Below are 72089 nucleotides of genomic sequence, written 5' to 3' on the forward strand. Positions count from 1 at the left end.
CATGAACTCATTAAATTCATTAAAGGAGATGAAGAGCATGACTCTTGACTTAACCTATCAAAACCTCTAATTATTCTCTTGCAGGTTGATAGATCTCTTGCCAAGATATCTTGCCAACAGAACCAGCAGCAGTGCCAGCCACCTCCCAAGTTCACCCCCCAAGTGCTGTGCCTCTAAGTGCCCTCTAAAGTGAACCTGGAAGAGCCCCCCAGTCTCCTCCTGCTGCGGTGTCAGCTACAGGGGCTGCTGCAGCTCTGGGTGTGGGGGCTGCTGCCTGAGCCACCACAGGCACTGCAGGTCCCACCAGTGCAGACCCCAGAGCTCTGACAGCTGCAGCCAGTCTTTGCAGGGCTCCAGGTTCTGCGGAGGCTCTGGGGCTGTTGCTGACCCAGACCTTTGGTATCACAGAGAAATCCATAGAAGAACCTCAAGAGTGATTTTCCTCTTCCTCTTCTCTTCATGGGGTTCTGAAGACCTATGATGTGTCCTGTTTGTTCTGATCACCCAAGGTTTTTACTGGATCCTGATACCTTCCTACTTCCCTTCTCATGACAAGAAAGCTCTGTTGCTTACTTACAAGATGCCCTTGACATTGTCCATCTCATTCTCTTGAAATCCCTTACAGCTCAGAGTCCTTGCAACACACAGACATAGGATGCCTTGGTAAGAATGGAGTCTGAGAAAGGGTTGAGCTACCAGAATTTTCCAGAAAGGGAATCACAGAAGAGTGATTGCTTAAAAGAGCTTCTCAATGGGATTGCCCTGAGCAATCATGGACTGTGAGCCCTGGGTCCTCTTAGCCCAAGAAGTCACCGGAAGAACCTGGGGATCCCTGGGCTGAGCATTTTAGGCCACCAGCAGACTGGTCAGTTTAATCCATCATGCTACATGTAAATTATTTTAATTTTTCTGCGTACCATTATGACCACATTTGAAAATTATTTGAAATTCGAGTAGATGGAGAAAGGTACATTTAATAGAACTCCTTCCATTTGATTTAAAATGCTTGGCGTCACAGAGTGACAGGGTGGGCTCCCTGTGTTATTTAGGGCCTTCCCACTATCTATTTTGCACATGATAGTGTATATATGTCAAGGCCACTTTCTCAATTTATCCCACCTGCGCCTTCCCCTGCTGTGTCCACAAGTTTGTTCTCTACTAGGATCATCAGTACCCTTTTTCTAGATTCCACATTTATGCATTAATATATGATACTTGTTTTCCTCTTTCTGGTCTTATACTTCACTCTGTATAAGAGGCTCGAGGTTCACCCACCTCACTACAGATGGCCTAAAGGAATGGAATGGGGGGAGGGGAGGTAGGCTCAGGAGGGAAGGGCCTGAGCCTGCCTCCCTTTCCCCGCCTCATTGACTGATTCATGTTGTTGTACAGCAGAAACCAACACAAAATTGTAAAATAATTTTCTAGCAATTAAAACAAAATAAAATGCTTGGCATGAGATTTGGTACCCCAGAGGGACAAGCCTGAATGATAACTCGTTGTCACTCAGCTACCTTCTGGAGAGGGTGAGTCTGCCTCATCCTTGTCTTCATTTATGTCTCAGCCTCTTCTGTAAGCAAATCTTAAGTAAATGTTTAAATAGTCTAGGCTGAGGGGTACTGAAGTCTGAACGTGCCCAGTCCGTCTGGCTCAGTCCATGGCTAAGAGAGACAGAATGGCCTGAGTGTCACAGTGTATAAAACTAGGATCTGGGCTAGGCCCACTTTCATTTCTGCTACCTGGCTCATAGCTGAGCTTCAGGCAAATTGAATCATCAAAATGTAATACTTTTATACTTCAAAGGACACTGTCAGGAAAGAGAAAATATAATCCACAGAATGGGAAGAAGTATTTGTGAATCATAAATCTGATTTAAGAGATTGTATACAGACAATAAAGTCTTCCCAGGTGGTGCTAGTGGTAAAGAACCTACCTGCTAAAACAGGAGATGTTAAGAGATGCTTGTTCCATCTCTGGGTCAGGAAGATCCCCTGGAGGAGGACATGGCAACCCACTCCAGTATTCTTGCCTGGAGAATCCCATGGACAGAGGAGCCTGGTGGGCTACAGTCCATAGGGTCACAAAGAGTTGGACATGACTGAGCAACTCAGCACACACACATGCAGAGTATAAAAAGAACTCAACAACTCAATAAAGTAAAGGACATATAACCAAATTAAAAGTGGATAAAGGCTCCGAATAGGCACCTCTCCCAGAAAATACATAAATTCACAGTGGCGCATGAAGACACTCAGCATAATTAGCTGCGGAGTAATGCAAATCAAAACCAGAATGGGACTCTACTTCACACCTACTTGGATGACTATAATAAAAAAAGACAGAAAATAGCAAGAGTTTACAAAGTTGTGAAGAAATTGGAACCCATTGCTGGTGTGGATATAAAATAATACAACCACTTTGGGAAACAATTTGATAGTTCCTCCAAATATGAAACGTGGAGTTGCCATATTGTCCTGCAATTCCACTTCTGGATTTGTCTCCAAGGGACATGAAAACATATATCCACATGAAAACTTGTATGAGAATGCTCATAGTGTTTCTATTTTTAACTGTTGAGGAACCATTTTTTTCATAGTGAGTACACCATTTTATACTCCCACCAAGAATATACGAGTTGAAGTTTTATTACACCCTCTCCAAAGCTTATCTTAAAAAAAAAAAAAGTTTATGGTAGCCATCCTAAAAGCTGTTTTTCTAATTCTGTAAAAATGCCATTAGAGTTTTGATGGTGATAAGAACTACCGTATGATCCAACAATCTGGATCATATATCCAAAAAAATTGAAATCAGGTTTTTGAAGAGATATCTGTATCCCCTGTCCACTGCAGCATTGTTCCCAATAGCCAAGATATGGAAACTAATAATATCTAAATATCCATTGACAAAAGGATAAAGGAAATGTGGTATACACATGTAATGCAATATTATTTATCCTTAAAAAAAGAAGGAGCTGAATAGGTGAATGGTCAGGCTCTTCACAATAGAAAAAATTCACACAGTAAATAAGTGTAAAATGAGATGTCAAACCTTATAGTTATTTGGAGAACTATAATTTAAATAAACAGTTTAATATCATTTTGGCAAATATGAAAAGCAATATTTTTATAATATTAAATACTAAGTGAGTTTGATAAAGAGATATTACTATATAGACTATAGACTATGGTGGAGTGTCAATTGTCATATAGTCATTGTGGGTAAAATTTCCATTACTATTACAACAAAAAATGGCATACTGTCTGTCTCAACAATTTAAAAATTTGTTAAGTAGTCAAACACTTACATGTGCACAAAAGCACACTCTTTAAAGCAGTTCAGCAGCTCATTTACAGTTGGAAATCAACTGTAAAGGAAAAATCAATTACTGTCTAAATGTCCAACATTAAGAGGATATATATGCAAACACTGACATCTTATTTAAGGTATATGAGGAAAGGAGGAGAGGGTACAACTGCCAAGGCTCTGACATTCCATGAATATGCCCTTTACCACCAGGAGATGGCAACATCCATGGAAGCAGGGGCAGGCTTGGCTAAGAGGCCATTAGTCTAGAGGCTGATTCACATTTAGTCACTATTCTCTTCAACATCACCATCAGTAGCAGCATCAGTAGCTGCAGTATCAACAAACAACATCTAATTGACATAACTTGCTTTCTAAATATGCTCTTCTTATAATCACCATAAAAATCTCTTTAATGCTTTATTTACTAATCAAATATGCCCTGGAGACCACACATGAGGATTCATTGTGGATTGAATTGAAGCTTTTAGACCAGTAAATGAAGCAATATTAATTAGTTACAATAAGGATGGGGTATAATATTCTCTTCACAAGGAATCTCAATTAGTCTGAGGTCAGGGAAGGTCTGAAAGGAGTTGGATACTCAGGTTCACTCACACAAACTTCTTTCTTTAAGTGACAGCAGCTACCTTTTCTTTTCCAGGGTTAGCTGGAACTTTTAGGGCTCCTTTTGTGATGAGAAGCTCCTTTACTTATCTGCCTCTTCTGTATACACTGTATATACAGAACAACTTGCCTCGGGAAATCCTGCCTTTTTGATTGAATGTTAAACCAAAGTGACTTTGTTCAGGACCTTGTGGATGTCTACAGAAAGAAGAAATTAATATAACCCCACCCTGGGTTGGCCATTCCAGGAGAAATTTGCAGGATGAATGGTCTTTTTACTTTACTTCCTCACCTTTCCCTACCATTCTTGATACTGGCATCCAGACTCCAAAAGATGGTTATTTTGAGACACAGTCTGCCAGCTTGCTGAATAAAGTCATATTCCTTCCCTCAATATCTTGTCTCCAGTTTATTGACTTGTCATGCTGTAAGCAGAGCTAGCTTGGACTCGGTAACAGCTCTGGCATGTATTTGTAGCATACCTTGCTTTTGTCTGTGTATGTGTCTGTGTTAGAAATTCAGTTTGACTTGAATTCAGTTTGGCTGAAATAACAGTGCTTAAGTAAACTAGAAGACTGAACTTATTGTTTCACATCCTGAACATCTGCAGGGACTAGCTCAGGGCGACTTGGTAGCTCCATAATGTCCTCAAGAACCTAAGCCCCTTTCCCCTTGCCCCTTCTCCATCCTTAGTTCTGGCTTCCATCTACAACACCGTCAGAACACAGGCTGCTGATCTGCAGTCACCATGTTTGGGACTCGGGCACAAAGAAGAGAAGATATGTGGCAAAAGGCAACCACCAGCTTTGTGAGCTCCATCAATGAGCTTTCTTAAAGCTCCAATTTTAGATGTTTTCACAGTTTTCCTCAATTATAAATAAGGCCTAATCAGTAGTTTCCCCTCAGGAAGTCCCCATAGCATCTTTCAAATAGAGTGCACACTCCGACCAAAGCCATACCTTTGGGGACTCCCAAGTGAAAGTCACTCAGTCATTTCTGATTCTTTGTGACCCCATGGACTATACAGTCTATGGAATTCTCCAGGCCAGAATACTGGAGTGAATAGCCTTTCCCATCTCCAGGGGATCTTCCCAACCCAGGGATCAAACCCAGGGTTTGATCTCTTGCATTGCAGGTGGATTCTTTGCCAGCTGAGCCACAAGAGAAGCACTTGGGAACTCCCAAGCTGATTGCCAAATCGATGTTTCTACCTCACTTGGGTCATTGGCACCTCCTCACATCTGGATCCAGGGAGGTGGCATCATAGGTATGTTTCCTCACTTTTTGTGGTGAAGGTCACAGGGGTGCTCCTGTCAATTGTAATACCACATACCCAGGACATGCTGCATCTAGGTATCCAGAGGTCCAACTACTGTTTCCTACAGAGTCATACTGTGATTGAAACTGCTAGCTGCCCCCAACAGTCAATCCCTCTTCTTCCTTTACTTTAGAAACATCTCTATTATCAAAAACAGCCAAGAGTCTGGTATGGGGATAAGGAAAACTACAAAGTTTTCTCCCTTCCTTCCTCCATCCATCACTGCTTCCTGCTCTCAGGGACAGAGCTGCCTGGCCCTGCAGCTTCCCTGGGGCTGCAGAAGATGGACTCAGAGTCTTAGAGCCCCAGCTGCAGGGCTGAGCCAGAGCAGAGACAGGGAAGAAGCTGAGAGGATAGCCTGGGAATCATGGGGGCCCAAAGCAGGGATGTGGCTGGGCCTCCAGGCAGAAAGACATTTCCCCAGGAGCCTTTGATTTCTTAGCATAACAGTGACTGCCAGGAGCCAGCACAGGAGATCCCACCCATGGCAAAGGTCATGAGGAAGAGCCCTGATGGGCAAAGGCGGGTCAGAACTCGAGGGACTCCCCGACCCCACCCATGATAAGGTCATGCGGACAGGATCAAGACTCAAGATGTAACCTAGATATGCTCGAGCATCTACCCCCAAAACCAAAATCTGTCTGTTATACTACACTTTTCTGACATTAACAGGGGCTATCCCCGACCACCTTTCTCTGGAAAATTAACTTAGAGCTCCAGTTAGTAGTCTCCTGCATATAGAAGGAGTGTCTCAGGTCAAACCTCTCTGCTGGCAGACTAGCTTGTGTGACAGGATTATCCACACTCTTGCTACTATGCACATGATTGCTTACAACCTCTCAACCATAAACAGCACAGAGTTTGGAGTATTTGGAAAGTCTTAGTTAGCATAGGGCTTTTCTAAAGATAAAAATCATGTTGGTGAAGGGTTTCATTATTGAGTTAATGATTGCCACCAGGCCTCCATATCCTCAGGCACCTGGGAGTGTATTAATCAATGTAATTGGAATGTCGAAAAAGAAGTATAATAGTTTTGATGTTAGCAATACTAGACTTTTGAGTTAATGAATTTTCTCTTTGTTATGAATCACTGTACTCCTCTTTCTTTGTTATAAATCGTTGTATCCTTGCTATATAAGAATGTATCTTTATCACTATCTTAAGACTAAGTAGATCTTTAGGGAAAACAAGTTTTCTGATTGACTAACCTTTATCAATAGAAAGAAAGATGGGGCCATTTTCTCGAAAGTCTAGTTTCCCTGTGTCGTCTTTTCTTTCTTGCTCTTCTTTCAAGCTCGTTCCCATCTGGAGCACAGAGGTCCTCTGTGTCTACTAATTTGCCTGGGCTTCTAAGATCTGAACGGGAAGGCGCCCTGCATCTTCACTCCCTCAGGAGACCGGGAGGGCGCCTGCGGCCTACGTAGACGGTACAAGTCTCTTGTCTCGAGACTTTATCGATTTTCTGTGTAAACCAAGGAATATAAGCTTCTTTCTCTCCTATATTTTCCTAACTGCTATATTCCTTCTTTATCTCTTTCTATATCTCTAAATAAATTATTTGTCTAGGTCGCTGACGCCGTCCCTCTGAGGATACCCTGGATCCAACCGGGACTGGACCCCGGTAAGTTACCTGAGTAAAAAGTTCCTGATCCCAAGATCTAAGAATCTCCTCTTCTAAATGCTCTGTAGCTCAACCTGCAATGCTGGTCCTAGAAGAATTCCAATCATTCCCAAGGCCTCCTTGGTGGAGACAGCGAGGAGGCCAGGGAATGCCAATAGTGACCTGGCATGCATAGGTTGTGCAAGGACCACCTGCCCCTGTCAGAGCCGTAGTGGCTCATCCTGGAATTCCTGCATCCCCTGAAGGCAAGCCCAGGACAATCTTGTCATTCGTGTCAACTCCTCTAAGATGAGTCTACAGTTAGGAATGAGCCAGGATGAAGGTGATGTGAGAGCAGGAGCCTCATGCAGGAGGCTGCGGTGGGAGCTGGTGAGGCACCAGAGGAGAAAGGCTGGGGAGCCTGAAAGGAGAAGCTTGCCATATAAAGGAAAGAATGCTGTTGCAAATTAGGTTTGTTCCAGTTGTTATCAGAATTAAATCCAGCCATTCCAGAAAAAAATTCAGTAGTAACATAGTACCCTGCAGAGTTATTTCCATTTACAAACACTTTGGAATGCCTGGTATGTGCTTATCAACTTTTTTGGGTGAGGGAAAATCAGCATCTGTAAAGGGGTCTATAACATCTGTCTGCATCCTGCTTCCTGAGGAAGGGTTGCCAGGCCCTGAGACTTTTCCCTCTGTGTCTGTACACCAAGTACCTTATAAGCCTCGTGAGAACACACAGCACACACTCTCTCTCCCCTGAATTCCTGGCGTGCAAGTGTCAGGGCTTAAACACAAAAGCTCAACAAGGGATAAACCATACCTTTTTTATATCCAGTTCCAAAAGCAGAAGAAATGGTTTTTCACATTCTTTCAGACTTTATTCAATATTTCCATGAGCACTAATTGAAAAACATTAATAGAGAGATAGAAGCATAGGCTAGATGTATCTGGAAAAAGTTTGAACTCCGTGGAGGGTTGACAGAATCTCAGTAGTGATGTTCTGCTGGCAGAGGAGAGTCCCCTGTACCAGGCAGAGCAGATGTCAATGGGACCACAGTGCACTGCTTCTGGGTATCACACTCTATCTTGGGCTCCCCATGGACCCAGAGTCACACTGCTGTGTTCCTCCTCACTGTCTGCCTCTGCCTCTGCCTAGAGGAACAGAGCTGTTCTGGGCCTGTCCTGTCACTCACAGGGAAACTCCTTCAATTCTCAGTTGGACCATGAAGAATGAGTAGGTAATTTCTCCTCCTTCATCCTATCTCTAACCAGCTCTCTGGGTAATGAGGGATGGGGAAGTGAGAAAGAAGACCACCTCCTAAAGAGGCAGGGAGCCTCTGGCATATTTTATGGTCCCTCTCATTCACCTTGAACTGAAACTATCTGCTCTGGAGAGAATTTAAGAGACCTAAATTAAAGCTTTGGTAATGAGAACTCAAAACATTCTGAGTCCCTCAAGCTCACTCTGGGCCTTCACATTATTTTTTTTAGGGAAATAAAGTCATCCAATGCCAATTTTCCAAAAGCTGAAATTTTGCTCATCAAATTAGTTCTAGGTGAGTTTTCCATAAAGAAATATTTGTGTTTTATATGACTTGCTAGTTGAAAATTAGCTTTATTTAATCTATATTAATGTCTTCCATGGTTGTTTTTAAGGTTTAGATGTACATATGTGGACTAATTGAAATCTGTCATTGCTTTAAAATATTCACCAGATAATTGTCCCAAAAATATGAAAAGAGAAAGGAAGCAGGATCTTGTGATGGAGAAGAAAACTCATGGTCAGAGATCAAGACCAAAGCACTGGCTTAGGCAGGTGGGAGGAAGTCTCAGGAGCTGTGATGATGAAGTGAGGGAAGAGAGGAAATACCCACCGTGATGCCTGGGGAAGGAGCCAGAAAGGCACAGAGGCACCAGGGGAATAGGGAGAACCAGGCTGAAGGCATAGGATAGTATGTTCCTGATGTCAGGGGAGTGTAATCTCCTCGGTTCTGTCTCCTCACAACAAAGATTTGCGGCAACAGACATTAAAGCCCTCGGCGTGTCACAGCTCTTGGACAGTCTGTGTTATAGTTCTTGGACAGATCAGTTTTATTTAGAAAATAAAGGAAAATACATCCTTGAGGCGTGAGGGCATGCTGACCCAAAAGATGCGAAGAGAAGAGAGAGAGAGAAAGAGAGAACAAGTGCACGCATGCGGGAGAGAGAGACCCCCAGCCGTTTGGTTCCTCTTTTTATATGTTTGTTTTTCCTCCCCTTACGCCTGTCCTGTGTAGATTGGGCCAACCAAGAGTGCTGTTTGTTCTACCTGAGGTTCTCATTCCGGTCCTCAGACTTTCCTTTGTTCTATTTTTGTCGACTTTTCCCTTGTCTTTTAGCCACCACCATTCTGGACTACTTTTTCCTATACCTATGGCATCTGTTCCCATCACTTCATGGGAAATAGATGGGGAAACAGTATAAACAGTGTCAGAGTTTATTTTTTTGGGCTCCAAAATCACTGCAGATGGTGACTGCAGCCATGAAATTAAAAGACACTTACTCCTTTGAAGAAAAGTTATGACCAACCTAGAGAGCATATTCAAAAGCAAAGACATTACTTTGCCGACTAAGGTCTGTCTAGTCAAGGCTATGGTTTTTCCTGTGGTCATGTATGGATGTGAGAGTTGGACTGTGAAGAAGGCTGAGCGCCAAAGAATTGATGCTTTTGAACTGTGGTGTTGGAGAAGACTTTTGAGAGTCCCTTGGACTGCAAGGAGATCCAACCAGTCCATTCTGAAGGAGATCAGCCTTGGGATTTCTTTGGAAGGAATGATGCTAAAGCTGAAACTCCAGTACTTTGGCCACCTCATGTGAAGAGTTGACTCATTGGAAAAGACTCTGATGCTGGGAGGGGTTGGGGGCAGGAGGAGAAGGGGACGACAGAGGATGAGATGGCTGGATGGCATCACTGACTCAATGGGCGTGAGTCTGAGTGAACTCCGGGAGATGGTGATGGACAGGGAGGCCTGGCTTGCTGCAGTTCATGTGGTCGCAAAGAGTCAGACACAACTGAGCGACTGAAGTGAACTGAACTGAACACTGATAAAGCTAGGGTCAATGAAAAGCTATGCAAAACAGAAATTATATCTAGAGGATTGGGATTTAGAGTCAGGAAGATTAGAAAGAACTGTAAGGACAGAGAAATCATGTGACCATCAGCCCAAGAGTCCTCTCACTTCTGTCGCCTGGATGAGGGAAATGAGCAACAGACAGGCCTCTCTCCTACAGGCATTTCTCCTCCAAATCATCCTCTTCCCTCATCAGGGAAACCTCGTGTGTGTGTGTGTGTGTGTGTGTGTGTGTGTGTGTGTGTGTGTGTATAAATGTAAATGTTAATTTGGTTTTATGATAAAAAGGAAAATGTGCTTTTTCTGGAAACCTGGAACATAGGTGGATTGGAAAATACAAATAATCAGCAATGCATGGCCACTGTTGACTCTAGGTATTAGCATTCTTCCTCTATTTGAACTTTCATTTGATTTTAAGATGAAAGCAATACTTTATCTTGCTCTGTTCACTGATTTTATACAAGAGGACGTTTTGATTCCTGTAAAACATGATAGAAGCTTAGTTTCACATCTTAAACAGTTTTCCTCCAGGAAGTCATACAAAGCAAAAAGGAGCACAGTGAAGGGTTAATGTGGCCACAATAGGGAAAGCGGAGATGTGCCTGCAAACGGGACTCTCTGCCTGGGCTGAACGTGCTTGCAAACAAGATGTTCTGCCAAGGAGACTGGACACAGCCTTGACTTTAATGGTCCCTTGCAAACGAGGGAACATTCCCTTTCTGTGATAAGAAGGAAGAAAGGGCTCTGGACAGACTCTACAGTAAGCCGGAATTTCACTCCCTTCTGCTGTACGATAACATTTATGCACATGCGCTATACTGAAAAGGCTTAGTCATACAGTCTGGAATTCTGCCCAGGGGGGCTATATAAAAGTAAACCGCAAACTTGCTTGCTTGCGCAGTTCTTTCCCTCCGGCCGGAGTTGTGTCTGTCTCTTGTGTGTCTTGTCTTTGTGTCATTTCACGCGCAATCTCCAACAGCACAGGAGTAGATACATATGAGTAGATGCATATGAGTAGATACATACCCACAGAGACATATATACTATATATTATCCCTACATGTTCGGTGAATCTGGGATACAGAGAAAACCTATAGCCTCTGAATGATGTGAGGGTGTGGCCTGCACGGGCAGCTGTGGGTGGAGCCATGGGGAACAGCAAGGTCAGAGCAGCTTAGCAATGGCAAGCCTCAGGATAATCTGCCAATATTCACTCCCAGGACAGAGCTCCACCCTGAGTGGGAACAGCCATGAATAGGAGTAAGATGAAGTTGTGGGTGTCTGTGGATCACTAAATTGCTCATGGCAGAAGATCTCTGCCATGATATCTTCCAGTGGCAGATCTCTGGAAGAAACAACCTAGCAAAGGAGTGGAATGCAGAGGTAGGTCCCCTGGTAGCAGAGGCCAGTGGCAACATGGAGCTGAGGAGTGTTTGGGGGTCTCAGGGCTGGCTTTAGACCTTCCCTGAACTATATCAGATCCTGAGAGTCCAGGTGAAATGGCTACCGGTGCTTAGTCGTTTAGTCTTTCATTGTAACAACAGAAGGGGGAGCCCTTGAGCAAAGAAACGTGGAAAGCTAAACCAGGTCCATCCCCACCTCTATGGCTTCCACAGAAACTTCCTCCTAAAAGTTGGTCCAGGAAAATCCAGCTTTGCAGAACTGTGTAACAAAAAGCCATAAACACAGAAACCATAAGATATTAAATAGTGTGAAAAAGTACACTAAAGTTCATTCTTTAAAAAACACACAGGAGACAAATGTTGCAGCAAAGATGAAAAGAATAACCTATCATTTGAACACGAATGTTGCAATTTTCAGGCTTCCCTGGTGGGCTCAGATTATAAAGAATCTGCCTACAATGCGGTTTGATGGATTTGATCCCTGGATTGGGAAGATCCCTTGGAGGAGAGCTTGGCAACCCACTCTAGTACTCTTGCCTGGAGAATACCTGGACAGAGGAGCCTGGCAGGTTACAGTCCATGGGGTCACAAAGGGTCAGACATGACTGAATGACTAAGCACAGCATGGAATTACAATTTTCATGGAAAAATTGAATTTATGATTAAGAACCACAAATAATAACAATTTGTTTACCAAGAACCTGATATGAGACAGACCCTGGTTGTGAGCATGGAGCTTTTAGTTGATCTGTGCCTGAGTCTTAATTTATAAAGGTGACAACATGCAGGGGCTCTTGCAATTGGGAAACTTATTGCTTTTATTTCTTAAGAGAAGTCAGCACACCTTGTCATGGAGGGACACATGGGGGTGCACTGGGTTTTGGAGGCAACAGCAGGAGGGAAAGGAAAACAGAGACCATAACCTTTACTGTGTTTTCCATGGGAAAGGAAAAAGAGGATAGGAGCAACAGTTTAAGACTGGCTAGTTTGAATAATTCCAGCAGGCTTTGGGAAATAGGGACTGTTTCCAGTTGCCTGGTGTGTGGCCATGGGATGGTTCAGGGCAAGAAAAATATTGTCTTCATGTATGAGAGTTAGAAAGGAGATGCGGCATAGACTTGGGATTGGTTGGTTTGAATATGAAAGGTGGAATTAGCTAGCTCTGGGAGGGACAGTCTCTCCCCATCAGTGGTCCCTAAGATGTCAAAACATGATAAATAAAGGAAAAATATATTTTTCATTATAAATAATGCAAAAAAAATCATTATTACAATAGTTTACTAGGAAAGGTAGATGATTAAGCAAGCAGTTACAGTAACTCATGTTATGGGTGAAAAAATTGGGGACCTAAGTTAGTCTGGGTGTCAGGAAAGACGTAAAAGAAGCATTTTGCCCAAATATTTATTGTTCCTTTGAATTCTCTGTTTTTTCAATTTTCTTTTTTAATAATACCAATTTATCTTTAAACACTTAGTGTTTTACTTATTAATTTGTTTTACTGTCTTCTTATTGATCATATCAGATTCTGAAAGTTTCTAACATGAGACTAGGGTTCCACACCAATATTCTGACTCTTGAATTTGGCTGCTACCATGCCCAGTCTACTCTTTCTGTTGTGTTGAGTATCAGGGTTACTATCTAACTTAGGTATTTGTGTTTCTCTCTTCAATTCAATTGTGAACTCTGAGTGCAGGGGCTTAGGTTGGTTCATCAGTATTTTTCACAGTAACAGGGCAGAATTGGTCACAGATTAAAGGTTAAGATGTGGGTGAGTTTGTTATGATAACTGTTCCCTGTAACCTATGACTTTACTCCTGTTTATGTGAGACTCTCCTGTGAGTTTTGAATGCCATGAGATTGGGACATTGTATTAGTGGGGTGACAGGAGGAGGACATTTCTAGAAAAGACACATGTCAGGAAACTCTTTTTCCATCCCTATTTCAACTCATGCATTCTGAACTGGCAGTCAAAGTTACCACAAAGGCAGTTCGTTCATGGTCTTTGAAGGGAGGGAATGCAAGTTTGAAATTTAGTCATCTTCCTTGCCCTTGTTAGAATATCATTCACATAAGTAGCAACTTTGTCATCATTAGGCATCTATTTTCCAGAGCAGTTATTGCTAGAAGTGCCTTGTGAGAAGGCACATAAATAAATATATCATATGAAAAGAGTTAGATACCACAGGGAACTTTCTGCGAGTGGCAACTTCCAACTATAAATTTTCTTATCCTAAGTGTCTATGATCTGGGACAGAAAGACAGGTTTTGTTTCTGTGGAGTTTCTTGCTTTGTTTTTGTCAGAGTATTTTTTTATTTTTTAATTATGGAAAGAATTCCTTATATACACTAATTTTCTTGCACTTTAAGAAAACTCACTTGTTTTCTTATTGGTTCCCACAGTCTATATGTGCCCATGTCTCCATGTGTGAATGTGTGTGTGTGCACATAGAAAGGGAAAAACATACTGAAGGAGAAAGAGGGAGAGAGAGATGGTGTGGGAGAAAGAGGAGAGAGAAAAGGAGAGAAACTTTCTAAGAAATGTTCCAAGTTAGTAGAAGTATAGACCAGCCTACAAAGCCTCTCATTTTGCATTCCAGGAGACAGGGCAGAGTCAAAGCACAGTAACAACCAAAGTCAATACTCAATACACAAAACCATTTTATATCCCTAACTCCATAGGCTAACCCAAGTACAAGGACAAAGATGCTAACCTTTGAGATTCAATCTGAAGGGTTCTTAGAGTAGCAGCTCTGTAAAAGATATTGATGCATTGATTGAGGTGTTATACCCATGCATAGGCTCATGGACTTGACTTAATTAAAAGTAAGGGAAATATTTATCCCATAAGGAGTGGACTGAAATCTGGAAAAGTGGTACACTGGTAAAGTTTAACAATGGGATTTCTGGGGAAAAAAGAGACATGGATTGTCAGTTTCAATGGTGTAATGCTTTTGAATTGTTGTGTTGGAGAAGACTCTTGAGAGTCCGTTGGACTGCAAGGAAATCAAACAGTCCATCCTAAAGGAAATAAACCCTGAATACTCATTGGAAGGACTGATGCTGAATCTGAAGCTCCAATACTTTGGCCACTTGTTAGGAAGAGCTGAGTCATTGGAAAAGACCCTGATGCTGGGAAAGATTGAAGGCAAGAGGAGAAGGGGTCGCCGACTCAATGGACATCAGTTCAGTTCAGTCCAGTCCTTCAGTAGTGTCCGACTTTTTGTGACCCCATGGACTTCAGCACACCAGGCCTCCCTGTCCATCGCCAACTCCCAAAGTTTACTCAAACTCATGTCCATTGAGTCGGTGATGCCATCTAACCATCTCATCCTCTGTAAGCCCCTTCTCCTCCTGCCTTCAATCTTTCCCAGCATCAGGGTCTTTTCAAATGAGTCAGTTCTTTGCATCAGGTTGCCAAAGTATTAGAGTTTTAGTTTCAGCCTCAGTCCTTCCAATGAATATTCAGGACTGATTTCCTTTAGGATGGACTAGTTGGATCTCCTTGCAGTCCAAGGGACTCATGTCCAGTAGACATGAGTTTGAGCAAGCTCTAGGAGTTGGTAACAGACAGGCGGCCTGACATGCTACAGTTCATAGGGTCATAAAGAATAGGACATAACTTAGTGAGTGAACAACAAATCAATGGTGTAAATATTCCCAACATGAAGATTTCAAGCTACCAAATTGATGACATTGAGTTCAGAGTGAAGAAGAGATGCACACATTTGGCTGTCCAGCTCACCACAGGATTTAGGGGTACCAGGCCAAACATGACCACACTTTTTGGGAAGAAGAACCTCATGGCACCTAGTAGACCTTTCTAAAAGTGGCTGGAGTCCAAAGAAGAGGTAGGTCTAAACCCCAATGTGGCCCAAAGACTCTTTCTCAGGGATAGACAAGATCAAGTTCAAGACAGAGATTGGAAAGAAGGGCAATTCTTTTTCCCCCTCAAAAAGAATTTCAGGGGCTGTAGCACTAGAATATCTAAAGACCATGGGGTTCCCCAAAACTTAGAAAGAGTGTGCTTTATAGAATCCCACACATAGAACTGCTCCCAAATCCCTGACTCCAGGCTGGGAGAGGGAGCTCCCAACTCAGTATGGAAAGAACAAGGCGTCCGGGGAATACTAGGAAGAATCCGCTTGTACTTCACTTGTGCAGCGGCCACATTCTGCTCCTTTCTGAAGTCTGGTTCACCTGAGCCCAGTCCTGGAGCCCATACAAACTGTGTCCCTGCAGTCAGCACCTCATCTGTTGGCCTCCTCAGGGATGTGTCTGTGGCTGCCTGAGACCATGGTGAGTCTTCTCTAGAAGCTGTGGGTGGGGTGGGAGAGAGGAGTGCTGATCAAGATGGAGGTGAGACTGAGGAGTGATTTGGGGATGGGGCATAGTGGACTGTGGAGGAGGGAGACAAAGTAATGGACAGGACAAAGGGTCAGGACTAAAGTTTTCTCTAAACCAAGAAGGAACCACCTGGGAAGACTTGTCCTTGGAGTCAAACAGTGGGGTGATAAGTGACCTAGGACAGCTTACAGTTCTGCAGTGAATGCCCTGCTGGAGCTGAGCCCATTGCTCTAAGGGAAACTTTCCCTGACTGTGCAGATCCCAAATTTATTATCCAGATGTATGTATATATGCATATACCAAGGCTTTCCAGGTGGCTCTGTGGTAAAGAGTATGCCTGCCACTGCAGGAGATGCAAGAGATGCAGGTTTGATCCCTGGGTCAGGAAGATCCCGTGGAGGAGGAAATGGCAACCCACTCCAGTATTCTTGCCTGGAAAATTCCATGGACAGAGGAGCCTGGCAGGCTACAGTCCATGGAGTCACAAAGAGTCGCACACAGCTGAGCAACTGAGCACACACACACATACACACACACACACGCATTATATATACGTACTGTGTGTGTGTGTGTGTGGGTGTGTGAGCTGGTAAAGAATTTGCCTGCAATGCGGAAGACCTGGGTTCGACCCCTGGGTTGGGAAGATACCCTGGAGAAGGGAAAGACTACCCACTCTAGTATTCTGCCCTAGAGAATTCCATGGACTGTATAGTCCATGGGGTCACAAAGAGTCGGATGCGACTGAGTGACTTTCACTTTTCATATACATATATATCAGGATATGACAGCTCTTCTACAAATTCCTGGAAAATATTTCCAGGTAGATTCAAGTATTTAGAATTGCAAAGGATTTAACATGTCTTTGAACTGATATGAGATACCCATTCTACTGTTTCAAACATTGCTTGATTTCTTAGCTCAGCAGTCTTTTATTAACCACTTAAGAACCACGAATGACTCTAAAGGTACAAAGGTGGAAATGACATACTCATTGTCTCAAAGAGATCTCTGCACATAATCTAGATATCCTTCCCCAAATTTGGGGATGGATTTTAAAATAAGCAAAAATGTAATGGCTCTTGATGCTTTTGAACTGTGGTGTTGGAGAAGATTCTTGAGAGTCCTTTGGACTGCAAGATCAAACCTGTCCATCCTAAGGACTGGAAGGACTGATGCTGAAGCTGAGACTCCAATACTTTGGCCACCTGATGCAAAGAACTGACTCATTTGAAAAGATCCTGATGCTTGGAAAGATTGAAGGGGGGAGAAGAAGGGGATGACAGAGGATGAAATTGTTGGATGACATAACTGACTCGATGAACATGACTTTGAGTAAGCTTTGTGAGTTGGTGATGGACAGGGAAGTCTGGCATGCTGCATTCCATGGGGTTGCAAAGAGTCAGACACGACTGAGTGACTGAACTGAACTGAATGGCTCTGGATATTAAGTTTCTGGATCTGTTTCTATTTTGTCATTTATGTTTAATGGAATCCCATCAAGATATCCTGTCAGAGGAACCAGCAGCCATGCCAACCCCCTCCCAAGTGCCCCCAAATTGTCCCACCCCCTAAGAATCCCCCAAAGTGCCCACTCCAGTGTCCAAATCCCTATCCATCTCCAGTCTCTTCCTGCTGCGGCCCCAGGTGTGGGGGCTGCTGCCTGAGCCACACAGAACCCGTCTCTTTCACCAGCCCGGGCGTCAGAGCCCCTACTGCTATGAATGTGTGTCCTCAGGGGGCTGCGGGTGCTGTGATGGCCCTGGGGGCTGCTGCTGGCCTTGACCAGACCACAAGAAGCACTGAGGAAGGGCTTTGGAAGAATGAAAGGACAAAGGACCTACTGCAGCCTGGTTTTACCCTCTTCTCTCATATCTTTCCTTTCTGGGCCCTCATCAGTTAAATAAACAGGGAAAATTTGCCTCTCAAAAGCCATCCATGGTATGCCTTGGATTTTGTATTCTATTGGCCTCATGTTAGTACCTATATTTCTCAGATTGTTGGAAAAACTCTAAAGCCTTGCTTGCAACTGTAAGCATTCCTTTCCCTATTTGTAGCTTTTATTCCACTTTTCTTCTCTTTTACCTAAATTCCAATCTTTTTTTCCTAGATAGAAAGTCAGATATACTGAAGAAAAAACAACCAATTAAACTTTAATGAATTCATGTTTAATGTATGCATATCTTCAAGAGAGTTTAAAATGTTGCCATTTCATGTAATGCCCATGAAGAAGGGTTGCCTAGAATTCCAAGATGAGTCTGACTTAAAAAAATATATTAGCAGGGGGTCGGAGAAATGGGGAGACATTGTTCATAATATAAACTTCCAATCTGAAGAGGAATAAGTTCTGGGATCTAATTCAGAAGAATTGATGCTTTTGAAGTGCGGTGTTGGGGAAGACTCTTGAGAGTCCCTTGGACTTCAAGGAGATCCAACAAGTCCATCCTAAAGGAGATCAGTCCTGGGTGTTCACTGGAAGGACTGATGTTAAAGCTGAAACTCCAATACTTTGGCCACCTCATGCGAAGAGCTGACTCATTTGAAAAGACCCTGATGCTGGGAAAGATTGAGGGCAGGAGGAGAAGACGACAACAGAGGATGAGATGGTTAGATGGCATCACTGACTTAATGGACATGGGTTTGGGTAGACTCTGGCAGTGGTGATGGACAGGGAGGCCTGGCGTGCTGTGGTTCATGAGATCACAAAGAGTCGGACATGACTGAGCGACTGAACTGAGCTGAACTCACAACTTGGTGGTTGTAGACAATACTGTATTATATACTTGAAAGCTGCTGGAGCATAAATCTAACATGTTCTAAGCATTAAAAAAATAAAAAATAAAATGTTTTCAGCACTAAAAAAAATGGTAATTATGTGATATAATAGAGATGTCAGCTAACACTAAGATGGAATCACATTTCAATACATAATTATATCAAATCAACAGGTTTTACAATTTAAACTTATACAATGTTACATGTCAATTATATCTCAGTAAGACTGGAAAAATATTAGTGATAAAAAATAGCCATGCCACTGAATTAGTTTGCACAGAAGATCTTATTTACTTGAATAAAACTGCACCTATTGCTTCATACATACATCTTTAAGGCAATCTCTCTCTCCTTAAGATAAGAGAATAGTCACACCTTTCTCTGGGAACTGATGGAGAACACTTACTGATCTTTGTGGCTGTTCTCACTAGTTGTGATATGCATGTACCAAAGTCTAGTTAAATAAAGTGCTGTTGAAACCCAGACTTTTATTTTTAAAAGAAGCCTATCCACAGAGACCCACTCTGTCCTAGGGCTGGGGAGCCTCTTTTTACAGAGCTCTGCTGGTTTGGGGCTCCTTCTGAAGCAGAAGCCTTGGATATGGCAGATTAGGTGTTGTAGACCCATCTTAGCTTGTGGTCATGCAAAAGGGAGGAGGCACTGAATGAATTCACTGAGAGGAAACACTGTAGAGCTGAAGTAGGCATAGTTTGCACTCTCAGGTCTTTCGAGAAACATGTTTTTAAATAAATTGAGTTTGTTGTTATTGTTCTTACACTTACCACCACTTGAAATTACATGCTTTTTTCTTTTCATTTGTCAAATGCCTCTCATTTTCTCCCTAGAAGAAAGACTGTATTCTATAATTTATACTATATAAGCTTCATGATGTCAATGTCCGGTCATGTGAACAGAGACCATTCTGGCTATTTGAAACAGAGAAGGGTTTAATGCAGGGATTTTGTTATAAAAGTCTTGGAATAAGACACACAAGTATTAAGGGTGCAAAATGCAATATGATGACTATAGCTAACACTGCTTTTCAGTACATAGAAAGTTGTTAAAAGAGCAAACCCCACAAGTTTTCATCACAAGGAAACTTCCCTTTATCTTTCCTTCTTTTTATTGTTTCTATATGAGAAGATGGATGTTAGCTGAACCTACTGTGCTAATCATTTTGCAATATATGTAAATCAAACTGTCATGCTATGGGCCTTAAATGTACACAGTGATGTATGTCAATTGCTTCTCAATAAAATTGAAAATAAATAAATAAATAGTCAAACTAAAAAACAAAACAAAAACAAAACCTTAGAGAGACTGAAGAAGTAGAAGGGCTGCTTGGGTGTTAGCCAAAGATACGGAAGCATCAGGGGCAGGGCAGCACAGCCCAAACTCCTGTCTGCAGTCCTAGCACATGCTGAATAGCTCTGCTTGCTCTGTAGGGCACAGGAAACAAAACCATACATCTTAATCCATTTACCCAAAAAAGCACTGTTGTGGTGAATCTCATAAAACTATTTGAAATTCTGATCCTGCACTTCTTGAAATGATGTATTAGGACTGAGAATGTGTGGCAGACAGCGGCTGATGTGGCCAGGTGCTGTTTGATGAGGTTACAGCTTTTCTGGGATACAATTTATCTGCATTAAAAGACAATCCCTATTTTTCACTCTATCCATCTGCCTTCCTTGTTTTTGCTTAGGGCTGAATGCAGCTGAGGTTACAGGGTATAAATGATGAGGGATAAAAGACAGCTGTACTAGCAAAACTTATCAACATTCAGTTAGTATTTGCTCACGTTAGGCATGTACTTTGTTTCACAGTAATATTTGCTTGCACATTCAAAAGATCTTTATTAGGTACCTATGTTACAAGAGCAGTGTTAAGATTAATAATATGCATGGGGATTTCCAAGTGGTACAGTGTTAAAGAATCTGCTTGCCAATGCAGGAAACACAAGAGATGTAAGTTTGATCCTTTGGTTGAGAAGACTCCTTGGAGTAGGAAATGGCAATGCACTTCAGTATTCTTGCCTGGAAAATTACATGGACAGAAGAGCCTGGTGGGCTACAGTCCTTGGGGTCAGGTAGAGAGTAACATGACTCAGCACACATGAATGCATGCAATATGCAATGTGCATGCGTGCTCAGTCACTCTAATATAGATGTGAACAAAACAGATAAAAATTTCTCCCTCCTTGAGCTTATTCTAATATGGGAAGACAGATGAAAAACAAGATAAATAAGAAAATATATACTATTGGCTCATTCAGCAGATATGTTTTGAGTGTGTCAAGCACCTGAGTAAGAAATTGTGGACACAACAGTGAACAAAGGAGATGAAATTTCTTTTGTGATACACTAACATTTTGATGGGAGAAAGTGGAAAACACTATACGTGTAAATACATAATGCAGTAGATGGTTCTAAATTCTGAGGAGAAAAATTAAGCTTGGAAGAGAGGCAGGAAGTGCCAGTGGGTCTGGGTTTTCATTTTAAGCAGAATCAGCAATGAAGGCTTCGCTGAAGTCATATTTGAATAAAGAGCTAAAGAATGTGAAGTAAACAAGTTAGTCTCTTCCAAAATGTTCTAACATTTGAAAAAGGTAGAGAAAAAGGTAAGAGCAAAGTTCCCCAAAGCAGGGTGCCTGGAGAGTCAGATGAGCTGCAAAGAGACCCATGTAGCAGAGGGAGAGAGGAGGGAATTGAGTGGGACCAGGGAAGTAAGGGGTAGAGTCATGAGGTCAAGTCTGTGAACCCCTTTGAAAGTGATTATACCAAACTGAACCAGGAAGAAATAGAAAATCTTAACAGACACATCACAAATATGGAAATTGAAATTGTAATCAGAAACCTTTCAGCAAACAAAAGCTTGGGACCAGATGGCTTTACAGCTGAATTCTACCAAAAATTTAAAGAAGAGCTAACACCTATCCTAATCAAACTCTTCCAGAAAATTGCAGAGGAAGATAAACTTCCAAACTCATTCTATGAGGCCACCATCACCCCAATACCAAAACCAGACAAAGATGCCACAAAAAAAGAAAAGTACAGGCCAATATTACTGATGTACACAGATGCAAAAACTTTAACAAAATTCTAGTAAACAGAGTCCAACAACACATCAAAAAGACCAAGTGGGCTTTATCCCAGGGATGCAAGGATTCTTCAATATTCACAAGTCAATCAATATGATACACCATATTAACAAATTGAAAGACAAAAAACATATGATTATCTCAATAGACGCAGAGAAAGCCCTTGACAAAATTCAACATCCATTTATGATTTAAAAAAAAAAAAAAACCTCCAGAAAGCAGGCATAGAAGGAACATACCTCAACATAATAAAAGCCATACATGATGAACCCACAGCAAACATTATCCTCAATGGTGAAAAATTGAAAGCATTTCCCCTAAAGTCAGGAACAAGACAAGGGTGTCCACTCTCACTACTACTATTCAACATAGTTTTGGAAGTTTTAGCCACAGTAATCAGAGAAGAAAAAGAAATAAAAGGAATCCAGGTTGGAAAAGAATAAGTAAAACTCTCACTGTTTGCAGATGACATGATCCTCTATATAGAAAACCCTAAAGACACCACCAGAAAATTACTAGAGCTAATCAATGAATATAGTAAAGTGGCAGGATATAAAATTAACACGCAGAAATCCCTTGCATTCCTTTACACTAACAATGAGAAAACAGAAAGAGAAATTAAGGAAACAATTCCATTCACCATTGCAACGAAAAGAATAAAATACTTAGGAATATATCTACCTAAAGAAACAAAAGACCTATACATAGAAAATTAGAAAACACTGATGAAAGAAATCAGAGATGACACAAATAGATGGAGAAATGTACCATGTTCTTGGATCAGAAGAATCAATATAGTGAAAATGAGTATACTACCCAAAGCAATCTATAGATTCAATGTAATCCCTATCAAGCTACCAATGGTATTTTTCAGAGAACTAGAACAAATAACTTTGCAATTTGTATGGAAATAAAGAAAAAACCTCGAATAGCCAAAGCAATCTTGAGAAAGAAGAATGGAACTGGAGGAATCAATCTGCCTGACTTCAGACTATACTACAAAGCTACAGTCATTGAGACAGTATGGTACTGGCACAAAGACAGAAATATAGATCAATGGAACAAAATAGAAAGCCCAGAGATAAATCCACACACCTATGGACACCTTATCTTTGACAAAGGAGGCAAGAATATACAATGAAGAAAAGACAATCTCTTTTAACAACTGGTGCTGGGAAAACTGGTCAACCACTGTAAAAGACTGAAACTAGAACACTTCCAACACCATACACAGAAATAAATTCAAAATGGATTAAAAATCTACATGTAAGACCAGAAACTATAAAACTCTTAGAGGAGAACATAGGCAAAACACTCTCTGACATAAATCACAGCAGGATTCTCTATGACTCACCTCCCAAAATTCTGGAAATAAAAGCAAAAATAAACAAATGGGACCTAATTAAAATTAAAAGCTTTTGCGCAATGAAGAAAACTATACGCAAGGTGAAAAGACAGCCCTCAGAATGGGAGAAAATAATAGCAAATGAAGCAAAAGATAAAGAATTAATATAAAAAATATATAAGAAGCTCCTGCAGAGTAATTCCAGAAAAATAAATAACCCAATCAAAAAATGGGCCAAAGAACTAAACAGACATTTCTCAAAAAAAGACATACAGATGGCTGACAAACATATGAGAAGATGCTCAACATCACTCGTTATCAGTTCAATTAGGTTCAGTCGCTCAGTCATGTCCAACTCTTTGTGACCCCATGAACCGCAGCATGCCAGGTCTCCCTGTCCATCACCAATTCCCGGAGTATACCCAAACCCATGTCCATCAAGTCAGTGATGCCATCCAGTCATTTCATCCTCTGTTGTCCCCTTCTCCTCTTGCCCTCAATCTTTCCCAGCATCAGGGTCTTTTCAAATGAGTCAGCTCTTTGCATCCGGTGGCCAAAGTATTGGAGTTTCAGCTTCAACATCAGTCCTTCCAATCAACACCCAGGACTGATTTCCTTCAGGGTGGACTGGTTGGATCTCCTTGCAATCCAAGGGACTCTCAAGAGTCTTCTCCAACACCACACTTCAAAAGTGTCAATTCTTCTGCACTCAGCTTTCTTTATAGTCCACCTCTCACATCCATACATGACTACTGGAAAAACCAGTCTTGACTAGACAGACCTTTGTTGACAAAGTAATGTCTCTGCTTTTTAATATGCTGTCTAGGTTGGCTGTAACTTTCCTTCCAAGAAGTAAGCATCTTTTAATTTCATAGCTGCAGTCACCATCTGCAGTGATTTTGGAGCCCCCCAAAATAAAGTCAGCCACTGTTTCCCATCTATTTGCCATGAAGTGATGGGACTGGATGCCACGATCTTAGTTTTCTGAATGTTGAGCTTTAAGCCAACTTTTTCACTCTCCTCTTTCACTTTCATCAAGAGGCTCTTTAGTTTTTCTTCACTTTCTGCTATAAGGGTGGTGTCATCTGCATATCTGAGGTTGTTGATATTTCTCCCAGAAATCTTGATTCCAGCTTGTGCTTCCTCCAGCCCAGCATTTCTCATTATCAGAGAAATGAAAATCAAAACCACAATGAGGTATCATTTCATGCTGGTCAGAATGGCTGCTATAAAAAAGTCTACAAACAATAAGTGCTGGAGAGGGTGCAGAGAAAAGAAAACCCTCTTACACTGTTAGTTGGAATGAAAACTAGTACAGCAACTATGGAGAACAGTGTGGAGATTCCTTAAAAAACTGGAAATAGAACAGCCATATGACCCAGCAATCACACTGCTGGGCATACACACTAAGGAAACCAGAATTGAAAGAGACACGTGTACCCCAATGTTCATCGCAACACTGTTTACAGTAGCCAGGACATGGAAGCAACCTAGATGTCCATTGGCAGAATAATGGATAAGAAAGCTGTGGTACATATACCAATGGAATATTACTCAGCCATTAAAAATAATGCATTTGAATCAGTTCTAATGAGGTGGATGAAACTGGAGCCTATTATACAGAATGAAGTAAGTCAGAAAGAAAAACACAAATACAGTATATATATATATATATATATATATATATATATATATATATATATATATATATAATTTAGAAAGATGGTAACGATGACCCTATATGAGAGACAGCAAAAGAAACACCAAAGTAAAGAATATCTTCTCTGTTGGAGAAGGCAAGGGTGGGATGATTTCAGAGAACAGCATTGAAACATACATATTACCATATGTGAAGTAGATCACCAGTCCAAGTTTAATGTAAGGGACAGAGTGCTCAGGGCTGGTACACTGGGATGACCTTGAGGGATGGAATGGGGAGGGAGGTGGGAGAGGGGGTTCAGGATGGGAAACACATATACACCCATGGCTGATTCATGTCAATGTATGGCAAAAAAAACCACTACAATATTGTAAAGTAATTAGCCTCCAATTAAAATAAATAAATTAATTCTTAAAAATTAAAATTTCCAAATGTGAAAAAAAAAAGAAAGCAATTATAAGGACTTGGGCTTTTACTGAGAACAGAATGGGAAATCACTAGAGTGTTTTCAGCAGAAAAACTACATGATCTTATCATTAATGTCTCCATTTTTCAGATTGAAGAGAATGAGATTCAGAAAGTTCAGCAAGTTACCTAAGATCACACAACTAGGGATTGGCAGAGCTGTGATAAGAGCTGGGGACTCTCTGACAAGAAAAGTCATACATTCATAGGATTGCAGTTGGCCTTTTGTATGGAGGTCTTGGAAGTGTTGGGATAAAGGGTAAACATGTTATTTGCACTGGAAGGACCAATGAAATAGTTGAGAGGGAGGGGTCCAAGAGGGAACACAGTCCCTGGAGTCTAACTGCAGGGATATACTGAGGGAACATGGAGCTTCTCTGCATTCCTTTGCATCCTGAAATACCAAGGTGAGGCAGTTTTTATTTAAATTACAGAAAAGTGTATTTAAGACCAAGTGCAACAAAACAGCTCTACAAAGTGGTAGTAAATCTGAGGGACTAGTTACTTGGCGTGTCTCATATAAGAATAACTGGATTAGAGAAGGACTGGCAGAAGTTCAAGGAAACCATCTCCAGGGGGCCATCCATGAGAAAGAAAAATAATTGGGCACCAATGTTTCCTGGCCTTGAAACAAATGGCCTTGGTGCTGTCTTGCCCTGTGTCCTTGGCCAAGATACAGTCCATGAGGCTCTGAGTCATGTGGGCTGGGGTTTTCATCTTTCAACAACCCATAGGTTCACACAGTGGGAATCCTGGGTGACCCTCCCCAACAGATGGTGAAAACACTTTTGGTTCTGTAGAGGATGCTTCTTAGGGAACTTACATTGGTTTCTCTCGTGATAGCCTTGGTGGCTTTGAGGGCAGGAAGAGACGCAAGAAAGAGGCCAGATGATGATGCTTCCTTAACAGGCCTGCTGAGTGGCCACATACTGGAATGCGCCCTAGATGGGATTCAGAAATTCCTGTCTAGAATCTTCTCTTACCTTGGCTGTGTGGCCTTGAGTAAGTTTCTTTCCTTCTGTGCAGGCCTCAATTACAATATAGGGGGTTAACTACATGCCTGTAAATGTCCTCACTAGCCCCCCATTCCATGATTCTACAATATAATCTCCCAGTCATCTAGGGGGAACCCCCAGTTGTCATTGGAATAATGATGGAGAGGATCTTAGAGCTGAGTCTGGAACAGAGACTCATATAGACACAGGATCTAACAGAGAGGACCCCCATACTATCTTCTCAGACACGGAAGTGACATATTTCACTGGATATCAAGGTTCCTATGCCCTCCACCTCCTGTGAGGTGGCTTTTCACTTCCTCTTTCCACAGAAAAGGAAGGACTCAGATTTTTACCTTCAGAGCATCCACAGACCCTGATCAAAGAAAGCTCGCAAGAAGAGGGGAGATCCAGGCCCTGTCCTCAGAGAACAACATGTCAACTTGGGTACTTCCCCCTCTGATTTCCTGGTTGGGGTTGAAGTCTTGGTTTTGTTCACACACTCAGGGGAAAAACTACAAACACCTTACAGTACATACAGCTAATGCTGTAAAGAACTCTAGAGATAACCTAGTATACATTAACTGATTCTCCAGGTGGTAAATCCTGAAATGAGCTAGCCAGTGGGACTGCAGAGAATGCTAAAGACCAGAAGATCTTCCTAAGAATAACAGCTAGGCCAGATGATGATGACGCAGGTACTGACCCAGTTTATCGTGAAGACCAGACCACATGACTTGTGTTAGTCCTCTCCACCTCAGAGATGCCAGGATTCTGAATCTGTGATTCTGTTATTCTGTGAATTCACAATTCTCTCTACCTGTGAGTTTACTGGACTATTATTGCATGAGTCCACAGTCTCTGATTCTATGAGTTTGTATCTAAAGAGACAATCAGGGCCTTGTAGGGATAGCCCTGTGACTCATCCTGGCACTTACATCAGTCATCTGAAAACTCTGCCTTGCTTTCCCAGCCTATAGAATAGGTGGGGCACAACCCACCCACCTGTGGCACCACCAGTATCTCTCACCAGGGATGTCAGTGCTACCTGAATATGTCAAGCCCATTAGTAGAGTCTGAGCCCACAGAGCCTGTGTTTGCCAATCAGAGCTCACAGATGACATGAGATGGAAAGCAGGATGGGCTCTTGCTGCACAGAGGGGAGGAGGAGATCAAGACTGCACTGTCCATGCAAAGCATCCCCATTCATTCTTTCACTCATCTAGTCAGAGTTCCCCATGTCCAGTGCTAGAGGCAGGTGGCATACAGGGAACATGTCTACAGTTTCCAAAACATAGGAATTACAGTCCAGTGGGAATAACTCCATGGACCACTAGGATGTGGATATATTTCCTTTCTAGAACAAGCCCTTATAATCACAGGATATCATAGCCAGAAGGGTCCTCATCTAGCTCTTTATTTCAGAGTGTAAGAAGGAAAGGTCCAGAGATGGAGGGCACAGTGGAATCACAGTGCAGGGCAATGGCAGAATCAGAACCAGGGCTGAGTTCTACTTGTACCTGAAAGTGTCTGTCTAAAATGCCTTCAAAGAGCTGTACTTCCAGAGTGTTTTCTTCCTTGTAGAGTGGGGCTATCCCATCCTATGTACAAGATAGTGGGCTTTATGAATGTGTCTGTTGAGTGGATTAAAGGAATGGTTATAAAGCATTTTGGATTTTAACACTTGAAACATTTGCTGTGGTAGGAACAATTTGTTGTGGTAGGAAAAAAATTGAAATATAAACCCAGGTTCAAATATAAACCTGGGTTTTACATCTACTACTTCTAGCAATGGGAACTTCAGCTAGTTTGTTTACTTATTTGAGATACTTATTGTAGGGACTAAATTTGATGAGTTATCCCATGTGAAGTACCTGGCTTCAATAAAACATCATCTCTTTCCTCTTCTGTTTGTACAAGGTCAGGCCTGGGTGTTGATGAGCTTACAGGTCTTGGGGAAATTGAGGGTCCTTACTCCTTGGAAGGAAAGTTATGACCAGCCTAGATAGCATATTCAAAACCAGAGACATTACTCTGTCGACAAAGGTCCGTCTGGCCAAGGCTATGGTTTTTCCAGTAGTCATGTATGGATGTGAGAGTTGGACTGTGAAGAAAGCTGAGTGCTGAAGAATTGATGCTTTTGAATTGTGGCATTGGAGAAGACTCTTGAGAGTCTCTTGGACTGCAAGGAGATCCAACTAATCCATTCTGAAGGAGATCAGCCCTGGGATTTCTTTGGAAGGAATGATGCTAAAGCTGCAACTCCAGTACTTTGGCCACCTCATGCCAAGAGTTGACTCACTGGAAAAGACTCTGATGCTGAGAGGGATTGGGGGCAGGAGGAGAAGGGGACGACAGAGGATGAGATGGCTGGATGGCATCACTGACTCGATGGACGTGAGTTTGAGTGAACTCCGGGAGATGGTGATGGACAGGGAGGCCTGGTGTGCTGCAGTTCATGGGGTTGCAAAGAGTTGGACACAACTGAGGAACTGAACTGAACTGAACTGAATGGACAAATGCCATCTTACCCTAGAGGCCTCAGGGTCCATGGTGGGACCTGGACTGGCTGATCTAGTGGAGTGGCAGTTTGGAACCAGTGCTAGTCTCAGGAATAAAATAATCTACATTGGGCAACCTAGCATGGCCTGACAGGAAGAGTGTGACTCTGAAACTAAACATGCTTGGATTCAAGTGATGCTCCATTGCCTACCAATGGCATGACCTTGGTGAAGTGATTAGGCCTTGGATCTTAGATTCTTCTTTAAAAATAGGTCAGGGGAACTTCCCAGGTGGTTAAGAATCCATCTTCCAATGCAGGGGATGTGGGTTCAATCCCTGGCTGGGGAACTAAGATTCCCACATGCTGCAGGGCAACTAAGGCTGCTCAACTACTGAGCCCATGCACTCTGGATCCCATGAAAGATCCTGCATGATGCAACTAAAACTCCATGCAATCAAATAAATAAATATTGAAAGATAGGGCTAACATAGCCTATGTTTAAGGGTTATTATGAAGATCAAATGAATTAACACAGGTGAAGAAGCCAGGACAGTATGCAGTACACTGAGTACATTAAGAACATAAGTGCCTAATACATATATTCCCATTTTTCTCCCTATATCTACTATACTGGGAAGGGAATGGAGGTGGAGATTCAGGTGCTGGTGCTAAGTTGTTTCACTTTGTGACCCTACAGACTGCAGCCTGCCAAGCTCCTCTGTCCCTAAGATTCTCTAGACAAGAATACTGGACTGGGTTGCCATTCTCTCCTCCAGGGGATCTTCCCAACCCAAGGATCATATCTGCATCTCTTATGTCTCCTGCATTGGCAGGTGGGTTCTTTACCACTAGTGCCATCTGGGCTTTTAGAGATTCAGGGAGTATACTATGTCCAGAAAGAAAAGGCAACATGTTGTAGAGATAAAGACCATGGCTTATGAAAGCTGACTGCCTATGTTTGAACTCTCTCACTTCGTTATTTACTTGCTTTGTGACAAGGAGTAACTTCCTTAATCTTTTGGGGCCTCAGTTACAGGACCATCTATAAGTGAACATATATTGTGAACTGTACGGCACATAAAAAGCATTCAATTAAATTCCCCCTGTTCTAGGTCCTTGTGGATCTAGACCTGATAGTGAAGTCCAGGAAGGCTAGGACGAGGGAGTTTATAGGGCATGAGGAGGAGAGGAGAGGTAGCCTAGATATAGAGCCTGGGGCCTGGGATTATCAAGTATACACCCAGTTTCCCAAAGAAACTTAGAATAAGCTGCCAGTCCAGAACAAGCCATTTCTTGGGGGGCTTTGCTGCCACATTGAGGCAGAGACCACAGGGCCAAACCCTTTAGGTCTAACAACTCAGGCCAGCAGAAAGCACCATGGAAGCCCTCAGGAAGAACACATCACTTAGGTTGGGAACATTCTGTGTAGCTTTTAGTACTATGTGTGAAGAATTGAGACTCTAATTACATCTTGAACAAGTTCTTAAAGACTCACGTGATGTAGAAATCATTTCATAGTGGCAGCTCTTCCAGGCATCTCATCTCTCATAACTCTTAGAAGAAGACTGACTAGTTTCATGAAGAAAGTGATAGGAATCATTTATCTTGTGTTCAGGAAAATTCAGTGTCAAGTAGAGACATGCCCTGCCTCTGATGATGGGCCAAGCATACTGGGGAGGAATCTCGCCAATGCGATGCCAGCCCTTGTCCTTGTGATCTCATGCTTCACTCAGATGCCATTAAATTGCCTCATTGCTACCCTATAAAAGGTGTCCCCAACTGCCATTTCCTCAGATCACTGGCTTCTTCCAGTCCTGCTCGATCAGCGAAGAGGGTAAGTCTATGCCTGGGACAGTGACACAGAAAGAAGGAGAGCCTTGGTGACACTTGGCTCTTGGGATGAGGGTGGTCAGGATGAGACACAAAGGGCAGTCACTGGCTGGAAGCTCAGAGTCTGGAGTGTGAGAGGAGAGGGCCAGCTATTAGTTCTGTGTGAGAGGGTTTTGTAGAGAATTGGGTCACCACACTCTTCCTCTCTGAGTTCAGTTGTGCCATCCTTGGGTCCATTAATGAGGTGCAAGGATAGTATCACTGATCCAAAGAGCAAAAGGTGGAAACTTATTCAAATTTGTCCTACCTCTGTTGGGATCAGCTTGAGACTCAGGTTGATTCAGCTTCTGGTGATGTGAATTTGGAATCCTTGGGTCCTGTCTGGCCAGGCAGGAGAAAGAAGAGAAGCCTCTTGTGGGAGAGTTGGTGAGGAGGGGAAATCAGCTGGGAAATGACAATTTCCCCAGGAGAATTCATAATGCAGATGCTGGGGTGGGTGAAACGAGTTGCTTGAAGAGTTGGGTAGAAACATGGAGATCTCTCTATCAAACTCTTCCTCTTCATTTTCCATTTTGGAAACAGTCCCACAGGTGAGCAGTGACTTGTGCAAAGGCACCCATCTTAGATAAAGTCACAAGAGCAGAGCCTAGGATCCCTGACTCTGAGTCTGTTCTAAAGCCAGATCTCAGTACCTGTGACCTTCTCAAAAAGGCCACCGCTTACAGGCCACTTTATCCAAAGGGGAAGCTGCAAGTTTCCTTGGAAGCCTTCTTGGATCTAATGAGAACTTTCTTTTCAGATTTTACAAAGCCACAGAAAGATGTGTGACCAGCAGAAACAGTCAGAATTTCCTCCATCTTGTGTGAAAGGTTCAGGATTGGGAGTTGTGCAGAGTACCAAATGTACTTCGGTAAAATGCCCACATCCATGTCCGACTCAAACCTTTGTGAAATGTTCACCTCCATGTCTAACTCAAAGCTTTGTGAAATGCCCAGGTCCATGTCTGACTCAAACCTACGTGAAATGTCCACCTCTGTGTCCAACTCAAAACTATGTGAAATGTCCAGTTCCGTTCCAGACGAAGACCTATGTGAAATACGTAACTCCTTGCCAGACCCTTGTGAAGTGCCCAGCTCCAAGCCAGACGACCTACGTGAAATGCCCAGTTCCTTGCCAGACGTTTGTGAAGGGTCCTGCTCCATGCCAGATGACCTGTGTGAAATCCCCAGCCCCTTGCCAGACCCAGACATACTATGTTCAGACCCCTGCTCCTTCCCAAACCTACTATGCTCAGGCTCCTGTAAGAGGCTCAGTCACCTCATGTTGTGTCCCTGATCCATGCTCTGCTCCTTGTTCCACCAGCTACTGCTGTCTGGCTCCCCAGACCTTCGGGGTGAGTCCTCTGAGACGCTGGATCCAACGGCCCCAGGACTGCAACTCAGGATCGTCTGGTGGCTGTGAGGATTCCGGATGCTGTGGCTCTGGGTGCTGCAGCTCTGGGTGCTGCAGCTCTGGATGCTGTGGCTCTGGATGCTGTTGTCTAGGAATTATTCCCATGAGGTCCCGAGGTCCTGCATGCTGTGATTGCGATGATGACTGCGACTGTTAAATACAGAACAGCTCTGCTCCAGAACTTACCACCCTGCTCTACCTTCTGGGAGACTCCCCAGCTTCTGCTCCCCTCCCTGTATTCAAATCTCATTGCTTCACCTCCCTACCTTGCTTCGTTATTAAGGCAGCCTACCAGAGTTAGTGCAAGTCCTAAACTCTGGCAAGAATAAAGCTTTGAATGCAGTTCACAGTGACTTCCTGTTTATTTGGTTCATATTTACACTTTTCTATCAGAAACTCATCTACCTTCCCCGCTCTACTCTCGTTTCTCAACAAGAGGAAACATCTGCAGAACATGAACAAGCAGGCTGAGCTGGTACCCCCATCTGGGAACCCTTTTGCCTCCTAGAATGCTGGGAATAAACTTCCCTATGCAAGTTAAAAGCTTCCCAGGTGATGCTAGTGGTAAGAACCTGCCTGCTAATGCAGGAGATGTAAGAGACGCAGGCTTGATCCCTGGGTCGGGAAGATTCTCTGGAGAAAGGGCATGGCAACCCACTCCAGTATTCTTGCCTAGAGAATCCCATGGACAGAGGAGCCTGGCGGGCTATGGTCCATAGGGTCACAAAGAGTTGGACACGACTGAAGCAACTTAGCAGCACACATGTTATCAGGGTCTGGGTGGAAGATTTGGGGGCTAAAGGACACCTCTCTTTTGCCCTCTGATCAATCTGAGGAGAGGGTATGGCCTTGATGAGTCTGTCCTGGTAGCATGACCACTGTATCTAAACTCAGAGTTTGTCATCCTGAATGGAGAAGGGAGTGTGGAATCAGATCTTCCCAGGAGCATCACAGTTATGTACCAGCTGCTGTGTGAGTGGACTTGAACTCATGGTGGGTTTTATGGCTTATGTTTTCTCATCTGATAAGCTTGCCCTCCTGACACCATAGAGTACAGAGTTTAAAAAAGAAGCTAAAGCTGCCCTGGGGCAGGTAGACATTCTCCCTGTCAGCCCTGGAGAGACAGCCCAGGTAGTGAGTGGGAGGTTTCAGAGAGGAAGACAAGCCTCATGGACAATCATTTGGGTCCCAAGGCCAGGCACACTTCCTCATGAGCACCTTTTCTCCATGGCTTTGCTAACTCTGGAGGGCTTGGGGTAAATTATTTTTTAGTAACTAGAGACTATAAACACACACATTAAAAGAAGAGGTAGAGGGATAAGTGATGTTCAAAGCAAGCCTGCAAGGCCTGGTGCATGAGCCCTGGAGACGTGTTTGATGAATGCATAAATGGATGCTTTTACAAGAATGGAGAATTTTGTGTTTGTTTCTAAGCAATCTCTTTTGAGTCACCCTGGGACAGAAAGTTGTCTGGACTCCTGGGCTGCCTTTACACATTGAAATCACCTGTGGCTCCACAATCATACTCCATCCTGCTGTTCAAATGCTATCAACTTGCAGCCCAGTCACTGGACACCCACTCAGAGCTGGGAGCAGTCTTCTCCAAGACCATGATTTCCTCATATACCACCAAGTGGCAACTCAATGTGGGAGGTCAGAGTGTAGCTTGTTCTGCAATTGACAGAAGCATCTAATGCTTTTTCCCCAGGTGACAAATTTGGTAAAGAATCTGCCTGGCAATGCAGGAGATGCAAGAGATATGGGTCTGATCCCTGAGTTGAGAAGTTCTCTTGGAGAAGGAAATGGCATCCCAGTCCAGTATTCTTACCTGGGAAATCCCATAGACAGAGGAGCCTGGCAGGCTATAGCACATGGGGTTGCAAAAGAGTTGGATATGACCAAGAACACATACTATAATGCTTTTTCACATTTGTTGTTTAAAAATCACTAAGTTGCATGAGCTATGTAAAATTTTTAACAGACACATACAGATAAAAATGAAACATTATCGTTAGACTTCTAATTCTACACTCTTTTCCAGGGTGTCCATGCTGTGCTTGGATTATATCCATTTAGGCCTTTTGGTTATATATCAACCACACACAGCTGAAAAACTCCTGGAGTCCCTTGTGGCCTGGTTACTGTGAGAACTGCATCCACCAAAACTCCGTCCAGCATTGATGTATCTAAAAAATACTCTTGTAAACACTGTTGTTGTTCAGTCACTCAGTTGTGTTGGACTCTTTGCGAACCATGGACTGCAGCAGGCCAGTCTTCCTTGTCCTTCACCAATGCCTGGAGCTTACTCAAACTCATGTCCATGGAATTGGTGATGCCATCCCACCATCTCATCCTCTGTCATCCCTTCTCATCCTGCCTTCAATCTTTCCCAGCATCAGGTTCTTTTCTAATGAGTTGGCTCTTTGCATCAGGTCACCAAAGTATTGGAGTTTCAGCTTTAGCATCAGCCCTTTCAATGAATACTCAGGGTTGATTTCCTTTAGGATTGACTCGTTTGATCTCCCTGCTGTAAAATATTGTAGGCAATCTATTTCATAATCCACAACTTACTTCTAAAATCCCCATTTTTCTCTCCTCTTCAATTGTCCCATATTCTACAGCTGCTTAGAATATTCTCACTAAGCATGGCTAAATGCTCTACAACATCCAGAAACAGTGGCTTCTTTTATCTCTCTTCCCCTTTTCTTCTCCTCTCCCCTTCATGACCTGACTCAAGTCTGGTCCTAGTTGTGTAACCCCAGTCTCTTTGGTTCCTTTGTTAGTTTCCTCTGTCTTTTGCCCAGTTCTGGGATTCTTCATTTCAGAGGGAGTGACCAGGAGCAAAATCCTCTCCTTTTCTCTCCAGATGTTATAACTCTTTCTCTGGCCTATCCTATTGATCTTGTATAAATAGGATAGAAGGGATCACAAAGCTTAAAAGGCAAACATAATTCTCTTTGGTAGGGAATATCAGTCAAAGGAAAGGCAGGGAGAAATACATGTATTAATACACCTCTATTATCTGTTTTAAAGATTTTCTTTTATTATATATAATCACAATATGTGTATATTGCTCTATGATTACCTGTTTTTATTTAATAAATAAATATTGAACATCAGTTTTGGTTAGTGCATACAATTGTATCTTACCATTACTTTTGTTGTTTGTTTTCCAACATTGTGGCTGGTGATTTAGTTAACCATCCTCTTTTTCCCCCTTATGATATATATTTTAGGCTCTCTGTGTCTCTCTCAGTCTGTCTCTGCTATTAAGGTCTTAATAAAGATGTTTTAAAGTTTTAAATGGAAATATAATACACAGAGAAGTACACAAATCATAAGCGTATTACACAGTAAACATGCCTGTATAACCCTCCCTAGACCTCAGAAAGATGAAGCTCATGCTGAAAATAAGTAACCAAAAATCAAATCCCCATGAAACATGGGACTAAATTTGGAGGCACAAAATGGAGTAGAACAGAAATATCTTCCTAGAACTCCAGAACCTTCAGGAGGGCTGTGCTTATGTGTTAGATGGCTGTGTAGAAAAGAAAAGCTGCAAATGATAAAATCTAGGCTTTCAAGGCATCCAGGGCAAGTACCCAGGAGCAGTTCCCAATGAACACCAATGCGTGGCCATGGACACTCTGTCTTGCACTGGTCTCAGGAGACCAGAGACCAGAATTTGTGTAGCTCTCATGAACCTGGCCAAGATCTAGAAATGACGTTTACATCTGATTTTCATTCACCATCTCATAAATAGTTATTGAATATCAGTTTTGTTTCAGGCACCATCTCTATTATGTAGGGGTTTGCAACAGAGAGAAAGAATAAGCAATCAAAAATCCAATAAATAAATGAAAAGATGCACGGCTGCGAAGAACAAGGGCCAGGTGTTCAGTCAGCATATATAATATGCAGATTTTACTTGGTCAGGGTGATCAGAACAGATTTCTCTGAGAAATTACAGCTTGATCTCAAGGTTGAGTAGAGTTAATTACAGAGCAGTGAGGGAAGACTCTGCAGATGGTGACTGCAGCCATGAAATTAAAAGACGCTTACTCCTTGAAAGGAAAGTTATGACCAACCTAAATAGCATATTCAAAAGTAGAGACATTACTTTGCCAACAAAGGTCCATCTGGTCAAGGCTATGGTTTTTCCAGTGGTCATGTATGGATGTGAGAGTTTGACTGTGAAGAAAGCTGAGTGCCGAAGAACTGATGCTTTTGAACTGTGGTGTTGGAGAAGACTCTTGAGAGTCCCTTGGACTGCAAGGAGATCCAACCAGTCCATTCTGAAGGAGATCAGCCCTGGGATTTCTTTGGAAGGAATGATGCTAAAGCTGAAACTCTAGTACTTTGGCCACCTCATGGGAAGAGTTGACTCATTGGAAAAGACTCTGATGCTGAGAGGGGTTGGGGCAGGAGGAGAAGGGGACGACAGAGGATGAGATGGCTGGATGGCATCACTGACTCGATGGACGTGAGTCTGAGTGAACTCAGAGTTGGTTATGGACATGCGGGCCTGGCGTGCTGTGATTCATGGGGTCACAAAGAGTCCGACACGACTGAGCGACTGAACTGAACTGAACTAACTGAGGGAAGACTTCAACAGGAAGAGGCAAAAGCCTGAACAAAGCTTCTGCAGGAGGAAGGAGAGTAACCAGAGTAAGGAGCTAATGGGAGAGAGTGAAAAATGAGGTAGAAGGGGCTGGAGGGCCTGGTGAGTCTTACCATGTATGGTGTCAGTGGAGGAATCGAAAGGAGCTATTGGGAGATTTCAAGTGGTATGATTTGGTTCTATTAAAGTTTGTTTCTTTCTGAAGGAAATTCATATTTTTAAAGCATATAAAAGATAACCTAAAACAATTGCCTAGTAGCATCAGTTTACTTGGATGTGGCCAAACTCTGCCCTGTGTAGCTACCCATCTCCAGGTCTAGTTTGCACAGCTATCAAAAAACAACTTGGGTGGTACTTTGAGTGAGATGCCTTCAAGTATAAACATCAGGTGGCCTTTGCTTCCCAGTACAGGGACTTTCTCATTGCATGATTCTGACACTCTCATCTCTTAAACTGATGGGTTAGAAAAGTTCAAACTAGGGACTTCCTTGGTGGTCTAGTAGTTATGACTCAGCACTTCCAATGCAGAGGGCATGGGTTTAATTCCTGATTGGGGACCTAGGATCCCACTTGCACCAGGGCACAGCCAAAAAATAAAATTAAAAGTTCAGAATATTCAGTTTCAGGATATTTTTAGGTTAACCAAAAGTTTTGCCATGACCTACTTTTTATAACTTAAAAAGTCTTGATGTGCCATTCTTCATGGAAAATAATTTAGATTTTTTGACTCCTGGTCCCTCAAATATATTTACAAAGGACTCATTGTGAATGAGTTAAAGAGAACAGCAAGTTGAGAACATGGAACCAAACCCCTGGAAAAATTGGGAAGAGCTCCTCTCCTATACTCAGTGTTTGATGAGAAGGGAGAATATCGGCCAGGTCTTCAGTTGGAAGCTGGATGGCAAAAATGTCACAATCAGATGTCATTCCTCATCAGTGGTGTAAGCATCTCCACCCAGTTGATGGTTGCTGGTAACCTGAATAGCAAGTAGACTGTGTGAGACGAGTAGGTGCTGGAGTGGGCTGGGCCAAAGGGGGAAAGAGAAGGGGCAGGAAAGTGTGTTTAGCTCCAAAGGGCAGAGAAAGGCAGGCAATGATTCATAATCTCAGAGACCCCAGTGGCCAAACCTTGTGTTCAAGCCAGAAGGATGCTTTGTTGGGAAGTCTGATTATCTTAACTTCCTAGACTTGGGACTGTACAGGAGCTGGGAACTAACTCCTATTTGACTTGATCTCCCCAGAGCCTAGCATAGGGTGGGGCTAAATATATTCTTGTCAATGAATTAATGAACCTTCTTCATGCATGCATCTGTCCTATGGGAATGACCTGCATTGTTTGAATCCAGTCTGATTACCCAGGGAATGGGCGAGAAGACGCAGAGGCATAGCATCTATGGATTTCAGACAGAAAAATGTCAATCTCAATGTGGGCTAGTGTCCAGTGAACCTGTCTCAGTGCTAAGCACTCCATACACTACATATATGATCACCAGACTCAGGGAGCATCCTGCCCCATCTTTTCATTCCTACTCTGCTTCATTTTTCCTCCTACACCATTTTACTACTATTACTGTATCACATTAAAGGAAACCAACCAGTTCTGCTCTCTACTCTAGAACTATATTGAAAATCGACTTCCTATCAAATAGCATCTTTAATCTTCAACCTCTGTTCACTCTGTACTTCCTTTACCCTCTGGGTCGCCTTTAAATACTACTTGTAATGATAAAACTGCAACACGAAATCTAGTGTACTGGCTCTTTTTAAATTACAAAACAACTTCAAACTCATTTAAAAATGCTGTTTTAAAAATAGTAGTGGGCGGTCCTAAGACAGCGGAGGAATAGGATGGGGAGACCACTTTCTCCCTCACAAATTCATCAAAAGAACATTTCAATGCTAAGCAAACTCCACAAAACAACTTCTGAATGCTGGCAGAGGACATCAGGCACCCAGAAAAGCAGATCATTGTCTTCAAAAACAGGTAGGAAAAAATATAAAAGACGAAAAAAGAGACAAAGGAGGTAGGGAGGGAGCTCCATCTCGGGAAGGGAATCCTGTCCCAGGAGGGGAATCTTAAGAAGAGAGGTTTCCAAACACCAGGAAATACTCTCCCTGCCGAGTCTGTGGTGAGCCTTGGAAGCACAGAGGGCAACATAACAGGAAGGAAAAATAAATAAATAATTAAAACCAACAGATTACAAGCCCAACAGTAACTCCCCCAGTAGAAAAGCAGCGCAGACGCCTGCATCCACCACTAGCAAGTGGGGGCTGGACAGGGAGGTGCGGGAGATGCGGGCTGCAGCGCTTTGTAAGAATCCGGCAGGAACACCCCACGTATAACCAGAACAAACTAACTTCGGCTAGCAAACCAGACTGTGGGATAGCTACCATGCAAAAAGCTCGAACATAAGATGCCACCAGGACCGCGCACAGAACAAAGGACGGAACAGAAATAGCCGGCTGCAGACCATCCCCCGCTGGTGACAGGCAGCCAGAGCCGTAAGGGCTGGAAGGTGGCAATCGCAGCCCCAGAGAGACTTTACTCACCAAACTGCAAGCAGGCTTCTTTGCTAAGACTTCTGGGGGTACTGGACAGTCACCATCTGCCTCACAAGTGGTGCCAGCGGTACACCCAGAAAACTGAGCAGCAGAGACAGGAAAGGCGATAAGTCGCAGCAACCACGCTTGCCAAACACCTGAGCTACTCAGACCTGGGAAGGGCACAAAACACAGTCCCAACCGAATCTCCGTCTCTGAGGGCTACCTGAGTGCTGAGCCTGAGTGGCTTAGACCGGGGAGGTGCATGCAGCCTAGGGCCGGCCTCAGACGGTTCCCAGCAGAGCAACGTAGAACCTGAGTGGTGTGCGCTGTGAGGAGGGGCAGGCCCAGCGGGGCTGAGACACTGCATGCACATGACAGTGCTATCTGTTTGCTGCATCCCTCCCTTCCCACACCATGACTGAACATGTGAGCGTAAAAAAAAAAAAAAAAAAAAAAAAAGTGTCGTTAAACAGAGGGAACCGCCTTGGAAGTGACCCCACACTGCCCACAACACCAGAGAAAGGGCCAGATATATCTTTACTATTTTTATGATCATTCTTTTTTTTCTCTCTCTTTTTTCTTTTTTGTTGATGTTGTTGTGTGGTTTTTTCTTCTTTTCTTTTTCTTCTTCTTCTTCTTTTTTAATTTTTTAAAATTGTTAAGTCTTCTATTTCTCCTTTAATTTTTATTTTATAATGTACTATTACTTTTCAGAAAAAAAAAAGACCCTATTTTTTAAAGCAAATGCCGTATATAGTCTTTATGTGGTCGTCGTTGTTGTTTTTAAAATAATTCTTGTGGCTTTTTTTTTCTTCTTCTTCTTTTCTTTAATATTGTATTTTTGAAAATCCAAACTCTACTCTAGATTTTTAATCTTTGCTTTTTGGTATTTGTTGTCAATTTTGTACATTTAAAAACCCAAACTTCACTACCCAATTTTACCTGAGAGCGAGATTACTGACTTGACCACTCTCTCCTCCTTTGGACTCTCCTTCTTCTCCACCAGGTGGCCTCTGTCTCTTCCCTTCCCCTTTTCTTCTCTACCCAACTCTGTGAATCTCTGTGTGTTCCAGATGGTGGAGAACACTTAAGGAACTGGTTACTGGCTGGATCTGTCTCTCTCCTTTCCATTTCCCTCTTTTATCCTCCTGGCCACCTCTGTCTACTTCCTCCCTCTCCTCTTCCCTGTATAACTCCGTGAATACCTCTGAGTGGTCCAGACTGTGGAGCGCACATAAGGAAGTGATTACTGGCTAGCTTGCTCTCTCCTCTTTTGATCCCACCTCATCTCATTCCAATCACCTCTAACTAGCCCCTCCCTCTTCTCTTCTCCATGCAACTCAGTGAACCTCTCTGGGTGTCCCTCAATGTAGAGAAACTTTTCATCTTTAACCTAGATGTTTTATCATCAGTGCTGTATAGATGGAGAAGTCTTGAGGCTAATGTAAAAATAAAATTGAAAACCAGAAGCAGGAGGCTTAAGTCCAAAGCCTGAGAACATCAGAGAACTCCTGAATCCAGGGAACATTAATCGATAGGAGCTCATCAAACGCCTCCATACCTACGCTGAAACCAAGCACCACCCAAGGGCCAACAAGTTCCAGAGCAAGACACACCACGCAAATTCTCCAGTAACACAGGAACACTCCCCTGAGCTTCAGTATACAGGCAGTTCAAAGTTACTCCAAAACCATTGACATCTCCTAACCCATTACTGGTCACTCCATTGCACTCCAGAAAGAAGAAATCCAGCTCCACCCACCAGAACTTCAACACAAGCCTCCCTAACCAGGAAACCTTGACAAGCCACTGATACAACCCCACCCACAGTGAGGAAACTGCATAATAAAGAGAACTCCACAAGTTCCCAGAATATAGAAAGGCCACCCCAAATGCAGCAATATAACCAAGATGAAGAGACAGAGGAATACTCAGCAGGCAAAGGAACAGGAGAAATGCCCACCAAACCAAACAAAAGAGGAAGAGATAGGGAATCTACCTGATAAAGAATTCTGAATAGTGATAGTGAAAATGATCCAAAGTCTTGAAATAAAAATGGAATCACAGATAAATAGCCTGGAGACAAGGATTGAGAAGATGCAAGAAAGGTTTAACAAGGACCTAGGAGAAATAAAAAAGAGTCAATATATAATGAATAATGCAATAAATGAGGTCAGAAACACTCTGGAGGCAACAAATAGTAGAATAATGGAGGCAGAAGATAGGATTAGTGAAATAGAAGATAGAATGGTAGAAATAAATGAATCAGAGAGGAAAAAAGAAAAACGAATTAAAAGAAATGAGGACAATCTCAGAGACCTCCAGGACAATATGAAATGCTCCAACATCCGAATTATAGGAGTCCCAGAAGAAGAAGACAAAAAGAAAGACCATGAGAAAATCCTTGAGGAGATAATAGTTGAAAACTTCCCTAAAATGGGGAAGGAAATAATCACCCAAGTCCAAGAAACACAGAGAGTTCCAAATAGGATAAACCCAAGGCGAAACACCCCAAGACACATATTAATCAAATTAACAAAGATCAAACACAAAGAACAAATATTAAAAGCAGCAAGGGAAAAACAACAAATAACACACAAGGGGATTCCCATAAGGATAACAGCTGATCTTTCAATATGAGCTCTTTAGGCCAGGAAGGAATGGCAAGACATACTTAAAGTGATGAAAGAAAATAACCTACAGCCCAGATTACTGTACCCAGAAAGGATCTCATTCAAATACGAAGGAGAAATCAAAAGCTTTACAGACAAGCAAAAGCTGAGAGAATTCAGCACCACCAAACCAGCTCTCCAAAAAATGCTAAAAGATATTCTCTAGACAGGAAAGATAAAAAGGGTGTATAAACCCGAACCCAAAACAATAAAGTAAATGGCAACGGGATCATACTTATCAATAATTACCTTAAACGTAAATGGGTTGAATGCCCCAACCAAAAGGCAAAGACTGGCTGAATGGATACAAAAACAAGATCCCTATATATGCTGCCTACAAGAGACCCACCTCAAAACAAGGGACACATACAGACTGAAAGTGAAGGGCTGGAAAAAGATATATCATGCAAATAAGAGACCAAAAGAAAGCAGGAGTGGCAATACTCATATTCAATAAAATAGACTTTAAAACAAAGGCTGTGAAAAGCGACAAAGAAGGCAACTACATAATGATCAAAGGATCAATCCAAGAAGAAGATATAACAATTATAAATATTTATGCACCCAATATAGGAGCACCTCAATATGTAAGACAAATGCTAACAAGTATGAAAGGGGAAATCAACAATAACACAATAATAGTGGGAGACTTTAATACCCCACTCACACCTATGGACAGATCAACTAAACAGAAAATTAACAAAGAAATGCAAACTTTAAATGATACAATAGACCAGTTAGACCTAATTAATATCTATAGGACATTTCACCCCAAAACAATGAATTTCACCTTTTTCTCAAGTACTCATGGAACCTTCTCCAGGACAGATCACATCCTGGGCCATAAATCTAACCTTGATAAATTCAAAAAAATCGAAATCATTCCAAGCATCTTTTCTGACGATAATGCAGTAAGATTAGATCTCAATTACAGGAGAAAAACTATTAAAAATTCCAACATATGGAGGCTGAACAACACGCTCCTGAATAACCAACAAATCACAGAAGAAATAAAAAAAAGAAATCAAAATATGCATAGAAATGAGTGAAAATGAAAACACAACAACCCAAAACCTGTGGGACACTATAAAAGCAGTGCTAAGAGGAAAGTTCATAGCAATACAGGCATACCTCAAGAAACAAGTCAAATAAATAACCTAACTCTACACCTAAAGCAACTAGAAAAGGAAAAAATGAAGAACCCCAGAGTTAGTAGAAGGAAAGAAATCTTAAAAATTAGGGCAGAAATAAATGCAAAAGAAACAAAAGAGACCATAGCAAAAATCAACAAAGCCAAAAGCTGGTTCTTTGAAAGGATATATAAAATTGACAAACCATTAGCCAGACTCATCAAGAAACAAAGAGAGAAAAATCAAATCAATAAAATTAGAAATGAAAATGGAGAGATCACAACAGACAACACAGAAATACAAAGGATCATAAGAGACTACTATCAGCAATTATATGCCAATAAAATGGACAACGTGGAAGAAATGGACAAATTCTTAGAAAAGTACAACTTTCCAAAACTGAACCAGGGAGAAATAGAAAATTTTAACAGACCCATCACAAGCACGGAAATTGAAACTGTAATCAGAAATCTTCCAGCAAACAAAAGCCCAGGTCCAGATGGCTTCACAGCTGAATTCTACCAAAAATTTTGAGAAGAGCTAACACCTATCCTACTCAAACTGTTCCAGAAAATTGCAGAGGAAGGTAAACTTCCAAACTCATTCTATGAGGCCACCATCACACTATTACTAAAACCTGACAAAGATGCCACAAATAAAGAAAACTACAGGCCAATATCACTGATGAACATAGATGCAAAAATCCTCAACAAAATTCTAGCAATCAGAATCCAACAACACATTAAAAAGGTCATACACCATGACCAAGTGGGCTTTATCCCAGGGATGCAAGGATTCTTCAATATCCGTAAATCAATCAATGTAATTCACCACATTAACAAACTGAAAAATAAAGGCCATATGATTATCTCAATAGATGCATAGAAGGCCTTTGACAAAATTCAACATCCATTTATGATAAAAACTCTCCAGAAAGCAGGAATAGAAGGAACATACCTCAACATAATAAAAGCTATAAATGACAAACCCACAGCAAACATTATCCTCAATGGTGAGAAATTGAAAGCATTTCCCCTAAAGTCAGGAACAAGACAAGGGTGCCCACTCTCACTACTACTATTCAACATAGTTTTGGAAGTTTTGGCCACAGCAATCAAAGCAGAAAAAGAAATAAAAGGAATCCAAATTGGAAAAGAAGAAGTAAAGCTCTCACTGTTTGCAGATGACATGATCCTCTACACAGAAAACCCTAAAGACTCCACCAGAAAATTACTAGAGCTAATCAATGAATATAGTAAAGTTGCAGGATATAAAATCAGCACACAGAAATCCCTTGCATTCCTCTACACTAATAATGAGAAAGTAGAAAAAGAAATTAAGGAAACAATCCCATTCACCATTGCCATGAAAAGAATAAAATACTTAGGAATATATCTACCTAAAGAAACTAAAGACCTGTATATAGAAAACTATAAAACACTGATGAAAGAAATCAAAGAGGACACTAATAGATGGAGAAATATACCATGTTCATGGATCGGAAGAATCAATATAGTGAAAATGAGTATACTACCCAAAGCAATCTACAGATTCAACGAAATCCCTGTCAAACTACCAGCGGTATTTTTCACAGAACTAGAACAAATAATTTCACAATTTGTATGGAAATACAAAAAACCTCTAATAACCAAAGCAATCTTGAGAAAGAAGAATGGAACTGGAGGAATCAACCTGCCTGACTTCAGGCTCTATTACAAAGCCACAGTCATCAAGACAGTATGGTACTGGCACAAAGACAGACATATAGATCAATGGAACAAAATAGAAAGCCCAGAGATAAATCCACACACATATGGACACCTTATCTTTGACAAAGGAGGCAAGAATATACAATGGAGTAAAGACTATCTGTTTAACAAGCGGTGCTGGAAAAACTGGTCAACCACTTGTAAAAGAATGAAACTAGATCACTTTCTAACACCACACACAAAAATAAACTCAAAATGGATTAAAGATCTAAACATAAGACAGGAAACTATAAAAACTCATAGAGGAGAACATAGACAAAACACTCCCCGACATAAATCACAGCAGGATCCTCTATGATCCACCTCCCAGAATACTGGAAATAAAAGCAAAAATAAACAAATGGGATCTAATTAAAATTAAAAGCTTCTGCACAACAAAGGAAACTATAAGCAAGGTGAAAAGACAGCCTTCAGAATGGGAGAAAATAATAGCAAATGAAACAACTGACAAACAACTAATCTCAAAAATATACAAGCAACTCTTGCAGCTTAATTCCAGGAAAATAAACGACCCAATCAAAAAATGGGCCAAAGAACTAAATAGACATTTCTCCAAAGAAGACATACAGATAGCTAACAAACACATGAAAAGATGCTCAACATCACTCATTATCAGAGAAATGCAAATCAAGACCACAATGAGGTACCACTTCACACCAGTCAGAATGGCTGCAATCCAAAAGTCTATAAGCAATAAATGCTGGAGAGGGTGTGGAGAAAAAGGAACCCTCTTACACTGTTTGTGGGATGCAAACTAGTACAGTCACTATGGAGAACAGTGGGGAGATTCCTTAAAAAATTGCAAATAGAACTACCTTATGACCCAGCAATCCCACTGCTGGGCATATACACCCGAGGAAACCAGAAATGAAAGAGACACGTGTACCCTAATGTTCATTGCAGCACTGTGTATAATAGCCAGGACATGGAAACAACCTAGATGTCCATCAGCAGATGAATGGATAAGAAAGCTGTGGTACATATACACAACGAAGTATTACTCAGCCATGAAAAATAATACATTTGAATCAGTTCTAATGAGATGGATGAAACTGGAGCCAATTATATACAGTGAAGTAAGCCAGAAAGAAAAACAGCAATACAGTATACTAACACATATATATGGAATTTAGAAAGATGGTAATGATGACCCTGTATGTGAGACACAGATGTGTAGAGCAGACTTTTGGACTCTGAGGGAGAGGGAGAGGGTGGATGATTTGGGAGAATGGCATTGAAACATGTATACTATCATGTAAGAAACGAATCGCCAGTCTATGTTCAATGCAGGATACAGGATGCTTGGGGCTGGTGCATGGGGATGATCCAGAGAGATGATATGGGGTGGGAGGTGGGAGGGGGGTTCATGTTGGGAACTCATGTACACCTGTGGTGGATTCATGTCAATGTATGGCAAAACCAATGCAGTATTGTTAAGTAAAATAAAGTAAAAATAAAAATTAAAAAAATATACAGTAGTGATGTTGATCTCAGGTGAGCTCTGCCTGCTATGGCTTGAAGCAGGATCTCAGTTTCTCAGCCAGATTGTGAAGTCAGGCTATGAGAGAGAGTCATTTCCTAGGCAGGTTAATAAGAAGCTTAGGTGTTCCCAAGGAGAGAGGGGTCTGGAATTCTCAAGGAGGAGGAAAGGACAAACTTTTTTGTCTCTCTACATTCCTTAAGATTGTATAACAATCATGTATCCTGCTTGAGGATAGTCTCTAGAAAAAACCTTCTGGCTAATCCTGTTATCTTAAGGTGTAAATTATAGGAGTAGGTCTTAAGGAGTAGGCCTACTGAGGTCTTTACAACCTCCAGACATTCTTTTGATTCACTGTAGTAACTAATTAGAGAGTATATAACTCCATGGCTAACACTAGCAAGGGGATACTCTCTACCCTCTTCTGATGCCTATGTCAGAAGCTTTCTCTATCTCCATTATACTTTAATAAAACTTTATTACACAAAAGCCCTGAGCGATCAAGCCTCGTCTCTGGCTCCAGATTGAATTCTTCTCCTCCAGAGGCCAAGAATCCTGGCGTCTTTGCATCATTCAGCAACAATCTTTCAGCTATGGCAGTATGAGTATGGAATCCTCGCCACTAGACCACTAGGGACCAGTGGCCAGTGACAAGACTTTGGCCCACCAGCTTTGTAGAAATGAATTTCCACATAAAGAAAAGTAGTGACACAAGTCAAGTGTTTAATAGGAGGAAAAAGGGTAGACACACATGTGGGCTCAGAGAGAGCTGCCCCCTTGTGGTCATTTGAATCTCTTATGGGGCATTTCTTCTGGGTTCCCTTTGGCCAATCATGTTGCTTTGTGTGGTTCTGAATCCATATTTGGTATATCTCAGGGTCCTCCCCTGTGTGCACACACATTTCTTAGCCAAGATGGATTCTAGTGAAGAAGTCTATGAGTAGGTTGGCATCACTTACTATGGGGTGGTGTCCCCTCTCTTTTTGACCTCAAAGGTACCTTCTGCACACGTGTAGTTGGGAAGGTCTTCTTGACTTCGAGAATGAGGACTATGTGAGCTTTTATCTTTTATCTAGGCAGGGTTCAGCTTCTCCCTCCTGCTATTTTAGAGTATCTGTCCAAAAAGGATGGACTCCAGCTCTTCAGTCTGGGGCCTATGTATCTCCTGCCTCAATATCATTACTGCTCAGATGAAGTAGGTGAGGAGCCTGGGGTTCAGAGAGGTGAAAGGACTTAATCAAGATGACTAGTATGTGGTAAGGCAGACTTCTAAAAGGTATTTTGCACAGAGATCTCATTCTTGTCTTCAAGACAGCTGTTGTCCCCTTGAAAGCGAAGTGTTAGTCACTCAGTCATGTCTGACTCTTTGCCACCCCATGGACTGCAGTCCACCAGGCTCCTCTGTCCATGAAATCTTCCAAGCAAGAATACTTTTTGCAAGGAATAATTTCCTTCTCCAGGAAATCTTCCCAACCTAGGGATCAAACCTGGGTCTCTTGCATTACAGGCAGACTCTTTACCATCTGAGTCTCCAGGGAAGCCTGTTGTCTTCTTGGGTCCCTCCATTTTCTGTGCCATTCTCTTTCCTCATCCTTCTGATCCTTGATCCCCTTGATTCTCATGTTCTGTTCATATTTCAGAAGACATTTGGAATAAACCTTCCTCCCATCATGACTCTCCTAAAGGCCTGCATTTGCATCATTCCCACAGCTGGGGACTTATGGCCTGGGAGGAAACCAAGGTAGTTCTGAAAAGCCAAGGCAGAGGTGGTGGCCCTATATGTCAGGAGTTACTTAACTTACTCACACACTGGAACTCTTCTCGTCAGTTTCTATACCCTCAGGAAGGGTTTATTCACTCAGTGAATAAACTCTGTTGGATACAGTCTCTGTTGTTGGTGCTGGGTACAGGGAACAGTGCTAAGTGCTGGGACACTGAGATGGAGAAGGCATGGTCTCTGCCTTTGAGGGGTTTCCAGACGTTTGGCTGAGCTAGCATTTTCAACAACCAAAGTAAAATGACAAATGTGGCAAAGGAGGTACAACACAAAGGAAAAATGCTTAAGTTACCTTGGAGAAGGAGGTTAAGGTCAAACCAAACTATGAAAAGCTTATTATGAAAATTAGGCCAGAGATTGACAACACTTTGGCCAAGGCAGACATATTATAACATCACTTACCTGTAAATGTAGTTGTTGGAACAACTGAAAACTTATGATGTAAGTGCCTCCCTCCAGAGATGATTTGCGTTTGCTTTCTCCAGGGCTCCAGAGGGGTCCTGTTCTAGGACCATCCTTAACAAAGTTCCTGAGGGGAGGTGCCTGGAGCATGGCAGCAAGTCCTTGCAGCTGGTTTCCTTCTTGCTCATTCTTACCCCGAGGGAGCCCAGTAAATCTAGGAGGGTCCTCTGTGAGACCTCCCACCCTGGCAGGAGAGGGACTGGGCTCTGATTTTTGTCACAAAGCTAGGTCACCAAAAGAAAATGTTGAATATGTTAATTTTATCCTTAGGGTGAAAGTAGCTTTATTACTCTGCTAATCTCTTTGGTTCCTTTTTATTATTATTATTATTATTTTCTTCTTAGTTTTTCTGGTAATTCATATTCCTAAATCATGTGTGTGTGCATGCACCCATATATACAATGTGATTAAGGAATATAGAGTAAGTCCCCTACACACAACTGAGTTCCCTTCTAAGAGCATGTTCATAAGTTCAATTTGTTCATAAATCTTACAAAGCTAGCCTAGGTACCTAACTAACACAATCAGCTATGTATTACTGTACTGTAATAAGTTTATAATACTTTCCCCACAAATAATATGTACATAGAAAACAAACAAACACAAAAAGTAAAACATTTTTAATCTTACAGTACAGTATCTTGAAAAGTACTGTAAGTAAAGTAGTAAAGTACAGCTGACATGCAGGGGCTGGCACAAATATTGGCATATTTGAAAGTTTGCAAATTGAAGGTTCATATGTAGGGGACTGGTGCTTCCCTGGTGGCTCAGATGGTAAAGAATCCACCTGCAATGAAGGAGACCTGGGTTTGATCCCTCGGTCAAGATCCCTTGGAGAAGGGAATGGTTACCCACTCCAGTATTCTTGCCTGGAGAATTCCATGGACAGAGGAGCCTGGCAGGCTATAGCCCACATAGCAGTCACATAGAGTAAGACATGACTGAGTGGCTAAGCATGCACATATAGGGGACTTACTGTATATGTACATATGTATATATTATATTACATTATATATACATATGTGAACATAGTATATAGATTGTGTTACATTATTTTTGTTGTTTTTATTAGGACAGTTCATTTGAGTAATACAGCTCACAATTATTGGAACTCAAAGGTTAGATCCAGGTCTTTTTATTATGAATTCTGTTCCTCAGAACACAATTTCTGTAAAATTCAGTGTAAATAAAGATTTCCAGAACTTAAATACACCAGGAAACAACATTTTATGAAATGTAGCATTGTAATGATCCTTGCGACCATTGTGTTTCATAAAGTATCTGAAAAGTCTTGCTTCAGAAGCAATTTTACTTTATAAAACTTCATTATTCTAAACTAATTTGATTGTAAAATTTCACCCCATGAGTATGTGTATATCATTTTTAACTGTGTGATGTGCATGAAATTAAAAGACTCTTGCTCCTTGGAAGAAAAGTTATGACCAAACTAGACAAAATATTACAAAGCAGAGACATTACTTTTCCAACAAAGGTCCGTCTAGTCAAAGGTATGGTTTTTCCAGTGGTCATGTATGGATGTGAGAGTTGGACTATAAAGAAAGCTGAGCACTGAAGAATTGATGCTTTTGAACTGTGGTGTTGGAGAAGACTCTTGAGAGTCCCTTGGACTGCAAGGAGATTCAATCAGCCCATTCTAAAGGAAATCAATCCTGAATATTCATTGGAAGGACTGATGCTGAAGCTGAAAACCCAATCCTTTGGCCATCTGATGTGAAGAACTGACTCATTGGAAAAGACTCTGATGCTGGGAAAGATTGAAGGCAGAAGGAGAAGAGGATGACAGAGGATGAGATGGTTGGATGGCATCGCCAACTCAATGGACATGAGTTTGAGTAAACTCCGGGAGTTGGTGAAGGACAGGGAAGCCTGGCGTATTGCGGTCCATGGGGTCGCAAAGAGTTGGACATGACTGAGGGACTGAACTAAACTGAACTGAACTGATGTGCATGTACAGAAATTCTACATCAAACACATGGATTATCACATAGTTTACCAAAGAGGATATTTGTTTCCAGGAGTTCCATCCTTGACATCATTAAGTGATATAGAATCAGAAATCACTGCATCTTTAAAGATCTGAGCTACTTTCCCAGTAGAGGTAAGACAAAGGACCCACATTTATTTCCAATCCTTTTGACCTTCGAATGATCACACAGTTTCACACACTTGGGTTAGTTTTGTTCGCTTGGGCCACCTTCTGACACAGGTATGAAAATATTTGTTGATGTTAATCACAGTCGCAGGAAAAAAAAAACCATTGAGTATCTACTGTGTGCTGGGCATTGATGAGATATTTTTCCATTATTTAATTCAATAATCAGTAATCAAAAATCCCTACAATAGTCAAGTGATGACTATCCTCCCAATTCCAACAATCTGAATACCAAACCCTTCATAGGATAAAGTATATCAGATAAAGCTTACACAGCAGATTCCCCTAGTGTGGTAGAGTAGAAAGAACACAAATGCTCCATGAGTACAACGTTTTCTTTAATCTCTACTGTTAAGTGAACATCAACAAGATATTGAACTTTCTAAAGTCTTAATTTTCTTTGCTTGTGAAATAGAAAGAATATTACCAGCCTTTCAGTGTTATTGTGAGAATTAAATTAAATAGTACATGTAAACTATCTGAGCCACTGTAGACATTCAACAGTTGGGTTCCCTCCCTCTCTATCTGTCCTCTTCGATGGTTATTTTGTGTCTCTCATCTAATTCACGACATCTTCTTTCCTATCATATCCTCCGTGTGGCAAACAGTGTCCTGAATTCTGGGCAAGAGGCTTTTTTTTAAGACCAAAGGCACTTATAGCCAAACTCTCTAATAAAATGAGTCCCCTGCCTCCATAATGGCAATGGGGAAATGGCAGATTGAGCTGTACTCTGATGCAGCTGTCTGACTGGGGTGGGGGTGGGGGGGGTGCAGTGGGAGGAGAGAGGGGGGGAAGGAAGTTGTCCTACAAAGGGCTAAAAAAGTAGGTATATAATGAAGGTATTAGAAAACCAAGCTGGACTTCAGTTCTAATTCAGAAAAGGCCAGGAAAAAGAATTCTCCTTGGCAATCTCTGAAGATCCCAGAAATGTAGTAAATTGCACAATGTGTATAACTCATGCTTCATTATCAGCCTCAGAGTGGTGTAGGAGAATGTCATAAGTCATAACCACTGAAAAATGAAAATGGGTCATGAGTCAGAAAAGAAGTATAGGATTCTCCTAAGATTCAGGGTAAGAGACCCGTCAAGATCTTCACCATGACATCCCAGGTTCTCAGCATAACAGGACAGCTGGAGAGGAGCACTCCAGAAGTGGTTAGTGTCCGAGGCAGCCTTCCTGTCCTGTGAGGAGGAGGAGGATGTCCCCTGATCTCATTTATGCTTCACCTGTCATCCTCTGTGACCATCACAAGTCAGGACATCTGCTTAGCACATAGGGACTCAGTTGTGGCATTTCTACTGGTGTGTATGTGTGTATGCATGCTTTGTGTATGGGGCATAATTCACTCTACAGCCTGAATCACTGTGTTGTGCCTCTGATATATATATATATATATATATATATATATATATATATATATATATATATATATATCCCCATGACATATTTGTTTTATAAATGGAAGTTTGTATCTTTTGAACCCCTTCAGCCATTTTGCCCACTTCCAAACCCAATGCTTCTGGCAATCATGTTAAATGCAAAGAGTTGTTCATCTCTTACCTCAAATCACTTCATATTGCCATCTCTTCTCCATTGTTTTCATAATATTATTACTCTAATTCTATAGAAGATTTTCACTCCCAGATACACCTTATTTGCAAATATTTGTGTCTCACTTACACACTATGCTAATCAATAGAGATCTGTACATTTTAATACCTACCTTTTCTGTCTCCACCTCTGTTCATTTGCATTGCTTGGACTCTGCCTCCAGATAGTCACACCTTAGTTTCAGGGAGAATATAACCTTGCCTATAATCATCTCTGTTTGCCTCACATTAAAGTTGGTGGAATGCTTGTCTATTGGGCCTTCTAGATAAAGCTCAGCTCCAAAGATAAGGGTGGTTTCCAAATCTCACTGAATCCTCCCTGTTACCTAGTACACCACTTTGCACAGAGAATGGGTTTCCTGAATGGTGTAGAATGAGACACACCTAATCCTCATTCTTCTTCCATCTTTGTGTTCAAAAGTCTCCAGCTACTGCCTTTGTTGAGTCCAACAAGGAAAATAGGACAATAAGCCAAGGAAATCATGTTAGGAAGACTAATACTTATTTTTAAAAAATACCAAAATATTGAACTAATCACATTAGCTAGAATAGTAGTAGTTATTATAGGCTTCCCAGGTGGCAAGAATCCTCTTGCCAGTGCAGGAGACACAAGAGACCTGAGTTCGATCCCTGGGTCAGGAAGATCACTTGGAGAAGGAAATGGCAACCCACCTCAGTATTCTTGACTGGAAAGTTCCATGGACAGAGGAGCCTGGAGGGCTATAGTCCATGTGGTTGCAAAGAGCTGGACATGACTGAGAAACTGAGCACACAGTAGTTGTAGAAGATGTTGTTGCTGTTTAGTCACAAAGTCACATCTGACCCTTTTGCAACCCCATGGACTATATAGCCCACCATAGTGGCTCTGGTGGGCCACAATCCTCTGTCCATGGGATTTCCCAGGCAAGAATACTGGAGTGAGTTGCCATTTCCTTCTCCAGGAGATCTTCCTGACCCAAAGATTGAACCTGCATCTCCTGCATTGGCAGGCATATTCTTTACCCCTGAGCCACTAGGTAAGCCAAGTTGTAGTAGTAACTACCACTTTTTGAGCTCCTGCCTTGTGTGGTACTATGCTCAGTGCTTTGCAGGAAAGATTTCACTTTATTCACACAGGTGAGCAGAACTATGATGCTATTTTGCAGACAACAAAACTGTAGCTTAAAAAGTATAACTCACTTAAGATGGCATGGAGAAGTAGGGATTCCAGCTTAAGTCTCTGACTCTAAGACTGTCTTTTGAAATTAATATTCTGAAACACCTCCAAGTTGTCTTAATCAGGGCACTCATTTTTGTCAATCCTCTGTTCTTGCAGTGTCAGCTATAGTGTCTCATGACCAGAGGTATGCTTAGGGTCAGTATTACCATCACTTTTATTAATTAACATTAGCTTTTCAACAACTCTTTCTTAAAAATCCCAGTGTGAATCAAGACCACCTCCTTTTGAATAGCTATAGTTTTTCAAATCAGCACTGTATATCTCATAGCCCATTTGGCTTTATGACCTTATCTCAACTGCTATGCACAATATTAAAATAGTAGCTTCTTCACTCTATTTTTTCTAGTTAATTACTCATCTGTCTTTTTAACTTTCTTGACATAATGACCTCTGCTTTTTCTATAGTGTTCCTTTCCAAAACTTCTATAAAATCATTCCAATCCTCACCATTAAACTGTTTCCAAAGTCACAATTACCTTTGTTGTTGTTTAGTCATGGTGGCCTCTCTTGTTGCTGAGCACAGTCTCTAGGCATTTGGGCTAAGTAGTTGTAGCTCTCAAGCTTTAGAGCTCGGATTCAGTAGTTGCGGTGCACGGGTTTAGTTGCCCTCTGGCATGTGGGATATTCCTGCACCAGGAATCAAATCCATGCCCCCTGCATTGGCAGGTGCACTCCCAACAACTGGACCACCAGGGAAGTCCCTGGTACATCTATTTTAAATATTGTAGTGTGTACATGTCAGTCACAAAAACACCCAATCTATTCCAGGACTCGATTTCTTAATTAGTTTCATGACCCACTATACCTATTGAGCTGGTGAGAGACAAAGGGATGGAGTTATAGCCAGTCCTCTAGAAATAGTCCCTGCTTAGTTGAAGCAAGCCACAGATACTAAAACATCTGGGCTCTTGCAATAGAGTGGGTCTCATGTGCATGCGTGCCTGCTCAGTTGCTCCATTGTGTCCAGCTCTTTGCTACACCATGGACTGTAGCCTGCCAGGTTCCTCTGTCCATGGGATTTCCCAAGCAAGAATATTGGAGTGAGTTGCCATTTCCTTCTCTAGGGGAACTTCCTGATCCAGGGATTGAACCCATGTCGCCTGCATTGCAGGCAGAGTCTTTAACACTGAGCCACCAGGGAAAACCTATATGCCACCAATACCCTTAAACTTGCCAATCTCAGGATTCTGTCTGTAGTAGTTCACAAAGTGGGCAGCACCTTCTGTTTCAAAAATTCTTTCCCTGTTTCTTCCAAGTACCATGACTTTCTCATGATTTTTCCAACGAGATATCTCAATTTTCTTTCTCAGACTCCTAAGTGTCTACATTTTCTTTGCCTATCAAAAGTTGGAATACTCCCAAAGTTCTGTGCCTAACCTTTTATTGTGCACATGTGCTTTCCTATAATGACCTTATCTCCTTGCCCACCTTCATGTGGTTTAATTATCCAGGAACCAGTCCAGTTTGTATTAGACAATGCTCCTCTACATATGCCTATCAAACCTGGCAAACTCATATCACAGGATTTCTTCTGTTCTCTTAAACTCTCCTGACTACAGTGGGCTCATCAAAGTTTAGATAGAGATGTTCCCCTATCCACAGCAGTTTGCTAGATAGTAGATGCTCACATAATGTCAACTTAAAGGAATCTACATATGTCTTATTTTGTTTGTCTTCCTTATAAGTATCACGTAAAAAATGCAATGCTCCAATGGTAAAATTAGCTATTCTAGTTCCCAAGCACATTCAGGCCTCACCTTCAACCTTGAAGCCAAAAACCTAGTAGAAATCCCAGGCTCCTTCACATCTCAAGTCTCCTCTCCCCTGAGATGGCATCGCTATCCCCTCTGTGTGCCCACTTCCTTCCAGGGGACATCAGACTTTCCAAGGACAATATTTTCATGCTTACTATAGATTCCCCCTGGTCCTCATTCTTCCTACTTTATTTTATTGTCACAGATAATTATTCCCATTATACTCTCAAATAATATATTTCTCAGGAACTAATATCCAGGATTAGTGCAAATAATGCTACATCTCCCTGGAAATCTATCTTACTACAGGAATCCTGGAAGCCAACAGGCTGCCATGCTGACTGCCTGAATCTGCCTCAGGGTCTCATAAACATCTACCTTCTTCTTTCCTGATGTTTAATTTTCATCCAAAGTTTATTGTTCCAGATACTGTACCACACACATGCTACAGAGACGGATGGCTTTCAAAGGGATCTGAGTTTAGATAGACATGTAGAAAGACTGCAGGATAACACTGAGCTCAGAGCTATGAGGAACATGAACAAAAGATCAAGATCATATGACACACAGCTCACAGTTCACTGCTTACAAACTCATCCTCCAAGACTACCAGCTCCTGAAGGCAATCTGCATCATCGCTGCGTCATTGATATCTTGCAAAATTCTGGACCCAAGATAGACAATGCATGATTAGTGGCCTAATTATGAATGAATGCTTGGAGGGGGAATGGCTGGCTGGGAGCAGACCCGGGAAGCACATGTCTAGCAGTCTCTGGCTTCCTGGATTCCTCTAAGTCCTATGTGGGGAGATTCTGGATCTCAGGCACTGGGAATGTGAAGAGTCACTCATCCCAGATTGTGAAAGTGACTGTTCTGCATCCCCAGGCTGAGTCTCACCTGTGGTAAGCCACCAGGCCCAGTATAAAAGGGTTCATGTTGGGCTCTTCAGTGCTCAGCTCTGTCGGTAACAGTTCCCACCCCTCCACTGACCAGGTGAGTGCTTCGAAAAGGAGGCTCTGGGGACAGGACTGCAAAGGGGTGAGCAGAAGAAGGAGGGAGAGGGGAAGGGTCTCTGGGGAGTGGGAATGAAGCGAGGGACTCAGCAAACTGCAGAGGTGCTCTGGTCCAGGCCTCTCTCTAAAGAGCCTGTCAAGCCATCCTCAAGTAAGTATCTGGTGAGAAGCAGACTGTAGAGCTGAGAATATTCAAGATTGGTGGGGAGGGCAACACAAAGCCCTCCACTGAGGGCTGCTGGGCAAAGGAAGAGAAGAAGGAAGGAGAAGAAGCAGGAATGTGGGGCTAAACTGCCAAGACTTGGACCGTCAATGTCTTTCCTCCTTGTCCTCATCCAATAAGGGTTTTCAGAGATGACAAGCATCCACTGGAAATGCTTAGGAATGACGGATCCATTGTGGGAAGGATTCTGAACTATGGCCAGCAGTGCTTCCAAGTGGCTGGGAAGCCTAATATGGGGCTGACTTTGGGCCCCACGTAGGGAGATGGTTCCGAGTCTTTTGGGAAGAATAGAAACAAAGAGAGAGAGCTTTACTGTAGTCGTTTCACTTCCTGTCAGTTTTCAGATTCTGTTTGTAGATCCTGCTCACAAAGTAGCTTGTCTTGGCTGAGGAGTCAATGAACTCCAGGGTATGGGATGTATCTGCTTGTCACTTGTGTGCTGATGGCTTTTTGCATTTCTCCCTAGGTTTACTGACTTCCTCTGCAAGATGTCTTGCCAGCAAAGTCAGCAGCAGTGCCAGCCCCCTCCCAAGTGCCCCACCCCTAAGTGTCCTCCTCCCAAATGCCCTGCCAAGTGTCCCCCCAAGTGCCCACCCCCATGTCCAACCCCAGTCTCCTCCTGCTGCGGCTCCAGCTCCGGGGGCTGCTGCAGCTCTGGGTGTGGGGGCTGCTGCCTGAGCCACCACAGGCGCCGCAGGTCCCACCGCCGCAGACCCCAGAGCTCCGACTGCTGCGGTGGTGGTCGTGGCCAGCACTCTGGGGGCTCCAGCGGCTGCCATGAGTCTGAGGGCTCTGGCTGCTGCTCTGGGGGCTGCTGCTGATCTCGCCCCTAAGGACTTGCAACAAGCAGGTTTGGACCCAAAGTGCTGAATGCCCGCCCCAGCCTGCTGCTCATCCCTCTGTGCCCTGCAGACTGAGCTGCTGATAGCTTCCCATGGAAATATCTGCATTTTCCCTAAATATTTCTGGCCTCCTCTTCTGAGTTACAAAATAAAAAAACCTTCCCCACTGAGCCCACCTGACCTCTTATTTATTTTTGCCAGCAGAACCCCATAGGTCAGAGTTAGCAACATGTGGCTCAGCCCTGCTCTGCCCTGCCTTGGGAAAGCCTGGTTCAGGAGTTGGGGGAGGTCACCTGGTCTATACACACAGGGTGTCCCTGGAAGGACCTCTGTTGACCTTTCCTGTACAGAGAGGCCCACTCTAACCTTACAGATGCCATTTGAGGATATCCACCTTCTGTGGACATGCTTTGTACATTCACGTGTGCTAAGTGACTTCAGTTGTGTCTGATCCTTTGCAACCCTACGGACTGTAGCCCACCAGGTTCCTCTGTCCATGGGATTCTCCAGGCAAGAATACTGGAGTGGGTTTCCAGTCCCTTCTCCAGGGGATCTTCCCAATCCAGGGACCAAACCCGGGTCTCTTACATCTCCCGCATTGGCAGGCAGGTTCTTTATGACTAGTGCCACCTGGAAGTCCCCTGAGTATGCTTAAACTTTATCCAATGTTATTCTTATTACTCCATTAAGTTTTAAATTAATAGAAACAATGATACTGTCTCTAACTGTTCATATTAAGTGATTAAACTCCTAGTATTATACCCAACAGTAAAAACTTGGAAGCAAGCCAAATGCTCATCAAACAGAAGGTAGCTGAGTCATTGTGAGATATTCATACATGGTCTGTGATTCAATGTTTTATAAGAATGAGCTGAAGCAACACACAATGAAGTGACAAAAGCGATTCCTAAAAGATTACATGCAGCATGATACTCTATTTTAAAATTTAAATATATCCTTTTAGGTTGTTGTACATATATGGCTGAAAATTAACTATACAAAAAGGAAAATGAGGTATGGATGAAAACTTTTTTTTTGGACTAATATGTACTTTGGGTGGGGAGGAGCATGGTGAGGAGTGCTGGGGAGAAATGTGCCGTCAGAGGTAACATAACTGTCAACATCTTAGCTCTCTTTTTGGTGGGCTCCCCATTTTTTATATGATTAAAATGAATGAATGATTGAATAATTGAACAGATGGATAGATCAGTGAACTAAATACAGTGAGCATGTGCAGAGCAATGACAATAGTAAGCCTTGGTTCAAGGATTCTGATTTCTCCAATTCTATATATTTAAGGTCCTGTTTTTCCAGAAATGCATTATATTCCTTAACTTATATAGCGTTCTCATTTGATTCTCATGACTCTTTAAAACATATTGATTCCCTGTTAATTTTACAAGTAAGGAAATTGAAGTTCAGAAATGTTAAATAATTTGTCCTAGTTCACGCAGTAAGAACACAGCCAGATCCCTGTCAGTCTGTGAGCCTTCCCTTCCTGCTCTCTCCTCTCTATCTCCCTATCTCTCCTGAGCAATATTATCTACTCCTGTGACATCAGTTAACATTATCACACTTATAGCAAAGAAGCCACTTCTCAGAGAGCCCTTCATTGACCCCTGAACCTAAAATAGCCACCTTGTCACTCAAGCACATCACTCTGCTTGATTTTCTTCATATCATTTATCACCAATCAATAGTTTCTTATTTATTTACTTTTTTTATGCCTCTCTCTTCTCACCTTAATGTAAACTTCACCAAGGTACAAACCTTGTTATCTTGCCCAATGGCATCTTTCCAGCACCAAAAGTGGAATATTGTGGAAGTGTCAAAAATATTGTTTGGTTACATAGCTCTCGCTCAATGGTAAAGAACCTGCCTGCAATGCAGGAGTTGCAAGAAACGAGGGTTTGATCTCTGGATCGGGAAGATCCCCTGGAGGAGGGCCTGGCAACCTGCTTCAGTATTCTTGCTTGGAGAATCCCATGGACAGAGGAGCCTGGCGGGCTACAGTCAAGAGGGTCACAAAGAGTCGGACACGACTCAAGTGACCTAGCACACAGCACGCAGCTCCCAGGTCAATGTATAAGGTCCATGCCTATTTCCTGGGGTGTTCCCAGGTGGCCCTAGAGGTAAAAAACCCATCTATTAACACAGGAGACTGAAGTGATGCAGCATGCACATACTTGTTTCCTGAGCTACAGATTTGTTCATTTGGCAACCTTTTAGATTTCACCAATGAAGCATTCCATTGTCATCCTAAATTGAAAGTTTACAGTAGAAAATCCATTCCTAGCCCTCCATTCATCAGACTTGTTCTACATTGACTTTAACTCAATGAATAGTATTATCTGCCCAGTTCAGAACCTGAAGATATCCTGGATTTTTGTCTTTCTTATGACCAAGTGCCTGCTAGGTGGTCACTGGCAAATGAAAGGTAGAAATATCATTAAATTAAATTACACCCATCAAAAGTCAAAGAATGGTTTTTATAAAATAATGATTATTTCCATTTAAGTAGAAAATACCACTAAGTAGAAATACTTAAGTAATACATTAAAAATACATTAAGTAGAAATACCATTAAGTAGAAAATACTACCATTTAGGTATTTTATTACATTATTGGAACCCATGGACTGTATCCCACCAGCCTCCCCTGTCCATGGAATTCCCCAGGCAAGAATGCTCGAGTGGGTACCCATTCCCTTCTCCAGGGGATCTTCCCAACTCGGGGATTGATCCTTGGTCTCTGGCATTGCAGGCAGATTCTTTACTGTCTTTGAGCCACCAGGGATGCCCTTCATGGGTAACACGGATGAATTAAAGACTATGTATTATCTCAGTAAAACTTGGGTTGTATGATCTTGAAGTAAGTCATTCACTTCTCTGTGTTTAATGTACTCTTCTGTCAAAGAAGGCTAACATAGTTAGGGTTAAAGGAGGGCTGTAAGGGTTAAGAGAGTTAATACATGTAAATAGACGGCTTAGGATAGGACAGTAACTTTTGCTCTCCTGTGACACAAAACCCTCAGAAACACTTATTTCATGGAGTGCAGTTCTTCAGCACCATCATAATCAAGCTCATCTATATCACTAATGTCAGCCTCATCATCATGAAATGGCCACTCCCACCAATGACCCTGGTCCTCTGACCCAGCCTTCATAAAATAAGCTTACATTACTCACTTCCTTTCTGAATATCTAAAGCTCCTATAATCTGTTCCACACTCAATTGGATACTGTCTTAAAGCAATTTAAAGGTTTTTTTAGCTTTTGGTTTTGGGGGGCAAGCCTCAAGAAATGGTCATTTTCTTGCCTTTATCCTTCCTAATTCCTTATAGACTTGTTCTTCACTTTTCAAGTATTAGCAACTTTAAGCCAATTCACCAATAGAAAGATTAAATAATGACTTCTGTCCTCACATATCCAGTGAAATCAGCTACTCTGAAGTCACTGTTGATGTTGTAACAGACCATCACATGGAGCAGGCACTCAGTGGGGCAATTTATAATAGTGATCACGTTTTCCTTAGAATTTGCTTTCTTTGAATAATGATTGATAATGCTTATGCTGGGTCCATTCTCTTTCCTTATCTGCCATTCATCAGTGAAATCTTGGATCCTAGTTCTGATGACCACCAAGACCTCATCCTTGTCATATCATCCACTAGGTATCAAGGCAAACCATTCAATATCACGGTAATCCAAGTCTATGCCCCAAATAGTAACACTGAAGAAGCTGAAGTTGAATGGTTCTATGAAGACCTACAAGACCTTTTAGAACTAACACCCCAAAGAGATATCCTTTTCATTATAGGGGACTAGAATGCAGAAGTAGGAAGTCAAGAAACACCTGGGATAACAGGCAAATTTGGCCTTGGAATATGGAATGAAGCAGGTCAAAGACTAATAGAGTTTTGCCAAGAGAACACACTGGTCATAGCAAACACCCTCTTCCAACAACACAAGAGAAGACTCTACACATGGACATTACCAGATGGCCAACACAGAAATCAGATTGATTATATTCTTTGCAGCCAAAGATGGAGATACAGTCAACAAAAACAAGACCAGGAACTGACTGTGGCTCAGATCATGAACTCCTTTTTGCCAAACTTAGACTTAAATTGAAGAAAGTAGGGAAAACCACTAGACCATTCAGGTATGACCTAAATCAAATTCCTTATGATTATACAGTGGAAGTGAGAAATAGATTTAAGGGATTAGATCTGATAGATAGAGTGCCTGATGAACTATGGAATGAGGTTCGTGACATTGTAGAGGACACAGGAATAAAGACCATTCCCATGGAAAAGAAATGCAAAAAAGCAAAATGGCTGTCTGGGAAGGCCTTACAAATAGCTGTGAAAAGAAGAGAAGTGAAAAGCAAAGGAGAAAAGGAAAGATATAAGCATCTGAATACAGAGTTCCAAAGAATAGCAAGGAGAGAGAAGAAAGCCTTCCTCAGCGATCAATGCAAAGAAATAGAGGAAAACAACAGAATGGGAAAGACTAGAGATCTCTTCAAGAAAATTAGAGATACCAAGGGGACATTTCATGCAAAGATGGGCTCGATAAAGGAGAGAAATGGTATGGACCTAACAGAAGAGGAAGATATTAAGAAGAGGTTGCAAGAATACACTGAAGAACTGTACAAAAAAGATCTTCATGACTCAAATAATCATGGTGGTGTGATCACTCACCTAGAGCCAGACATCCTGGAATGTGAGGTCAAGTGGGCCTTAGAAAGCATCACTAAGAACAAAGCTAGTGGGGGTGATGGAATTCCAGTTGAGCTATTTCAAATCCTGAAAGATGATGCTGTGAAAGTGCTGGACTCAATATGCCAGCAAATTTGGAAAACTCAGCAGTGGCCACAGGATTAGAAAAGGTCAGTTTTCATTCCAATCCCAAAGAAAGGTAATGCCAAAGAATGCTCAAACTATCACACAATTGCACTCATCTCACACACTAGTAAAGTAATGCTCAAAATTCTACAAGCCAGGCTTCAGCAATACATGAACCGTGAACTTCCAGATGTTCAAGCTGGTTTTAGAAAAGGCAGAGAAACCAGAGATGAAATTGCCAACATCCACTGGATCATCGAAAAAGGAAGAGAGTTCCAGAAAAACATCTATTTCTGCTTTATTGACTATGCCAAAGCATTTGACTCTGTGGGTTACAATAAACTGTGGAAAATTCTGAAAGAGATGGGAATACCAGGCCACCTGACCTGCCTCTTGAGAAATCTGTATGCAGATCGGGAAGCATCAGTTAGAACTGGACATGGAACAACAGACTGGTTCCAAATAGGAAAAGGAGTACATCAAAGCTGTATATTGTTGCTCTGCTTATTTAACTTATATGCAGAGTACATCATGAGAAACACTGGGCTGGAAGAACCACAAGTTGAAATCAAGATTGCCAGGAGAAATATCAATAACCTCAGATATGCAGATGACACCACCCTCATGGCAGAAAGTGAAGAGGAACTCAAAAGCCTCTTGATGAAAGTGAAAGAGGAGAGCAAAAAGGTTGGCTTAAAGCTCAACATTCAGAAAACGAAGATTTGGCATCTGGTCCCATCACTTCATGGGAAATAGATGGGGAAACAGTGGAAACAGTGTCAGACTTTATTTTTTTGGGCTCCAAAATCACTGCAGATGGTGACTGCAGCCATGAAATTAAAAGACGCCTACTCCTTGGAAGGAAAGTCATGACCAACCTAGATAGCATATTCAAAAGCAGAGACATTACTTTGCCAACAAAGGTCCGTCTAGTCAAGGCTGTAGTTTTTCCAGTGGTCATGTGCGAATGTAAGAGTTTGACTGTGAAGAAAGCTGAGTGCTGAAGAATTGATGCTTTTGAACTATGGTGTTGGAGAAGATTCCTGAGAGTCCCTTGGATTGCAAGAAGATCTAACCTGTCCATTCTAAAGGAGATCAGTCCTGAGTGTTCTTTGGAAGGACTGATGCTAAAGCTGCAACTCCAGTACTTTGGCCACCTCATGCGAAGAGTTGACTCATTGGAAAAGACTCTGATGCTGGGAGGGATTGCGGGCAGGAGGGGAAGGGGACGACAGATGATGAGATGGCTGGATGGCATCACCGATTCAATGGACATGAGTTTGGGTGAACTCTGGGAGTTGGTGATGGACAGGGAGGCCTGGCTTGCTGCGATTCATGGAGTCGCAAAGAGTCGGACATGACTGAGTGACTGAACTCAACTGAACTGAGGTATCAAGTTCCTCTCCAGTGAGTTGCAAACCCTCCCCTAAGCCCCAGTAGCATCCAGGGTTTGTCTAACAGAGGAGTCATGTGTTTTACTTATCTGTCTTCAAATTGGCTTGTGATAACCTTCAAGGCAGGGATGATTATCTTTTATTTTGAGTAACAGAATGCTTGTCTCAATGTAGTACACATCACATCTCATTAATTAGGTCTACTTGTATTTCATTTCAGATGTGTCAATGGCAAAATATGGATTTACACACCTGAGTATTGCTTATATTCAATGTGGTCTTAAACCAAAGCCCAGTGGAATAACCCATGACTGAGTGGCAGAGTTTGTCACTTGCCTGTCACCAGCCCCTTCCGATCTCCAATGGCCTCTCTTATCACTGTCACTATCCTATTCCTTAATCCCTCATGCTGTTTCCTGACAACTGCTTAGCTGATCCTTGAATCCCCTTCTCTGGCTAGTGACCTGAGCTTTATTCCCTTGGCTGGCTTGCTGACACATAGTCAAGTCTCATCAGATTTCTATTCCCTTAGGCCTGTGCAATCAGGCCTAATAAATGTACTATTTCTGAAGCACTGATAGGTGATGACATCCATGGCCATGTCACATTTGACTCAGTGTGTGTCCTGCTTTGAAGGACTTCTCCAGCTCAACAAATGGATCCCAAGACCCAGGCCTCTTCACATGTGTGTCCAAAGGCAGATATCATTCATCCTTTCAGTCAGTGATCAGTAACTTACTGCTTTGCCTCTACCCATCCTGTGAGCATTCAGTGGGGCTTCTGGGCATATGTAGATGAATAAAAACCAGTACAGTTTCTGCCTTAAATGTGATCTCCCTCTGGAAGAACACAGACAGATGCAAGGACTTGGCACTGGAGGAGCCTCCCCATGAGTCATGGGGCCGCCACTTTAGCATACCACAAATTGGTTGATAGGGCACTGTTTACATGTATGCCCTCCAGGCACCTGTCTCATCTTTGTGGAAACAGAATTTTGTAAAATTCCTGTCTCAAGACAGAAAGTACACAAGTATTCAATTAATGAATAAGCCACTATTAGATGATGACAACTAAAGCATTTCCCATGTGACCAGTGTGTGATTTCCTTCAGGGGATGTCTGAAGCCTGAAGAATCGTACCCTGAGCCACAAGTCTCTGCCCACTAGTGCTAAAACACAGTTCTTCATCCCTCTCTTAATCAATTAAGCATCAAAATTCATCTTTTCATCACATCTACCCATTCTGTTTGTGAAACTAGAGAGGAAATGGAACTGAATAAAGTTCACATTTATTCAGAGATAAAGATTCTGTCCTCAACGGATTCTCCATCTGGAAGAGCAGGAAGACAAGCAAATGTATATGATACTGTTCTGAGTTAAGAGCTATTAGAGACTGTAGTAAATTAATAGAAAGTATGTCCTCAAGGAAACTCAGTGGCCCTTGAAGACAGCAGCATCTCATAAAATTCTGGGCCCAAGATAGTGTATGATTATTGACCAAATGAATGAATGAATGCATGGGTGAGCTTAGTGGGGATGGGGAAAGGCTTGCTGGCGGCAGGCCTGGGGAGAAGATGTCTGACAGGCTCTGGCTTTCTATCCCTCTAGTTCATGTGCAAGGAAATGCTGGTGCAAAAAAAGTCTCCTCATCCCAGGTTGTGAAACTGACCACTCTGTATACATGGGCAGCGCCTCATCCCTGGGAAAATACCAGGCCCTGGATAAAGGAGCTCCAGGGAGAGAGGAAGGAGTCACTTCACAGGAGTGGTGTTGGGAGTTGGGATGGGGTTAAGGATCCTGCAACTTGCAGAGGTCTTTGTTCTCAGTATCATAATTTTCTAGTTTATTCATTCAAAAAAATATCGTTTTTTTTTTGGGGGGGGGAAATACATCCTACTCCCATCTGATGTTTTTTAGATTAAGGGTCAGAAAATGAGTGCACTACTTTGTGTCCTTTGGGGATAAGAAGGCTTACATCAGTGAGCCCATATGGGGAGTTGGCCATCATACCTCAGGGGAAGCAAAACAGACTGAGGAGACAGAGTCTTCACTAAGGTTTGCTTACCTTCACATCAGTTTCCAGACACCACTGTGGAACTGGATTCATGAACCTGCTATTTGTAGAGGAGAGATTTCTATGAAATCCAGGGGGAAGAAAATAATGAGAATGAATCTTTGAAATGATGCATTGATTTCTTTTTTGTGTCTCTCAGGTTGGCTGAACTTCTCCTGAAATATACTTCCAATAGAATAAGCAGCAGTGCCAGCCCCTCCTGAGTGTTCCCCAAAATGTCCCATCCAACTGCATGCCCTATGTCCCTCTCCAGTCTTTTCCTGCTGTGGCCCCAGCTCTGGGGCTGGGGGCTGGAGGTGGGGGCTGCTGCCTGAGCCACCACAGGTTCCATCCCTTCTGCTGGGGCTGTAGCATGACTGCTGTGAGTGTGATCTCTCTAGGGGCTCTGGGGGCTCCAGGTTCTATGATGGGTGACTGCTGCTAACCTGGATCTTACCCACAGGACAGCAGCAATGAGAGGATCCAAGTAACACAGATCCACCAACCCCCTCCTTCCCCTCACAATCTTTCTTTCATTCTGGAGTTTGAGTTAAAATGTAGTCTTTGCACAGGGCTCATCCTTGTGCTCCCCACAAATTCCCTCTCTCCTCACCCTACAGACCCTACCATCAAGCTCTAAATCCCACTAAGAGAAAAATTAAGTTTCTTCTTCTGAACCCTGTTCCTTGCCCTTGATGTCTCACACAAAGCCTCACCTCCCTGCAGCTCTGCCTCACCCATGCAGGTGAGTGTTTCTCCAGATGACTTTGCCCTATTCAGGTACCAGCCATCCTAAGGAGCAGCCAGCTTTGTCCAGACCACCTCCCAAAACAAAGACCCCAGTGACTTTGTCCTTTAATGTGGAAAAAGGACCTTCTTCCCTTCTGTCAGTCCTGGGCTTGGGAACTAGAAATGCCATGTGTGTACAGAGGCAGTGACTCTTATGCTTACGGTGATTTATATTAATTTAAAGAATGTTCATGACATGGGGTATATTTTATTTTTATGACATTCTTTGAAAAATAAGCAATAAAAACACAACCAACAGAATGAAAATATGAAGATATAAAGATTCAGAGACACCAAATACAATATATTGAGAGCTGAGACCAAATCAGGAAAACCCCATCTCTTACTCTTTTAATTATTTCTATAGTCCCATGATATGTCCTATATGATTTTATATTTAGAATAATTTTGTCCCATTGCAAACTGTTTCAGAAGTGATTATTTTTCCATTAGGTAAGCATACTGAGGTAAAAAAAAAAAACCAGCTCTGATGTTAAATAATTGTAATCATATAACGATGCTAATAACAATAATAATCTTTACTGAAGGCCCTTTCATGGCTTGACTCTTCACATACTTTTTATTTAGCCTTTCCAATAATGTATGAGGCAAATATTGTTTACATTTTATGTATGATGAAACTAACCAAAGCTGAGCAAGAGTAAACAACTTGCTCTTCCAAGCTCTTGCTTGGAGGGAGAACCATAGGATAAGCCTGGGCCTGTCTGCCTGCAATGATCCTGCTATTTTCCTGGGGCACTCAGCCTCCTAAGTGGGGTTTACTTCTTGAGATCAAAGTAGGCAAAGTGTTAATGGTGTAAGATGGTTCCTAATAGTAGTATAGGGTCACAATCCATTTCCTGGGCTAAGACACACAGTCTCTACACCTATGTCCCTGTTTTAGCTCAGTTCCTCCCACGTTATACCTCACAGGGCAGCTAGAGCCTGATCCTGTCACATCTCTGCTTAAAATAGTTGCCAGTGATCTGGACGCAGACCTGAGGGGCTCCTTTCCTCTGCTTCACAGTCTGCTTTCAATTCTGTGAAAGTGCCATAATTGCTCATATCTCCTATACTGTCCCTTTGCACTCACTGTTCCTTCATTCTAGCATATTCTTCATCCTCCTTTGTTCCTACTTATCTGCTAGGTCTCAGCCCATATTCTTGTATTCAGGAGAGTCTTTTCTGGTCTCCCTGGCCAGGTTAGCTTTCTCCCATTCCCTGCATTCTCAGCCCTAAGCAGCTAGCATTGCTCTGTAGACCTCTCCTGCCAGATACTAATCAGGGGCATCATTGGCTATTTATCTGTGTGGTCTTTTGATTGATGCTTATCTTCTTCACTCAACTAACAGCTTTCTAAGAACAGGGGCTACATTTGATGGCTCCTTTATCTTAGCACTGTAATTCTAGGATGTAGCATAATATTTTATACACAGTTAAACCCAGTAGCTGAATGAATAAATGCATGCATTGAAGAATTAATGATTCAGCATCATTGATATTACCACCATCATTCTTTCTATCTATATTACTATAGAAATACTTTTTTTAAATTGCTCCAGCCCCAGGGGACATACGTATATAAAATATATGTATAGTCTATCTGAAGTTGAAATTCACTTGGGGACCTTGTATTTCTATTTGCTAAATCAGACAACTCTACCATAGACACTTGCCTTTTTGTGTTGTAAGTCATGCAATTTCATGTTTGGAAGCTCATAGTCTCATTTTCCCCAAAGATTTCACTTATTTTTAATTTTAGTTTTTAATTGGAGGATAATTTTTTTACAGTGTTGGTTTCTGCCATACAATGTGAATCAACCATAATTATACATATATCCTCTTCCTCGTGAACCTTGCTCCCACCTCCCTCATCTCACCCCTTTAGGTTGTCACAGAGCACTGGGTTCAGTTCCTGGTGTTATACAGCAAGTTCTACTAGAGGTCTGTTTTATATATGGCAATGTATATGTTTCAATGCTACCCTCTCGACTCGTCTCATCCTCTTTCCCTCACTATTTCCACAAATCTGTTCTCTATGTCTGTGTCTCTATTCCTGCCCTGGAAATAGGTTCATTAGTACCATTTTTTTTCTAGATTCCATATGTATGTGTTAAAATATGATATTGGTTTTTCTCTTTCTGACTTACTTCACTCTGTAATAGTTTCTAGGTTCATTCACTTCAGTTCAGTGAACTCAAATTCATTCCTTTTCACAGCTGAATAATATTCCATTGTGTATGTGAATATGTACCACAATTTCTCCTTTTATATTTGCATGTTATTATTTTATTTATCTTTTGACTGTGCCGGGTCTTTGCTGGTGCATGGACTGCTTTCTAGCTGCAATGCACAGGCCTCTCATCGCGGTGGCTTCTCTTGTTGCAGAGCACAGGCTTTAGGGCACAGGGGTTCAGTTGCTGTGGTTCCTGCGCTCTACAAAACAGACTCAGTAGTTGTAGTGCATGGGCTTAGCTGCTCTGCTGTGTGTGGGGTCTTCCAGGATCAGGGATCAAACCCATGTCTCCTGCATTGGCAGGTGGATTCTTGACCACTGAGCCACGAGGGAAGCCCTGTACCACAACTTCTTTATCTATTCACCAGGTGCTGGATATCAAGGTTGCTTCTATGTCCTGGCTATTATAAATAGTGCTGCAATGAACACTGTCTCCCACTGGTTTCTATGTGCAGCTTTTTCTGTGGAGTGAGAAGGTAAAAACTTTGAAAAGTGGTGCCTCCTAATTCTTCTTTAAGTGCCTCCTTTCTAGGCTCTTATCCTGTGCTTACATCAAAGCCTTTATCACACTGTATTACAGATGTCTGTTCATTTATGTATTTTCCTTATTAGACAGTAAGCTCCTTGAGGACAGAAGCTATGAGTAGCTGTTCACAGAATGTTTGTTGAGTGGATGGATGATGACTGATCTTAATTCAATTCTAGGAATCTGACAGGTAATCTGTAAATACTTGGTGAGTGACCTGGATTTAATAAGCTCCACCTGATGAAATAAGTTCTTATCCATTTAGCACAGGACATTTGAGATAATTACTACTAGCAGGGAAGATTTGAAAGAAGTAGTCATCACCAAGAATACAATATTTCCTTGGATTACAGATCAGCCTTCAGTGAACATGTCAGCCTGAATGATTGTGTTTCCAAGATGCTTGGAGAAGATGCCTGACTCAGGTTCAAGGAAAGGTTGTTCCCTAAAGAAATTATAGAGGGTATCCTGTATGGCAGGGAGGTTGGATCTCAAGGAGCTTGTGAGTCCATGCTCCATGAATGCGATTTAGTTGTCACCAAGGCTTAAGGATATATCTCTACTTATGTATGCATGTGTATGTATGTGATATCTATCTTGATTGAGAGATATCTTACAATATATATGCAAATGTACATACAGAAGCAAATATATATATACATATATATAATTTTTATTGAAATATAGTTCACATACCATACAGTTCATCCACAGAAAGTGTACAGTTCAATGTTTTTTTGTATGTTCACAGAGCTGTGTAGTTATCTAATTTTAGAATGTTTTCACTACCCTAAAACAAAATTCTGTACCTATTAGCTGTCACATCTCATCCCCCTGAGCCTGACTTTCTGTCTCTACAGATTTTCTTCATCTGAACGTTTCATATAAATGGAATTATATGGTATGTGATCTTTTGTGACTGGCTTCATTCACTCAGCAGAATGTTTTCAAGGTTTATTCATGTTGCAGCATGTATCAAAATTCAACACCTTGATATGGCCAATTAATACTCCATTGTATTTGTACACTGCAAGTGTTTATCCGTTCATCAGTTGGACACTTGAGCTGTTTATGCATTGTGGCTATTGTGAACAATTCCATTATGAAACATTTATGTATACATTTTTTGAGTGGATCGTTTCATTTTGCTTGGAGGGATTTTCATTTTGCTAGGAGCGAAGGGGTTGGTGGATCATGTAGTAAGTAACTCTAGGTTGTTTAAGTTTTGAAGCACTGCCAAATTGCTTTTCACAGTAACTGTACTATATATATTCCCTCCAGCAATGTATTGAGGTTTCCAATTTCTATGTATTCTCCTTAACACTTCTTGCTGCCTATCCTTTTTTTTTTATTATAGTCATGCTAGTGGGTGTGAAGTGGTATGTCATTATGGTTTTGATTTGCATTTCTTTAATGACTAATGATGAGCATTTTTTCACGTGCTTAACTGGCCATTACTATATTTTCTTTGGAGAAATATCTATTCAGATCCGTTATTTATTTTTAAATTGCCATATCTTTTTATCTTTTATCTTTCAGTTATAAATGTTCCTTACACATTCTAGATAAAAGTCCCTTTTCAGATATATAATTTACAATTACTTTTCTTCATTCAGTGGGTCAGCTTTTCACATTTGCAACATAAAAGGTTTTAAAATTTTTATGAAGCTCAATGTATCTATGTTAAAATTTTTTTCCAAATTTTGCTTTTGATGTTGTATCTAAGAAACCACTTAGTTAAAGTAAAGCCAAGAAAATTTACTCCTATGTTCACTTCTAAGCGTTTTATCATTTAAGCTCTTACACTTAGGTTTTGATCTATTTTGAATTAATTTTTCCATATGATATGAAGAATTATATATCCCTTGATATCGGAAGGGGACTGATTCTAGGACTCCCTCTGAAACCACAGGATGCTCAGGTCCCTTATGTTTTAATCGAATGTGCACTATTTGTACATAATTTACACACATCCTCCTGTATACTTTAAATCATCTCCAGATTACTTATGATAATTAATGAAATATAAACATCATGTAAATAATTGTCAGCACACAGTAAATTTGTGTCGATTTTTGAAACTTGCTGATCATTTAAAAATATTCTTGATCTGGGATCGGTTGATTGCACGAATGAGTCACCTGTGGATATGAAAAGCCAACCATATTTTAATCTTAATTTCACCTATAAATTCCTATGAGCAATCCATATGACTTTATCATATAATTTTTTTCATCTTTCTGTGAACTGACACTAACTTCAAAGCTTTATATTTATTTGTCTCTTTCTATGTAAGAAGCACAAGCTGGAATCAAGATTGCCAGGATAAATATCAACAACCTCAGATATGCAGATGACACCACCTGTATGGCAGAAAGTGACGAGGAACTAAAAAACCTCTTGATGAAAGTGAAGGGGAGAGTGAAAAAGCTGGTTTAAAGCTCAACATTCAGAAAATGAAGATCATGGCATCTGGTCCCATCACTTCATGGGAAAAAGATGGGGAAACAGTGGAAACAGTGTCAGACTTTCTTTTTCTGGGCTCCAAAATCACTGCAGATGGTGATTGCAGCCATGAATTAAAAGACGCTTACTCCTTGGAAGGAAAGTTATGCCCAATCTTGATAGCATATTCAAAAGCAGAGACATTACTTTACCAACAAAGGTCCCTCTAGTCAAGGCTATGGTTTTTCCAGTGGTCATGTATGGATGTGAGAGTTGGTCTGTGAAGAAAGCTGAGCACCGAAGAATTGATCCTTTCATACTGTGGTGTTGGAGAAGACTCTTGAGAGTCCCTTGGGCTGTAAGGAGATCCAACCAGTCCATCCTAAAGGAGATTAGTTCTGGGAGTTCATTGGAAGGACTGATGCTGAAACTGAAATTCCAATACTTTGGCCTCCTCATGTGAAGAATTGACTCATTGGAAAAGACTCTGATGCTGGGAGGGACTGGGGGCAAGAGGAGAAGGGGGTGACAGGGGATGAAATGGCTGGATGGCATCACCAACTCAATGGACATGAGTTTGGGTAAACTCTGGGAGTTGGTGATGGACAGGGAGGCCTGGCGTACTGCGATTCATGGCATTGCAAAGAGTCAGACACGACTGAGTGACTGAAGTGA

The 72089-nt window shown here is 41.9% G+C and overlaps 1 protein-coding gene across 1 annotated transcript; it reads left to right on the plus strand.

The window, feature by feature from the left end:
* The first annotated feature begins 31201 nt into the window (after window positions 1-31201).
* KPLCE (KPRP N-terminal and LCE C-terminal like protein) lies at window positions 31202-31990 on the plus strand. The gene has a single exon (XM_069571404.1). The coding sequence runs from the start codon at window positions 31202-31204 to the stop codon at window positions 31988-31990; it is 789 nt and encodes a 262-aa protein (XP_069427505.1).
* The last annotated feature ends 40099 nt before the right edge of the window (window positions 31991-72089 follow it).

The sequence above is a fragment of the Ovis canadensis genome, chromosome 1, assembly GCF_042477335.2.
Source record: "Ovis canadensis isolate MfBH-ARS-UI-01 breed Bighorn chromosome 1, ARS-UI_OviCan_v2, whole genome shotgun sequence".
Lineage (NCBI taxonomy): Eukaryota > Metazoa > Chordata > Mammalia > Artiodactyla > Bovidae > Ovis > Ovis canadensis.

Bases quoted from the DNA above. Each gene is read 5' to 3' on its own strand.
- KPLCE (XM_069571404.1), top strand. From the start codon at position 31,202: ATGTGTGACCAGCAGAAACAGTCAGAATTTCCTCCATCTTGTGTGAAA.